Consider the following 52,170-nt stretch of genomic DNA (forward strand, 5'->3'; position numbering starts at 1 on the left):
TTAAGTGACATCTTAAAAGCCATATCTTTTGGCTACTCTGCGATTTGAATCCAGCGCTGTCTGAAGCCTGAGCTGTATTTCCTTCCTCTCCCGTCCTCCTCCCCAGTCTGGGCTGGCCTTGACGACTTTGCTCATGTCTCCCAGCCACCCTTGCACTGTCCTGCTTTTCAGCGCTCGCCCCTCACTCTTCTGAGATAGACTCTCTGCAGCTGGTCCCACCTCCTCCCATCACCCCACAGACACACCTGGGGCTCCCTCAGCCACCCAGAAAAGTTTTCTGTTTTTGGCCCACGGCCCTGGAGCCAGAGGAAACCCATAAATACAAACACATTTGCATGAAAGCCCAGGGGTCTGCATCTGCAGCTAACAGCTCGGTTTAACTTCCAACACAGAGCTGCCAGAAGTGGGAGCAGCAGCCACCAGCTTCCTGGGAGAAACGTGTCCCGACAGCCAGGTCGGTATCAGTTGGTGTTTATTTAGACACACAAATAAAAGAACCTGATGGTTCAAACAGCTTGTGCTCCTTTTTTTTTTTTTTTTGGGGGGGGGTGGTGGGAGGTGGGGAGGGTGTGCATCATATATATAATATATATATATTTTAAAAGATCAACATATCACCAGTCCCCCACATTTTTCTCTACTGAGCAATATATACAGCCCATATATATATATATATATATATATATATATATATGCGTGTATATATATATATATTACATATTTTTTTCAATAGATAACTACATTCAAGTAATGAAACACAGGATTTACAATTTCCCTCTGAGGGCAGAGGAAAAGCAAATTCACATACAATTCACAGAGGAAGTACCATGAAAGCCCAGCCAGACAGGAGCTGAGGCCTCTCTGGGGTACGAAGGAGACAGGCAGCAGCAGAAATTATGACAATCACACTGCTGCTTATCGTGGGGGACAGGCAGGTGCCGATGAAGTGGGGGGCCCCGCCTGCTCTGCCTGGGCCAGGTCAGCAGGCCGTGCTGGCTGACCCAGGCTCCCTGGCTGGGGTGGGTTGGGGGCACATGTCTGGCAACCTCAATTTTCCAGGAGCCCCTCGAATTTGGGGTTCACAAAGGAGAAGCCGGCAAATGCTGTTTGGTCCATGGAGTCGATGAGGTCCTTGTCGCTGTAGGAGAGGCGTGGCTTCTCGTTCAGGAACTCCTGGTCGAAGTTGCTGTAGTCTCCAGGGGACCTCTGCAAGCAGAAGGCAGGGGTGCGTAAGCGGGACCCAAAGGGCAACCTTCCAATGGGTTCCCGAGGTTCTGGGGACCCATTCCCGGAGCCATAATCCCTGTTGGGCTGGGCCAAGCCAGAGCTGTCCTTATTTAGAACAGAAAAGGGAGTCTTTCCTCTGGAAGGTGGATGCTGTTACCAAGGGAATGAGGGAAGCCAGCAGGGGGCCTGGAGGAGGAAAGGTGGACATCCATCCAAGCAGGGTTCTAGAAGACCACAGCCCTGGGTCAAAGCCCACCCACCACCCGTTTTTGTAGGTCCCACAAGCTAAGGCTGGCTTTTGCATTTTTAAATGTTTAGGAAAAATCAAAAGGAGAATAACACTTCATGACATGTGAAAATTAAATGAAATTCAAAGTTCGGCACCCATAAATAAAGTTTTATTTGTGCACAACCACACCCCCTCACTGACATACCGTCTATGGCTGCCTTGAGACTATTTGGCCTGCAAAGCCTAAGATATTTACTATCAGGCTGTTCACAGGAAAAGTTTGCCAACTCTCTGCTTCTGAAGGTACAATGAAAGGGTGATTGAAAGAGGTCTTAAGCTGGTGGCCCTCAGGCCAAACTGAGCTGCAGGTACAACCATTTTGACTAGCCATGGGTTTTAATGGCATTTGAGCCAATATGTTAAAATTGGGCAATTTGACATAAAAATCCTGGTTTCTGGCTTCTTTTGAAAATTGACAGAGCAGAGCAGCCCTGGGCCCCTGTCCTGGCACGTCTGCCCACTCTTGGTGCTGAAACCCGCTTGGCCAGCTCATCACAGGCCCCACTTCCCACTGACAGGGGCTGCCGATCAGCTGCCTGGTGTTATTTAAAATCAATCTATCCCTCTTTCTATCAAAAGCGAGACACTGAAAGCAGGCTGTGTGATTTTCCTACAGCTGGCCTGGCCTGGTAGTGACGTGGCCAGGGCAGGAGGCACTGAGTTTGAGATCCCTGGAATGGGGGAGTGCTCTGCAGCTTCAAGACACAAACACATTACGCAGGCTGCTCAGTGGGAAAAGCGTGTCCTGACAGAAGACGGGAAGCAAAGGAGAGAAAGGGGAAGGGAGGGAAGAGCTGCGATCAGACAAGGGCCACGGAGTTCAACTTCTGAGAAGCCAGCCTGCCTCTGCTCTCCTCCTGGCTCCTTGGCGGCTTCTCTAGATTCTAGGCCTTTATGCAAACCATCCCTCCTCTACCTGGAATACCTCCCATCTGCCCTTGGCCTGGCCGAGCTTCCCCAGCCCTGCCGACATCCCATTTCCTCTCAGACCCACCCCGATCTCTGCATCTTGGGCACCGGCCCACAGACCCTCCCAATGGCAACTGATTGTGTGTGGCCTTGTGACATGTCTTGTACTGCTGTCATTTATAATAAATGACCATCAGTGTGCAAGTTTCCTATCTCTCTGAGGAGCTGGGGCCCCTCTAGCTCTGGGACTGGGCCTCCCACTTCACTATGCAGCCCAGCACAGTGCTCTGCACCCAGAGGGCACTCAGCATTTCCGATATTTTTTGGAAAATGGATTGGATAGATGGGTAGATGGAGGGAGGGGGGCCTTAACTCTGATCCCCAAAGCATACTCCCCTGCACACAGTGGGTTTTAAAGAACGTATGCTAAAGGGTGGCTGGATCCACTGTCACCAATGTTTGTTGAATGACTGACTGAGGAGAGATGGTGAGGATACGAGCGTAGAGGCTGTGGCTCAGTGTACCAAAGAGGTTGGGAAAGCAGATTTGCTAGAGGAAGGGAGAGGAGGAGAGCATGTGAATGATGCAGGAGAGAGGCAGGGCAAAGCAGGAGGAGTCCACCCCGGAAGGCAGTGAGGGACAACGTCGAGTGGGCAGCCCCCACTGGAGTGGGATCACGTACCACTCTGGGCTTGAAGGGCGGCTCCACTGCACGTTTCTCCAGCAGAGCCCAGTTGATGGTCTTGAAGAAGGGGTGGATTTTGATGTTCCCTGTCACTCCCAGCCTCCTGGTTGTATCCCGTTCAAGCAGCTGCAACGCAGCAGGTAACCTGGTTAGCACCCGAGGGCTGTAGGAAATGGGAGCCTCAGAAAACCCCCAAGCAGGCCAAGGGGTGCCCAGGCTGGTCCAGCCCAGGCTGGTGTCACAGCCCAGGGCCTCTGGGGCTGAGAAGTCCTCTCTGGCCTCTGGTCCCAGGTCCGGTGGAGAAACAGGGCGTGGACTGGTGCTGCCAGGACTCTCAGCTGGTGGGACTTGTGAGTAAAAGCAGGAGCCCTTACTGGGTGTTTACCATCTGCCTGGCATCATACATTTATGTTTTTTTCCCCAAAACTCTGTGAGAAAGGTTCTCTTCTGGCCTCATTTTGTAGATAAGGAGATAGACTCAGAGTTTAGCCTAAGGTCTATCTGTCTTCTGACCCCAAGCCCATCATTGCCAGGCCAGGCTGATTCAGTGCAGGGAACATAGACAGGAGGTCCCAGGAACGTGGCAGGAGAGTGACCCCCCAATGTGTTAGGACCGGAGCACTGGTGAGGCTGCCATCCCCAAGACAGGAGGCTTCTGGCATTCCCATGACCTGGCGTCTGCCAGCTCCTGCCCCTGCCAGCCCAGCCCAGGGGCTCCTACCTTCTCCAGGATGTCCTTGGACTCCCTGGTGATCCAGCGGGGATAATACGGTGAGTCCACACGGATGGACTCGAAGAGTTCGTCCTCATCGTCACCGTGGAAGGGGGACTGACCAATGAGCATCTCATAGAGGAGGACTCCAAAGGACCACCAGTCCACGGAGAATGAGTACTTCAGGCCCTGCAGGATCTGGGGCAGAGGGGGTGCCGGAGCTGAGGGGGCCCTGGAGCACAAGCCCCGGCCAGCCCTCCTCAGCCTCTCGGCTGTGGCTTGGACATCGTCATCCACCCCCTGTGGAGACAAGGTGTCGGCCAGAGGCGGGGCCGGGAGGGTGCCACTCACCTCGGGGGCGATGTAGTCAGGGGTGCCGCAGAAGGTGCTGGCCTGTTTGTCCCCGAACATGTTCTCCTTGCACATGCCGAAGTCAGCAATCTTGATGTGGCCATCCCGGTCCAGCATCACGTTGTCCAGCTTGAGGTCCCTGCGGGGAGGGGACAGGAAAATGAGTCGTTAGGGTCCAACTCCTCTCCTCCCCATAGTCCCCTCCCATGTCCCCACTGTCAGCCTGGAAAGCCTAGGACTCTCTCCAGGGGACGAAGGAATGAGGAAGAGGAGGGGAAAGAGGTGCTAAAAACAGGTGCTTCCTGCAAGCTGCCTACTGTGTGCTGTGTGCTGGACACACACCATCCTACTTCCTGAAGCCCAAAATGAGGCTCAGCGAGGTGGTATCACTAGCCTAGGGTCACCCAGCTAGTCAGCTGTGGAAGCGCCCTGGACTCAGGTTTGTCAGACTCCACAAGGGCAGGGAGCCCGTCTATTTTATGTAGGTAGTTGAGTAGATAACTTAGGCACACGGTAACAAGCACCAGAAAAGCAGAACAGCACAAGGCCCATCTTCCACTAACCTCGCTTGCCAGGCCCTCCCTAGACTGAGTCCAGGCACGGACAGCACATTACAATGTGCATCTCACGCCAACTTTTAAAGCCTGGCCCCTAACATTCAATATGCACTGTCCCATGGATTGGTTTTCCACTTGGCAACATACCTTGGGATCATCCCACAATAGTACACACAGCATGGCCTCAGCCTTTCGGATGAGTACATATTAATCCATGGCAGGACGGGACTGTCATTTATTGGGTGAGAATTTATGAAACCAGACCCCGTTGGTGGAAGCTCAGAGTGCTCGGATGCAGCTGCAGAGGGAGACCGATGGCTCCAAGGGAGGGAGACCCCATACCAGTCAGTGCTACGCTCCCGCCAAAGGTGTCGAGTATGGGCAGGGAGTTCCCAGTCCCTGGAGCTGTGCCCGCCTCAGCTAAGGGGCAACAAGGAATTGTAGCAATGGAGTAGGTGGTTTAAGCAAATATCCAACTAAAGACCGACTCCAAGAGGAGATGGGACCACAGCTGGACCGGGATCCACTCAGAGCATTTCAGAGGATATGATGGGGTTGGGGCCTCCCCTCCTATACACCCCCCACCTTCCGATCCCCGCACCTGTAAATGATCCCTTTCTGGTGTAGAAACTGTAGTCCACAGACTATCTCAGCCGCATAAAACCTGGATGAGACACACACACACACCAAGTGTCCTGAGATTTCTGTGAGCAGCCCCTGCTTCTCCCTGGGTCTTCATCCCCACCCCCAGGGACAGGAAATGCTGAAAATAACTCCATGGACAACCTGGTCCTGATCAAGCACATCTTGTATCAGGCAAGTAGGGGCTGGTAGTCAAGGCAAGAGAGAAAATTGTGAAGAAAAAAGCTCCAAATGAGACAATTCTCTGTCCTAAGAGTGTATGCATTTATATAGATATGCCTGTGTGCACACACACACAGTCTGGGGGTGCATGCTAGTTTGGAGTCCACCCACCTGGGTTCTGCATTGTGCAGGATCACCCACCCGCTGAGGCCCAGGGAGGGGACAGGACCTGGCATGTCTAGGTTGTGTTCCCAGCCACAGCTGACCCCTCACCCCTAGCTTCCCACACGGGGCGGGGGATGGCCCTGGCCACCCCAAGTCTCTCCAACCCCAGCTCCAGCCCAGGCTGGCTTCACCAGGGGGAGGGAAGAAGGAATGGAAGGCAGATGGGCAGAGGGCTCTCCCTCCAACAGGGCCTCACGTACGTGGCACGGTAGAGCTCGAAGCGGCCTTTGTCCTGGATGTGATACATCAGATCGCCCCCATTGAGGAACTCCATCACAAAGAACAGGTGGTCCTGCGGGGGGAGGGTGGTGAGCAGAGGCACAGAAAGCGGCAGGAAGCTCCCTCACTGAGGACCACTAGGGGCAAGCCCCAACAGGAAGCAGGGGGCAACTCTGCCCTGGCGGATGTGAGGGGGGAAGAACGGCCCTGCCCTGGGGAGTCTGAGGAAGGGGGACTCAGCCTTGCCTTAAGTGGTCTGAGGAAGAAGACTGGGCCCTGCCCTGGAGAATCTCAATGGGAGACATGGCCCTGACCTGAGCGACTGAGGGGGGCTGTGGGCCAGGGGCACTGATAGTGGGCAGGCCGGCACCTTGGTCTGGAAGGTGCAGAAGAGATGGGTGAGAAAGGGATTCTCCCCGGAGAGCGCCAGCACCCGCTTCTCCACCATCGTGCACTCCACGTCATCATCGATCAGAACCACGTCCTTCTTGAGGGCCTTGATGGCGAAGAATTCTTTTTTGCCCTTCAGCTCTGCGAGCAGCACCTGACAGATGGGCAGGGGTGCTGAGCAGGGGAGGTTCGGACCAAAGGTCAGGGCGCATGGCCCAACCAAACCCGGAAGCACCCAGGTAGGGTGGGAAGCAGGTGCCCCTTGGCTACCGAGCCCAGGTCCCTTGGGCTGCCTGCCCCAGGGCCATGGGGCCCTCACCTTCCCGAAGCTGCCTTTGCCCAGGACTTTGAGGAAGGTGAAGTTCTCAATGCTGCACTTGGTGCTGCTCTCCCAGATCTTGCCGTAGGTCCCAGTTCCTGCCCGAGAGACAGCTGCTTCAGACTCATGTCTCATGTCCAGAGGGTGGTCCTCCCCTGCTGGGTCCCTCCCCACAGAGGTGCCTCCTCTCCGGTTGCACTCAACTGTGTGGAGAGGCTGGGTCCCATGCTGGTGTTGGGGGGTAGGGGCTTTCCTGGAAGGAATGGGCAGAGCTTCACCTGGGACATCATCTCCAGAGACTCCTGGCTTCTTCTCAAAATTCTGGTAGATCCCAACAGTCTCTGCAGTCTCGGAGTCCGACCTCCGGGCAGGTCTCTGGAGGGGGTAGGGGTTGGGGGGCCAGAGGTCATACCATGGTCAGAACTCCCAACCCAGAGGGGGGGACCCCAACCATCCATAACTCCACCCTCAATATGGGTGACAGCAGGGGCAGAGCCCGGGACCCCAGGCGGTGCATGTGCATGTACACATGTGTGAACAAGCGTGCGCGCGCGCACACACACTTCCGGCACAGAGACGCCTCGGTGGTCTGGAAGGCACTGATTACAAACAAAAGTTCTGGAAATTGAACCCTAACTTCCCAACCACTTACTCAATAGATTTTTATTTGTGTTGCCTTCACTTGTTTTTTTTTCTCACTTGTGATAGATTCTAGAATCTTAAAGTTCTGTGGCCTCCTTCAAGCTCCACCCATACCCAAACACACACACACACAAAACATATACACACTGGACTTCCCTGGTGGCGCAGTGGTTAAGAATCCACCTGCCAATCCAGGGCACACGGGTTCGAACCCTGGTCCAGGAAGATGTCACATTCCGTGGAGCATCTAAGCCCATGTGCCACAACTACGGAGCCTGTGCTCTAGAGCCCGCGAGCCACAATTACTGAAGCCCTTGCACCTAGAGCCCGTGCTCCACAACGAAGAGTAGCCCCTGCTCGCCACAACTAGAGAAAGCCCGCATGCAGCAACAGAGACCCAACACAGCCAAAAATAAATTAATTAATTTAAACAAAAAAAAAGTAAAGGAGGCAAAAGAGATTTTAGGTAAACTCTTTAAAAAAAAAACAAAACATATACACATAAAGGCTTTAGTTCCAAGTGTTCCAACCTTGCAGTCATCCAGGTTCACCCTCAGGAAAAGCACCGCTTGAATAACTAAGGTGGGAGAACAAGCCCACCACCCTCTAATGTCCAATCCTTGAACTGGATCTTCCAGAAGTAGGGTCTTATGTATAAACGCCCCTCACTGCAGTTCCCCAGGAGTGGGCATGAGCCCTGACTCGTCCCCAACCCTGCCACCCTCTGTCCAGGGTTCCCACAGTGCCTGCCCACCTGGGTGACTTGGTTCAAGGCCTCGGCCAAGAGCTTCTGGTTGATGCCACAGAGGTTGGCCACCTTCATCTGGCACTTATGGTGCACGTTCATGCCACAGTCTGGGGTGGGAGAGAAGCAGAGCCATCAGGGTCCCCGCCAGGCAGGCAGCCAGCAGGCTCCAAGAAAACTGTCCCCTTGTCCCAGGCCCAGCCAAGGGCAGGGAGGGATGGAGGAGAGAGCAGGAGAGAGGAGGGCTTTTGGCCGCGTCTGCTGGGTTTCCTGCCTTTAGAAAAAGATGTATCTGAAGCCATCACGAGCACCTCAAATCTTTCATTATTTAAAGAAGAAAAAGAAAAAACAAATGTCTGGGACAAGCTAGGCAAGTCACTTTTCCTCCAGACGTCTCTCGTTTCAGTGAAGCCTGAGGTGGGGGAGGGCCTGCTAGGAGCACGTGCTGAGCTGATGTGAGACGGGCCCTGGCCGAGCACCTTCCGCCCGCTTTCCCCTCAGTGACTCTTTGGGGCCGACTCTACTCTAACGCCTGTTTTATACTTGCGTGGAGCTCTCAGCGGTGGGGCCACCTTCTGACGGTCACACAGTAGTAAATGGCAGAGTCAGTCGGGCCAGTGGGGAGGGGCCAGGAGGCCTCACCCACGTGAGAGTTCCCGAGCGAGGGGGCAAAGGCAGCCTCAGCTGGTCTCAGCTTCCGAGGTCCGGGTGGGCCCCCCTCCCACTTCCGCCACAGCCCCCGCCCTAGCCGGCACGCACCTTCACACTTTAATCCCTGCTTCACCAGCCCCCAGAGCAGGCTGCCGCAGTGGTCGCAGAAGGTGGGGCTCATGTAGTTATAAACCTTGAACCGGTGTGGCATGTCAATGTTGAAACGTTCTTTCTGGAACTAGGGGTGCGGGGTGTCACAGGTCAAGGGTCACATACCAGCTCTAGCCCCTTCCTCACCCCCTAACTCTCCCTGACCCAACCCCATGCGTGGCAAGATCCCCAAGAGGGCTCCATGGGGACTGGGAAATCCAGGGATCCCAGGGGCCAAGCCAGGGGAAGGAAGGAAGAAGGAAAACGGGGAGGAAGGGTGACCCCACAGGGAAGGGGTGGGGAGAGCTCGAATCCCTCCCGCCCTGCCCTGGGCCCGGCCTCACTATGGTGTCCCGGCTGTTCGCTGCAGTGCCCGTACACCGGCCAATGATCTTGTCGATGCATTTCTTGTGGATGGCAGCGTTGCATTCTTGAGGAGGCCCAGGCCCAGGAGGGGGACGGGAAGGCCCCGGAGGGGCAGAGTCTGTGAGCTGGCGCCCCCGGCCCAGTCCTGCCCTCCACACAAAGCCCCCATGCTCCCCGACCGCCCAAACCCTCACCACACGGAGCCCACAGCCTAGAGCTTGATTTTTCTCTCCTCCAGTCAATCCCTGTGGGAGGAGTCTGGGAAGGATGGGGCAGGGAGGACAGGTCGATCTGGGGGTGTCTCGGAGGTTAGGAAAGGCTCAAGGAGTCCCGGTGGGCAGGGAGGGGGGCATGGCAGTGAGAGAACTAGAGGCTGGGGAGCCCTCTTTGTGGCTCAGGACAGCAAACAGCTCTTAAGCTCTCTCACCCACCCACCCACCCACCCACACACACACACACACACACACACACTGACAGATGCACCCCAACACAAAGGCACTCAGATACACGTACACAGCATGTATAATGACAAACCTTCTTACATAGAATGCTTACCGGGCACCAGCCACACTTAAAATACAGCTTTACATATTTTATCCCATTTGATCTTCACAATGACTCTATTGCCCCTATTTTACAGATGAGGAAATTGAGGCACAGAGAGGTTAAGTAAATTTGTCTAAGGTCCTACAGCTAGGAAGTGGTAGAGCTGGGATTCAGACCCAGGCAGGCTGGCTCCAGAGCCTGTGCTCACCACCACTGGTCCACACTGCCTCATGCATGCACCGACGGCCGTAGAGAAGGGTGTGCTCATACGTGAGTACCAGATGCACAGAGCTCTCAACAGAAGCACACATGCAGCCAGGGATGTGCTGGCAGAGGTCTAATAGCCTCTCTGGGGGGAAAGAGCCCCGATGTGCAGCACTGGCAGATTCTGTGTACATACTCCACCGGGGCCTATTTCAGGCCGCCAATGTGATGTCACTGAACAGGAAGCGCTGGGAAGAGACACGCCGGCTCCAGCACTCACTGACGCAGCCGCCGTCCACACACACACTACCACATGGAAAGCCTCACGTGCACACACTCAAGCACAGGCTTCATCCAGACGCACCGTCCCAACACAGGGACACAGGCTTCGCTGTGAAGGCACGCAGGCACATGCGTGCACACACATGTGCATACAAACCGGGCTGTGGAGACACTTACGCCTGCACTTGTAGCCTTGCTTGTTGAGACCCCTGAAAGACAAGTGCCCAGGCAGGGTGAGTGAGGGGAAGCACCGGGTATGGGGGCCCTCCCTCACCCACCCCACCCCAGAGGATACAGCCAGTCTCACCAAACAAAGTCTCTGCATACAGAGCAGAAAGTGGGCTGTCCAAAGAAGGTGGCGATAAACTCGTGGTTCTTGATGTAGTGAATTTTGGCCTGTTTGATGGCTCCACGGCGGTTCATCGTTGGGAACTTGGCCTCGCCTTCACCCCGCATTGACTGCTTGCAATCTGGGGGCCAGGTAGCAGTGAAGTCAGCCCCAGCCCACGGGAGGGGCCACACCCCTTCAGTCCCTCCCAGGGCAGTCCTGGACAGAGCGTCAATGGAGGCTGCTTCCCTAAACCTCCGTTCTGGCTCTGGCCTCTGAACCTCCGTCCCCAGCCCAGGTAGGGAGGGGCTTACCTATGTCTTCCAGGAAATACTGCACAGACATCAACACCTTGGCCTGGGGTTGCAGGTCCAGCTGCAGGGGTGAGGGTGGGGGAGTCAATGAGGGCAGGCCTGGGCCAAGCCAGACTCAGAACCCGCCCCCATGGTTGGTCCCTGAAGGACCAGGGAGTCCCGGCGGCCTAGCCAGACACCTGTCTGCCCAGAGTGGGCAGGGCCCCACCCCTGAGCCCCGCCCCCAGCCCTCACCCAGGGGTATTATTACATTTGGGGAAGTGAAAGGATCCAGCCCACACCCAGCTTGGCCACATGGCCCCGGGAACAGAGTGGGAAGGGAAACTCCCCACCCCCAACCCCAGCTGCCCACTTCACAAGGATCTTAGAAGGGAGGCACGGCATCCCCCCACACACGCAGACACACAGACACACGCATACTGACACAGCGTGCTGGTTCTTTCTCTCTCCCTCTCTCTGTCGGGGGCTCTGTCTGTCCAGTCTCCTCACACAGACTGGCTCGTCCTAAGGGCAAGACCCTCAGCTCCCCCAGGGCCTGGTGACTGACAGTGTCCCTTGGGGTGGTGGACAGAGAGCACAACAGCAGTCTCTGCCTGATTCTTCAAGGGTGGGTGCAGCCCTGGGTCAACCTCTCTCGGCCCAAGTTCCTTCACCCCTCACTGGAGGCTGAGTAGAGTCTCCATGGTCACAGGTCTTTCCCGGCGGGGACATCTTGGCTGCAGGAGCCCACATGTAACCCCAGGGGGCAGGGATGCCCTGCCAGCGCTGACATCCTGTGTCCACGAGGGACATATGGCCACGTGTGCGTGCAGAGTCCAGTTTCGGCAGGTGAGTGGCGGGCCATGAGCCTTCTCCTCCCCGACCCCCCCTGCTGTGGAAGATCATAACTGGTGTTCCCCGATGCCTGCCTGGGTTTGGAATATCTGTGAAGATTCCAAACAGAACTGGGAACAATGGGGTTCTCTGAGAAGGGGGACCTGGTGTTGGGGCTAGGACCCACCCTTTCATACAGCTTGATATGTTTTACTATGTGCACATCCTGCCTTTGCAAAATTAAAAGGGAAAAAAGCAGCTGTAATACCAAGGAGGGCTCTCTTTAGCACCGCCTACGTGCCAGGTTCTGCAGTAAGCCCTTTGCATCCAGCTGCTCATTTCATCAGAACTGACCCCACCGTAGGTCTTTTAGTAGTTTCTCCTTTTACAGATTCAGAAACAGACTCAGAGAGGAGAAGGGTCTGATGAATCGCAGGACCAGGATTCGAACACAAGCTGTCAGCTACAGAGCTGCCCCAGTGGCCGGAGCAGCCGGGTGCCCTCGGCCGTACCCGCTCACTTTGCCCACACACATGCGTGACTGTGGCTGTGCCCCTCACCCAGAACTCGGCCTTGCCATTGTTCTTCTTGCAGCGCTCGGCCAGCACCGACACACCCACTGTCACCTCGGACACTGGCTCCTCCGCGGCTCGCATCAGCACGATCTGGATGACGCGACCCTCATAGATGTGGGCATCGAACGAGGACTTCCACTCGGGGTACATGGTGGGCTTCTTCTGCACCAGCGTCTTCCCACGCTCTGCAATGGGCCAGGAAGGCAAGGTCGGGCTAGGGCCCCTCTGTGCCTCAAATCCCAGGCCTTCCCACAGCCTTCCATCCTATGGAATCTGCCTGCTCTCTCCCCCAGGGCCCAAGTCTCCACTCCTCAGCCCTCATGACCATGCTCTGCTCGCCTCACCAGCCCCGTCTCACTCACAATCCGCATGAGAGCACAGAAACGCTGGCAGTTTCCCCAGGGCGCCCTGCTAGTTTCCACCCCGGGCCTTTGCTCCTGCTGTTCCTTCTTCCTGTGACCCTCTTCCTCCAGCCCCTCTTAGATGTCACCTTCCCTTAGACATTTACTCAGTGACACCGCCACAGGCTCCCACATGCCAGCCATGGTGTTGGAGGCAAGGAACACGGTACCTGTCCTCCTAGAGTCCCAGTCCTGGGCAGTGACATGAATCAGTTCACCCCTCAAGTGAACATTAAATCACAGCTGTCATGAGACTGAAGAGGGCAAGGTCACTGGTTCTAGACCTGCCCATGGTCAGGTGGCCTGCCCCAACCTAAGGGTCAGGGAAGGCTTCCTAGAGGAAGGGACAGCTCAGCTGAGACCTAAGGGATGAGCCAGGGGTTCACCAGGTGAGGGCAGAAGCAAGAAGGAATGGCATGAGATGTTTGCTTCTTCCAGGATGACCTCCCTGACTGCAGCCTGGGATGGTTCCTCGTCTGGACTTCCCTATCACAGGATTCACTGTCTGGCTCCTCCACCAGACTGTCAGCCCCATGAGGGCAGGGCCTGGTCAGCCCTGGAGCATGGCAGTGTTCTCAGTGCCCAGCACAGGGCCTGGCACAGATGGACATGTGGAGCTCCTGCAGGGAGCCTGTTCTTGGGCGAAACAACCAGTGGGGGAGGAGCCAGAAGCCCTGGGCTCCACAGAAGGTTCCATGTAGCCAGTGCAGGAGGGCCTACAGGCAGTGAGTAGCCTCTGTTGTCCTGCATCGCAAGCTGAGCTGGGCAGGGAGACGAGGACAAGGAAGAGAAGGATCCCTCAGAGGCTCTAGGAGAACAAGGCACAGTCCCTTCCATTGCCTCCCCCTGGCCCTGGCTTCCCCGCCCCCCCCGGCTGCTGCCAGTGCCTGCAGCCCTACCTGTGCTGAGCGCCTCCTTCATCCTCACAGCACAGAAGGGCTGGCTTGCCTCGTCTGCGGCCTGCAGGGAGCCCAGCTCGTAGGAGTTGAAGGAGATGCGCAGGAACGGTGCCATGTTGGGGCTTGCAGCAGGGCTGCGGAGACAGAAGGTGTGAGGCGGGCAGCAGGGACAGCCCTGGGAGGTGGTCAGGTATCCGCTCCCCCCAGGGCTCCCACAGCATTGAATGTGGCCCACATGGTGCTTAAAATGCACTAGTCCTAGTTGCCACCATTAAAATTGAGAAGTTTTAGGTAAGACTAGATTGGTGGCCTCCCTGGTGAAATTGGAAGGTGCAACATCAGGCCTGCTGGGCCATATCTGGCTGGCACTGCCCCCTTTGTTGGGCACCCCTGCTGGTTGACTCCAGTTCAGAGGCCCCCTTCCACTTCTCTCCAAATCCTATCTAGGCCCTGGAGGCATGTGAGCCTGTGACTCCCATGTCATTCATTTGGGGAGTCAGTCATTCAATGCCTCCTTTAAGACCCAATGGCTGTTACCTAGTATGTGCTGGCCATAGCACCTCGGTGCCAGCCAAGATGGGCAGGACAGCACCCCTTCCTCCCTGTACCCTGCCCCATGCAGCTCTCCTTGGTTTTCAAAGTTTGTTTTTTGCTCATAACTACCCAGGCAGACAAGTAGGGCCAAGACAAGTAGCAGGGCCAAGATGATCACCCCCACTTTTCAGATGGGAAACTGAAATCCTGAGGTTGAACCAGAACCCAAAGCTGGGATTCTACTAATTAAGCACCCACTTTGGGACCAGGGTAGTGAAAGGCTCCACCCACATCAGTGTGCCTGACACTTCTGAACCTGAGCCCCTTGGGGTCAGGCGCTCTCGCCTACCTGGAAGTTTGTCCGCACTTTCAGACTAAGTTTTTCCAAATATAAAACTACTTTAATGTCGAATGTAACGCTGACTTTGCTTCTTAAACCACACAGGTTGGCCCCACACGCCCTCATTCCTCACAGTTCCTCAAATCCAGGATCACTACGGGTGGCCCCGAAGGTCTTTCGCCTTGTCCTCGTGGAGGACGCTCAGCTGTGCAAGCCCACAGGTGTGCGCTCGTACACCTGCACAGACACTGGCCCCGGGCCTAGGCCCCACAGGAGGGAGCTCCACAGCCGTGGCTGCAGGAACGCTCGCTAACGTTCATCCCCGTTGATACGTATTTGCTCCATCCTGAACATAAGCCGGCACGGAGGCTGACTCAGACACGCACCCTTACCCACACACGCGCCTGTGTGCACGGGCAACAGCCACCCTGGCCCTGGGACGGCTCCCCCAGCTCCTCCACATGGCCGCAGAGTACCAGCCAGGCCTGCTGGCAGCTCCAAGCCCAGATGAGCTCACAGGAAACACTTGACCTCAGCCTACAGCCCAGCCCAATGGCCCGGCCAGTCCTCTGAAGCCTGCAGCCAGAGTAGAGGGGAGGGACCATGCGGGGCAGACCCCACCACGTCCCCTGCCCGGGCCAGGCTCCTACTCAGAGGGAGTGAGAGTGGGTGTGGGAGCTCACGTCTGAGACCAGATAGGCCAGCCACAGTGACCCCTCAGCAGGCAGGGAGGGAAAGCCAGCTGTGGGCGGCTGCTGCTTCCTCCCGGGGCCCAAGCAGGCATGAGTGTGCAAGCTGGTGTTGGGGGGAGGGGGGCGGTATGTGTGGGTGTGACTGCACAGCCATGGAGATGTGTGTGCCTGCGAGGACGTGTGAGTGGGTGGCAGGTAGTGGGCACTCAGCCAATGTTGAAGTGGAGAGCGAGCTGCGTGGGCCTGGCTGGGAGTGTGCATAGGAGCCTGGGTGAGTGTCTCAAACTTCTAGGCAAAAGGACATCGTGCCCCTCCTGCCACCCTGTGTGGACTGGGGGTCCAGAATGATCAGCAGGGCCCCTGCACAGCACACACTTGCCATGTGTCTGCATCCGCGTTCCAGGGCCTGACCCCCGGCAGACGTGGCTCAGCCTCATGCTTCCCAATAGGATAACCTCGAGAGCCAGGTGGGGCCGTGATGAACTTCCTGAGTGTCTCAGAGGATGAGGGGGCAGGTGGGCAGGGACAAAGGAGGAGCAGCTGTGCTGCAGGGGGCTGGGCTCGTATGGGAGAGGGGGTTAGGGCAGCCCTGGGTGGCAAAATGACGGGCAAGCTGCCTGGGTATAAGATCCTATCACCCACACTGCCTTGGCTGTGGGACTCTGTGGGTCACTTGGCCTGAGTCTCAGTCATCCCCATCCTCCAGATGAGGAACAGTCCCTCGCTGCAGGGTTGTCACGATGATGAGAACTTGGATAGGACAAGAGCCAACACCAACCCCACAGCCTCAGGGCGGGGGCCTCTTACCACTACAACCCCTTCTTGCTTACAGCACCCCTCTTTCATCTGTGCACCTTCCTTCACCACTTACAAAGTACACGCACACCCCCGCCACATCCACTCCACACCCCCCACCCCCACCCCCGTAGCCTGGGAAGATGGTCCTGATAACTGACTCTACCTCTCGGGGAAACCAAGTCTCCAGGAACAGAGCTGCTCATCCTGGAGTAGCAGGTGGGGCCAACACCTACCGGCCAGCTCCTCCTCCACCCTTCCCCCACCTCCCCTCGGGGCCCCTGGGCTCCGGGTCACCCAGCAGGAGCCGTCCATGGACCACCCAGGGCTGTGAGGCGGAGACGGGATCATCAGCCTGCCCTCCAGCTCTGCAGCACACTCGGAGCAGTTGCTGTTCGCCGTCAGTTAGAAGCCACCAGAGGGAAAACCACAACCACAGCAGGCCCCAGTCCCGGCCCCAAACCTGCACAGCCAGGCCGCAGCGCCGTGAGAGGACCCACGGGCTGCCCTGGGGCTACTTGGCAGTAACTCTAGGGTTAGGTCACCTAGCCCCAACTACCAAGGACTAAAACTAGAGCATGGGCCCCGGCCAGGTTCTATCACCTCCTCCACCTCAACTGCACCGCCTGGACCCCCAGAGGAAGACAGGCACCACGAGCTGGCATCTTCTTCCATTGATGGCCATGTGACCCTGAAAGAGGTCTTGGGCCCCTGCACACCAGGACCCCCCTGCACAGCAGAGCCAGAGTTGCCCACCTACCTTGCAGAGCATCTGAACACTGGTGGGAAGGCCAGGGGGTAAAGTGACAGCACAAAAGCAAGGTGGGCCAACTATTTATAGCCCCCATGCAAATTGGCTCAGGCCCACAGGCCCCAAAGGAAGGCCACTGGCTCAACCTCATCCCCACTCTGCAGGGCCACGGAGGTGGCAGGGGTTGGACTCCACACAGGCCTCCATGGGGACCAGCTCCTTGGAGCCAGCTGAGGCCAGCCAGGCCTTTCCCAACCGCCTGTGGGCTCCAAGTCTCTACTCTCCTGCTTCTCTAGCCCACAGCAGAGGCAGCCCCGTGAAGCAGAGAGCTCCGGACTTGGGAGTCAAAGGGCCTGGGTGTGAATCAGTACCCTCACTTATAAGAAAGATCATCCTTCTCTGAGGCCAACATACACCAGACCAACCTTGTAATGGCATTAGCTCACTTTATCCCTGTGTAGGTCCCGGAGGTGGATATTTTACTGATGAAGAAACAGGATCAGAGAGGCTAAGTGACTTGCCCAAGATCACAGAGCCAGTAAGTGGTAGAAGGAGGATCTGAATCCAGGCCTGCCTGACGTTGCAGCCCACATTCTTCTGGTATGCCACGTCAGGAAGAGGAGATGAAGGGCAAGAGGGGGCAGAGGTAGAGATAGATAAATGTGCAGGGAGCAATACACACAAACACACCCATGAGGACAAAGTAAACAAGAAGAGGGGTGAGGGCACCAGGAGACAGGTCCCCTGTGCTTGACCACCCAACCCCCTCCAGGCTGGTCCTAGGTCTGACCTTGGGGACCCCCCGCTACTGTACAAAGAGGGTGGTACAGACCCCTGAACTGCTACTTTTTCTCCTGACCCAGCTGTTTGGGACAGACTCCAGTTCTTAAAACCTGGGGAAGGTCTGGCTGCATCCCAGCCCCAGGAGATGAGGGCTTGCTGGCCCTGCTCCCCACCCTGCCCTAGACCAACAGCCCAGAGGTACGGAAAGGCAGGGCCAGGCCGGACCAGAACAGGCGGCCCGCTCCTCCAGGGCAGCGGAAACCTTCTCCCAGCCAGTCGGGGGCAGTGGGCAAGGCCGACCTCGAGGTGACCAGTGACTGTGCCAGTTGAAGCTCCTGGGGCGTGGAGGACAAGTATGCACATTACACATCCACGTGTGTGTGCGTGAGTGTGTTCCAGTAAAGGGGGCAGGTGGGGGGCATGGCCTGAGGGGCACTATCAGGAACAAAAACGCATTTTCTCATTTTCCTACAACAATCACATATAACTTGTTGGATAACAATTTTGTTAGAGGTAAAAAATAAAACCCATCAAGCCAAAAATATCTCCCAAGAGATGGGCCTTCAGAAACTGACATGTCCATCTCCTCTTTGTACAGAGCGGGGGAACTGAGGACTGGGTCCTGCAATGAGGGTCCCCTGACCCCCAGACAGGGTCGGGTCCCCTCCACCCTAGTCCTTCCCTGACATTTGATTCTGCCTCACAGGCCACAGGGTGATGCCTGCTGGACAGAGGAGCAAAGCAGGGCCCGAGAAGAGAGGCCTTGGGCAGGCTCTTGGGGAGAGTGTGAGGATGTAGAGGGGGGCTCCCTCACAAAGTCTGCCCGGGGAACAAGAGGAGGCAGGCTGAGGTCAAGCAAAGCAAGGGTGAGTAGGACCAGCTGAGGCCCCTAGTGGGTCTAGGGTCTGGTTCCCTTGAACAGACCCCTGAGGAGAGGGGGACACACCCCTCCCATGCAACCCTCCCCACACACACCCGCCCAGCCTGGGGCAGCCCCTTCCACCTGCCCACGGAAGGCCACCACCCGCTGCCGGTCAAGGCTGGCGGTGGCAGCAAAGCAAAGTGGGGCAGTGTCGGCCTAGGCCCTCTAGGGACACAGACCCTGCCTGGGGGGAGCTCAAGGTCCGGCCCACATCAGTCTTGAGGGATGAACGGAAGAAGGAGGACACAGGAGGCCCAGGCAGTGGGAGGGAAGGAGAGTGAGAGGCAGTGTGACTGCAGGAGGGAGCAGGGCTGGCCCTGGCAGGGTTGCAACAGGGCAAGGGGACTGGGCGTGGCAGAAGCTGCCGGGCAGGGCAGGCAGGCGGGTAGCAGCTCAGCTGGGAGGCTGGCTTCCCCAGATGGCCTTCCCAGACAGAAGCAAGTTAAGGAGGCCACAGGGGTTTCACAACCCAGGAAATGGGCTCAGCAAGAACAGGGGGTGGGGGAGGGGAAGGGCTAGCAAGACCCCTCCAAGGCCCTTCCCCCAGGGCCTGTGCCCCAGCCCCCATGTCCTGGGAGAGGGACCAGCCATGGTCTCAGGTCATGGCCAAGTCCCACAGCAGGGGATGCTCCCCAACCCTGCTCTCCCCCGGGACTAGCACCTTATCCCCCAGCCAGACTCCTTCTCACCCCCTCCCTCGCCCCACACAGACCACCCACTGCCGTGGACTCTCCTCCCCTTCCCCAGTGACCCCTACTACCTGTCACCACTCCCGGTCCCTCCCCAGTCCATTCTTCTCACAGCTCCGAACCTCCTGGACTCCCACTGCCCTTGGAGAAGGCCCATCCCTCAGCCTGGCCCTGGCCTCCCCGCCACCTCACATCTCACCCCTGGCTACTCTGTGAACACATGCCTCACTTTCCAGCTTTTGCACAGGCTGCTCCCTCAGCCAGAATGTCTCCCTGAATTCCTCCATATCCTTACACATTGCTCTGAAGTCCAGCCCTTCCTTCCCCACTTGCCAGGAAACCAGCTGCCCCTCCATCTCACGTGCCCCAGCAGCTACCCTGTGCATGTGTCTGGGATCACACTCAGCAGAGGACCTGGGTGTCTGCCTGTAGCTCAGCCTTGTCAGCTCTGGCGACACATCTGACTGTCCTGGGGACATTCAAAAACCCCACTGCCGGCCGACCCGGCCCACTGATGGGAATCAGAGGTGAGGCCTGGGCAGCACAACTGAACCTTCTGCAACTGTCCTTCCCTCAGAACCAGTGAAACACCTGGCTTTTCCCTCAGGAAAACCCATGCCTGTGGCGACAAGATTCTGCACATGACAGGGTGGGGACTGCAGGTCTCGAAGGCCGAGCCTGGTCCCAGGTCACCCCCAGCCAGCGGGCATCACAGTGACAAGACACACCAGGCCCATGGAACTCACAGCCCCATAGGGGACAGCCACATAAGTGTGTAATTACAGAGAAGATGACCACTGCTCAGGCAGCAAGAAGGCCTGGGGTAGAATGGGGGCCGGAGGGGCCTGTCAGCAGGGGCGGGGGGGGTGCGGTTTGCCTTAGGAAGGGCTTCAATCTGAGAGATGCCCAGGGTGCCACGGGCCCATCTGGCCAGAGGGTCTGGAAGGGTAAGGGGGACAGGTCTTGGGACCCTGGCTGTCACTGGCTCACACTCACCCCTGCCGGCCCGTGTTGGGTGTAGGACCTGTGTGGGGCACAGTCCACAGCAGGCACAGGCCTGAGCCACTCAGCTGGCCCTAGGACTGGGGAAGCCCTGGGCTCAGCCAGAGGGAGGGCTCCAGGTACCCCTGAGAGGGGAACAAAAGCCCCTTCATGGCAAGACTGAGGACAAGAGGCCTCTGTGAGGAGCCAGGGTGGGGGGTATGTCAGGGCCTTTCCCAGAATAACCACACGTGTGTGCCCACACGGGCACACCCACCAAACCAAACACAGTTACACGTGGGGAACCCTGATTGCAGTTGGACATACACACACAGCTGTAACCATAGGCACATACACAATCCTATGACAACTCAGTAACGTACACACCGAGAAAGACACCCCTGCTCCCCGGCTCTCACATGTTGACAGACATCCAAGCCCACGCAGATCACACAGGACATTCATACCCTCACGCATTCACCAGCACAGAGAGATCTGTGTGCACACAGGGAGCCGCGAGCACACAGGCACATAGACACTCCAGGCTGGCAGAGATCAACTCACAAGCCTGGAAGGACCCACACGTGCCTGACTACGGTCTGCCACCGGAAAGTCCAAACGTAGCTTTTTCTCCTGCAGCCCGTGGGGCACGACAACTGGGGACAGGGGAGGGAAGGGCAGCAGGACATCGGGCAGGCTGGGCCTGCCCACTGAGGGAGGTGGAGAAAGTCCCTCCTGGCCTGGGGCGAAGTCCAAAGTGTACAAGGGAAGGAGTGGGCCGGTCAGGCTCATCGCTGTGTGGCCTCCCACTGCCTGAGGGGAAGTCAGTGGAGGTTGGGGACGAGGCTGGGGGCCACAGGTGCAGTCACAGGCCTGGCGCACAGGAGGAGGGGCGGGTGCACCTGTACAGGTAGAGCAGCCAGGCGGGCACCCCACACAGGACCTCCACGGAGCTCCAGACTCACTGGGCAGAACCTGACAAAGAGAGGGCGGGTAATTCACCCAAAGCCACAAAGCCAACGGGGCAGACCCCAGGGTGGCAGAGAGGGACTCTCCGGTTCTAGCCCCAGAACTGCCCGTCTGGCCTCCCGCGGGACAGGGCACGTGCTTGACAGAGGGCACGGCTCCTCCACCAGCCCCCACAGAGGTGGGCCCGCAGTCCACTCCTCAGCCCCTCTCTGTGCACCTCCTTCTAGAGTCCCTGTGATTTTCCTGATTGTCGACAACAGCCTTTGTGTTTGAGAGACGGTGAGATGGCCATCTAAGGCTTTTGCCATCCATCCCCACAAGGTGAGTAGGGCCTAGATGATGCCTCCCCACTTTAGGGATCAGGAGAAAGCTGGAGAGAGACAGGACCATGGAGTGCCATCCCACGGCGGGCAGTGAACACAGGAACTGGAGAGCAGGGGCTGGTTGTGGGCTGGACAGGTCTGTTCAGATGGGGTCTACCCTGGGTGCCCTGCGAGCTTGGCCAAGGCCCTCTGGCATCATCTGTGAAAGGGATGATCTTGCCCTGCTCAGGAGGTGGTGCTGAGTGTAGGAGCTGTACCGTCATCCTTATCAGCGCTGTCATCCTCACGCTGGGCCCTCTCCCCACCTGCCCCACCGCCCACTTCCAGCTGTCTGATAGCCATAGGGGCCTCCAAACTTCCTTGGATCAGTGGGTAAAGGGGCTCTCTCAAGCCACCCAGCCCTGTGGTACCCTGCTCTGGTCTGCTGCTCTGGAAAGAGACCAGGCTAGGCAAAGACAGCTGAGTCCACTGGCAGACCCCCGGCCAGCTACCGTCTCTCTCAGGACCTCAGTCTCCCTACGTTGACAATGGAGACCTCTCAGCTTCCTCCAGCTCTGATACTGAACGACCCTGCAGTTCTCCTCCTACCTCCTCCCAGCCCCAGCCCACAGCAAGCGGACACCTGCTCCAGCCTCAGGCCTAGGCGACTGGCTACTCCACTGTGCCTGTTTACCCAACACAGCCATAGACATAATCCAAAGCTTCCGGGGCTGTTGTGAAAACAGCGGCTCAGCCACCACAAGCCTGCCCTCCTGGGCACCCTGGCAGGGACCTTCAAGGGACAGCCACCCCAGCCCTGTACCCAGGGCCTCTCGAATTTCCCCACCAAAGGCCTGCTGAACCCTCTCCTCCCTAGTCCGGGCTTTAGGTGCTACCTCTCGACTCTCAGGTTTCACTTTCAGCCCAGACCCTCCTGAACTCCAGGATCCCCAACCTCGCCAAGCTCTGGAGGTGCTCAAACACATCCAAATGAGGCCTACTGATGTTCTCCACGAAGTGCCCCTGGTCTCCAAGCAGCGCCAGCACTCAGGCCAGACACCTGGCAGTCGTTTCCACCTTCCCCTTCTTCCCAGTACAGCAAGGCTATCACTTCTGCCTCCTGTCCATCCCAAAGTCCTCTCTTCTCTCCATCACCACCCCATCCAGACACCATCGCCTTCTGCAGGCCTGCTCCAGCCTGCTCACTACCCTCCATCCTCTCCTCTGGCCCCCACGGTCCCTCTGCCCCAGGGACTAGGCAGGTCTTTTAAGACAGTAAAGCAAATCTTGTCACCCCCTGCTCAAGTCCCCAGTGTTTCCCATTTCCCTTCTTATGAGCCCAGACCCCTCTCCCCGGCCTCCTGGCCATACCCCGCCCTGCTTCTGGGCCCCAACCCCAGCGACCACTTCTGGTTCCCTAAACCGCCACGTTCCTTTCTGCTCAGGAGTCTCTGAGCTCGCTGTTCCGTCTTCCTGCTCCTCCCAAAACACACACTGGCTCTTTCTCATCATTCAGGTCTCAGATGGACACTCCCTGATCTGCCCATTTCACAGGTGAGGGACTGAGGCTCAAAGCAGTCCAGTCCCTGGCTTGAGTACACAGCCAGTAAATATCAAGCAAGGATTTGAAGCCAGATCTGTCCGACGCCTGCAGAGGTCTTGCTCCTAAACCTTCGATGCCCTCCCTCACACTCCCAGCCGAGGCCCCTGCCCATCTCCAGCCCTCCAGGCTCCTGGCCCCTGCCTACTACACCGCCAGCATTACCATTCAACACCTGAGAACCCCAGCCCCTTGGCCCTGGATAGCGAAAGCCAAAGCTCAGCCCAACCCTCACTGGGCTGACCTTCTGTGTGTCCCTGGGACAGGCAGGTCCCTGCCACCAGCTGCCACATGGCAAGGATGTACGTATGGATGTGTGTAAGGGGATTTCCAGCTCTCCCCACTCCTCCAGCCTCCATCAGCCCCACACGTCCGCCCCCTTGCCCAGCCCAAAGGCCAACTCCAAGGGTCCGAAGGGCAGGCAGGCTGGCGGGAGGGTTCACCAGCTACCCCCTCACCGCCAGCCTCAGCTTTTCCAAGCCCCATGTCCCGCAAGGGGCCAGGGCAGGGGAGGGGCTTTGAGGAGGCCAGAGGGGGCAGCAGGCAGCTGCGGCCTGCCTTTCCCTTCCCTGCATCCGTTTGTCAGGAGATCTATTTTTCTCCCTTTGAAAGAGAGTGAGGGGGAGAAGAGCTGAGTGGGCACAGCTGTTCCACCCTGGAGTTCTCCTCGGAGAACGCAGAACCTATTGAAACAACAGAACCGTCCCCACCCTGCAGCATTGCCGCTGGAGGCAGAATCAAGACCCGGCTTCTCAGCCGCAGCCACTTGGCCCTGTGACACTGGGCCCGTGCCCAGGCCATCAGACAATAATAATCCCATCATCAGTACCACCTGCTGTTCTTCGAACAGTTACCATGAACCGGGTGCTGAGTGCTTTTTACAGCTAGTTTCTACTTCTTACACACGAACAGCGTGCCAGGCACGGTCCTGGCTACTCTGCATACATCATCTGTTGTTTCCAGCACAACCTGGTAAAGGTGGATGCTGTCATGGTCTCAGGTGTCAGAGGGAGACACTGAGGCACTGGGTGTCAAAGCCACTTGCCCAGGCCCATTCATACAGCCGCTTAGAGCTGCCTAATCCCAGAGATGCAGCCCAGCTGATGTCACTCACACACAAGGGGCCATCCCTGCCTGAGCTAATGCTCTGAGCCTCAGCTTACAGCTTGGAGGAAAAGAGGAGCTGGGGTCATGGAGGCTGCAGGGGACTCCGTGGCCTCTGCACCCCCAGCCCACTCCTTGAGTTTCTGTCCAGGCCTGGCCAGCCCTGGCCATGGAAAGCCTGGCCGGTCGACCTAATCCACTGGCCAGACACCTCTCTTGGAGGCAAGGCTGGGGTGGAGCAAGCCACAGATGGAGAGCTGGTCAGTCCCACTCTAAAACCACTTCCTGGGCAGCCCAGAGGAAGTGAGCCTCCGGAAACACCTCCGACAGTCTCTCCTTGGGCCCAGGCCTTGGAAAGTGCACAGACCGCCCCAGGAGAAGTCCCCTGCCTGCCTCCCAGTCCCCAGGGCCCAGCAACTCCACGTGCACCAGGCATGGACACTGCAGGGAACAGAGGAGCTGACAGGATCCATCACCCGCCTGTGAGCACCTTGGCCCCGTGACCACAGGCAGCCCACTTCCTCCTCTGTGGCAGCAGCCACAAACGGTGCCAGCACAGCTGACATGGCCCCTCCCTTACATTTATCCCCCCTCCCCCCAGTGCCAAGCCCTGGTCAGCCTGGGGGCCTAGCCCAGGCGGGCAGGATAGCTGGTGAATGCCTGGAAAGAGCTCACCTCCCACTGTGGCCCTGTCCCCTGGAGTGCCTGTGGTCACACGGCCACACCTCAAACCTCACCCTCAGTGCCAGATGCAGGCTGAGCTGTGACCCTGACCAAGGACCGCCCCCCTTCCTGACCCAGAATGGGCACAGTGTGGTATGTGTGGGCAGGCGTCTGAGTGCACGGATGACTGGGTGAGCGTCTGTGTGCGTGTTTGAGCGTGCCTGCGGGTGAGTGCATGTGAACACCTGTGTACGTGTGTGTGCATGTGTGCTGCGTGTGCAGGCACTCGTGGGTCTGCGGGTATGGGTGCCGAATGCGGCTCAGCTTGTCTCCCTGTGTGTTTATATGTCTATGCCAGCGAGGTAGGTGAAGTTTGAGAGTAGAAAGTGGGCTGGCTTTAAGGCTAATTAGCTGAACTTAGGGAATGAGGCTCAGTGGTGGGCGGGAATGGCGCCCTGATCTCACACAGCGGAGTCCCCCAGCCAGCCAAGGACACATCACCTCCTCCCCACCAGGTTTGCAGGGAGGCTGAATAAACAGAAGACTCAGCGTAGACCCTGCCCTTGTTCAGCCCCTCCAGGAAGTGAAAGCCCTGACCTCTTGCCTTCCCCTCAAGGGGGAGCCTGGCCCCCACCATCTATTCACCCCTGAGACCTGTAGGTGCCTGGCAGCCAGTAGGGGTGGGAGTGAGGGGTTCATCTGGGAGGACTCCTGGGGGAAGAACACCTTGGCCACCCTGAGCACCCTCCAGTGCCCCACAGAATCCTGTTCACTGGACTTCGGACACTCAATGGGTAACTCACACTTACCCCTGTAATGCGGGCTGAAGGAGGCAAGTCTGGCCCCAAAGGAGGGAAGTTTTAGCTTTATAAGGGGCCTGAGAGAGTGCAGCCTTTCCCTTAGAGACTCCCAGCTCACCCTGAATCTGGGGGCTGGGGCTGGGGATTTAGAGCCTCTCCTCTGGCCCCAGAGAGGCTGCGGAAATGGGGGAACTGGGGCGTGGAAGAGAGCTTGTGCCAGGAGCTGGGAGACCTCGCTCCATTCCAGCTCAGTGTCCAACCCCTACAGGGCCCAGGGCAACCTCAGTTTCCCTTCCTGATGACGAGGACAGCCTGAGGCAGAGAAAGGGGCCAAGGAAAAGCTGATACATCCACTCTCACCCTGGCTCAGACACCACCTCCTCTTGGCACCAAACCACTGGAGGGCCCCAGGCCTCTGAGCTCCAAGGCCAAAGCCTTCCCTGGGCCAGAAGCCAGTTCTAGGCAGGGAGCTCTCAGGGGCAGGGCCAACTGCTACCTGCTCTGGGTGCCTAGCCCCATACCCAGACCAAGGACTCTGTGTGTCCCCCCACTCCAGTCCCAGGGCAGAAGGGGAGGAGCCCAAAGAGGATGGTCATCCCTGTACACTGTCCATCTGCCTAAGAGAACCCCATCTTACCTGGGGATCCCGGCTCCCCTTTGTCTGTAGTCCTGGCTCCTGCTGCCACCACCGCCACACAACCACCACCAGAAGTAGGCCCACTGCCCTCACCTGGGCCAGTTCCTGGCAGACCTGCAGGAACAAGAGAAAACAGATGAGCTGGGAGGCGCCACCAAACAGGCTCTTCCCATCAGTCAGCCCCAGCATGGCTGACACAGGCCCGGCTCAGCCTCGTCTGGTTCTCAGACCTTGGCCTCTGTGGACCTGGCTTTCTCTTCTATGAAATGAGGTATCGGGCTTGACTTTTCCAGGGCACTGGCTATGTGTCCACTCTATGATTGGGGTCGGAACACTATGTCTCAGCCCTTGGAGCATTCCCAGACTACAGATACAACAAGAAAGCTGTCCCTCATCCTCCTGTCTTCAAGAGCCTGCCCTGTGGGCTTGGAGACCTAGGGTGCAATCAGGTACCACTGCTTTGTGGCCTGGGGCAATTCCTCTAAGCCTCAGCTTGTCTCATCTTTAAAGTGGGGAGACTACATCTCTCCAGATGGTTCTGAGGCTCCAATGATGTGGTGTGCCAGCTGCTGTGCTGAACTCACACTGGGAGTGCCAAATGAATAGTGACACTTTTTTATTCTTTGTTTTGCACCTTCTAGTTCAGGTGATTCTCACATTACTGTGGTGCCCATTATACAGCTGAAAAAATGGAGGCCCAGAGAGATCCTAGAAGGAAGGAACAGCAAAGGCAACAAGGTGACCTGAGTCTCCTGGCTGAAAGGCCTGAGCACTTTCTCTGCAGGCCAGGCTTCCACAAAAGTTTCTCCTCCCCAGATGTGAGCCCCATCACCACTCCCTCGGGGCTGAGGCATCCTCGAGCTTTATCTTTTTGTCTGTGCTTTAAGTTATTTCTAATTTTAAACTCCAATTAGCTGTGCCTGCTAAATGGTGTCAGTGGCCTGCAGTCACAGCTTCAAATCACCCCCACCACTCTCTCCCCATCACTGCTGCTGAGACTGGTAGGGGGTATCATGTGGGTTCAACAGGGCTGGATGTAGGTGGGGTCTCTGTCAGCCATCTTCCCTCCACAAGCAGTCTGGTCAAGGGGATGGGAGGGGGCAAAAGATACATCACAGGCAGGAAATTGGGTTGGGACTATCTGGGCTTTTATTAGTTCCAGCTCCCAGGAGAACGGGGACCATACAGTTTGGGGGAGGTGAGTGGTCACCAAACAAGACTTAGCATGTGCTGAGCTTTCACTATGGACCAAGGCTGTGCTAAAGGACCTCTGACACAGGACTTCTGGTCCTCACAACTTTCTCCACCCTGCAAATAAGGAAACTGCCTTAGAGAGGCCTAGTTCCCAGCTCTTGCTCTTAAAAGGCACAGCGCGTATTTGAGCCCAAATCTTTCCTGGGTCCAGAGCCCTCGGTCTTAGTCACAACACTGTGACCTCAGGTGTCTGTGAACTTGGGAGAATGGAGGAAGGTGAGAGATGGAGGCCTTCCCCGTCTCCCCAGGAGCCAGGGCTGGGCCTGAGTGTGTCATGTGCACATCCACACTCTCACGGCCTGCCACATGCATATACATACACACACACACACACCAGGGCTCTCACCTTCCCTCCTGGCACTGCCACCCCAGGGCACAGGCAACACACACCTTGTGGCATCCCCTCCTGCTACTGACACCCACGCCCAAGCACTCTCAGTTCCCCACAATCACAATGACTCCCCAAGCACACATCCTCACAGTTTCATACAGTCAGACTGTGAGTCTCCCACCAGTCATACGCTCAGCCTCGTCCCCAGCCAAACTCCTGTCACACGCCAGATCCCTCATACCACCCTATAGCCAGCCAGGTACAGCTGTCCAAACACCTCCACATCACACACACACACACCCGCACAACTGCCTTCTATCAGCCTGCCCACCACACCCCAGCTCAGTCCACGGCAGGAACGAGGAAACCCAAGGGACCAGTCCCCTCCCTCAGCGACTAGGTCAGCCTGGTCACAGCGGCTCAGTGGCAGAGAACAAGAACATGTAAGTGCACACACATACACACACTTATACAGACACACTCACACATGAGCCTGGTGGGCTGACACTAACACTGCGGGCTGTATGTACTCATGACCACCAAGACATACCCAGTGTACAACACAGGACCCTCCAGGCACATGGGGACACACGTCCCAACACACAGAGGGGAGTCCGGTGACAAAGAACATAGTACACACATAGCTGCAGAGGGCACACAGAGCCTCAGGACACTCAAAGAGATATATACACATACACACAGGCAAGTCACACATGTTTAAAAGGACAAACAGGGTCAAGTCCCAGACCCGGTGACAAAGAACACACAAGGAGACACAGATACACAACATACCTACACGACAGATACGGACAACTCAGCAGAAGACAGGGTCCACGCACATAGGGTAGGGGCCAGAGGAGAAAGGAACGTCGCCTCACTCACACCAAATCCTTCTGACCCGGTTCTGGTGGGGGTCTCAGTGGGGCTCTCCCCTCCCTGACAAGGACGAATGGAGGAGTTGGGGAAGTGCGGCAGTTCTGCCGGTGCCCACCTCCTGCGTCTTCACCCCTTCCCTCCTCCGCCTCCTCCCCTCTCCCGGCTGGGCCCCCAAAGGGGTGGCATCTGGACTGGGAAGGGGCCACTGGAAAAGGGGGCTGGGGGCGTAGGGGTGGGAGGGGAAGGGCAGGGGATAGTGTAGACTGGAGCCACGCCCAGTCCGGAGACAGACAGGGAGAAACACAGAGAGACTGAAAGAAGAGAACAAGCGAGGAGGAGGCGCCGCGCCGGCTGGGCAGGGCAGAGTCCCAGCGGCGGGAGGCGAGGCCCAGCGGGCGGCCTGGCCTCAGCCCCGCGGTAGAAAAGAAGAGGCGGCGGACAGGCAGGGGTCGGCGAGCGTGGCCGGGGGCGCCGCTCGCGGAGGACAGGATCTAGGGGGTGGCGGGAGGTAGACTGGGGGTGGGGTGATGGGGCGCAAGCGGGGCGAAGGGCAGCCGGATGGGTACTAGGAAGAGGCGGACGGGGGAACATTGAGGGGGTGGGGACGGATGGACGGACAGAGGGCCCCAGGAATTCGGAAGGGACGGGTGGACCTCGGAGGCGCTGGGGGCACACGCGGGTAGAGAGGGGCCGGGAGCAGACGGATAAGAGCCCCTCGGCCCCTACCGCTGGACAGAGGGCCAGACAGACGGACGGCGGCACGGAGGCACCGGCGGGTCTCGGAGCGCGGCGGGACTTTCGCCGGCCGCGGCTCAGTTTCGGAAACGGGAACCGGAGCGGGGAGGGAAAGGGAGGGGTGGCGTGCCCTCGGGGCAGCCCTATCCCACGTCCGGGCTCGGCCCTCACTCACCTCCGGGCGCGGGCCAGGCGCCAGGGGTCGCGGTGGCTAGAGTCTGGCTCTCGGCGCGGCTCCCGGGCGCGCGCGCGGATGGGGGTTCGGTGCGCACCCGACCCGGACGGGCCCGGCGGCCGGTGAGGTACCACCCGGGCCTCGGCGCGGCGGGCGAACGCCGGGGGTCGCTCAAGTGATCCCGGGTCCGCAGCCTCTAGCTCCCGCGCAGCGGCACACGGAAGTGCGAAGGGGCGGGGCGGCGCGGCGCGACCTCACCCAGGTGCCGGCCCGGGCCGTGGCCCCGCCCTGGGCCCGCCCCCACGAGGGCCCGCCTCCACCCGCGGCCCCCGGGGGTCTAGCGGCTCGGCTTTCCCTGGCCGGCCACTCAGTGTCTGGGCCTCTCCGCCCGCCCCGGCACCCCTCGCCCCCGCCCGCCATTAGGGCACGTACCAGCCCTCAGAAGGGGCCTCATTTTACGGAGGACGCTGAGGCCGGGGGGTGGGGGGCGATCTCCCCGCCCCACGCCCCGCACAGCGAGCCGGAGAGGCGCCGGAGGGGTTCCCCAGCGCCGGCGCCCGGGACTCCCGGCCCGCCAGCTGGCCCGCGTCGCCGGGCCCTCGCTCTTTCTCTTCCTGTTGGCTGGAGTGCGGACGCGGCCGGGCTCGGTGCCCGCCGCCAGGCCGGCTAGTCCCGGCCCTGCCCCCGGAGACGAGTGGGAAGACTCCAGGGCGGGAGGCTCTAGATGGTCCACCGCTGCTGGTCAAGCGATTCTGGGAGCAGCCCCTACCCCGATCCACCAGTATTCCTCCCTCCTGCCCCTGCTTTTCAGAGTTCCCCATCGCCTCTGGGAGGCTCCTGATCTTCCTTTCCAGACTTAGAACTTGTTGTCTGGCATAACTCATTCATTCATTTCATTCACTGGGTATCTTCTGGGCCTCAAGTCTGGGGAAAGGGTAAGGCCCAGGGAATCCATTCCCTTGCCCCCAAAGATCAGAAAACCAAACCAATGACTCCAATGAAAAGAAACGTCACTTTTCAGAGGAAAAGAAGAGGGTTCCAGTTCCAGGCCTACCTCCTGGGGGACCACCTAGAGGACAGTCTGGACAGCTCTTCCCAGCTGAGACCTAAGGGATGAAAATGGGAGGCAATCCCTGAGGAAGCCTGAGCTGATCAAGGGGCCCACAGCCAACACAGGCCATGGCCAGGACATTAGTCTTCTCAAGGAGCAGGTGGTTGCAGCTGTTAGAGTGGAGTGGGCTTGTGGAGGAAATGGATGGGACAGAGTGGCTGCAGGCAGAGACGGGCTCACAGGGGCAGAGGTGCTGCCATGTTGTTCAGGTGGGAGGACCCTAGGTTGGGGAAGATGGGTGGAAAGAAGGGGTCACACCAAGTGGGTTACAGGGCTGTGGGAGTGGGAGGAAAGGGTGTCCAATGAGACCTCCAGGGATGGAGAGCCTGGCAGAGATGTGAATCCTGAAACTGTTTTAAGTGTGTGTCTCGGGGGGTGGGGTGGGGGGGTGGTCTGGACTGGAAAGAGAAAAACTACAATGATTCTTCCCACAAATGGGAGGCTGGCGGGGGTGGGGCGCGGGCCGGGCGGCTGCTACTCTACATTCCAGAAGGAGGACCTAGTTTGAAAACTGGTTAATGTCTAGGTTCCCAGCACTGGTGCCTGTCCCCTACCCCACTGGGGGAGGCTCTATCCACCAAACTGAACCTTCAGGTCACACTGGACTATCATTTGGGAAATAGGGCTTATGCCCTACTCCTCACAACCAGTCTTTTGTACACACTGTTCCCTGGGACTGAATGCCATTTCCCACACAGCCCCAAATCTCTACCTCTCTTGGTTGTGTCCATTCAAATGCCACTCCTCCGTGATGCCCAGCTGTGAATCCATGGCACGTCCCTGAGCTAAGGGACTCCATTCATTAGTGTGATTTGTGTCCTCATCCCCACCCCCACCCCATGGCTTCCCTGGGGTTGGGCTGGAGGAAAGGGGAGCAAGGTGAGCTTCAGGTGACTTTTGCTCACCTGGGATCAAGTTTCCCTCCTGGCTCCTCCCTCCAGGTCCACAGTGGCCAGCCTAGCCTCTCCCTCAACATCAACAATAGGCCCAGCCTGTGCCAGGGATCACTGGAGGGAGGGCAATGGAGGGCTGCCTCTTGGGGAGCTCCAGGACCAGCCACCAGACCTTTGCTCCCACACGCTGAGGTTCACCTTGGAAAATGGAAAAGAAGAATAACCGCTATCACTGATGGAGCTTCCCCAGTGCCAGGTCCTGTGCTGGGTACTGGATGTGTGCAATCTGATCAGTCCTCAAGGCACTTTAAGGTGAAGGCCACTTTTGGTGATGAGCAAACTGAGTCTCAAGGAGAGATGAAGCCACTTGCCCAAGGATTCACAGCTAGTAAATGGCAGAGGTGAGATTCAAACCAAGGTCCACCTGGCTCCAAAGTCCAGGGGTTCTCAGTCTCAGCACTACTGACCCTTGGGTCAGATGATTCTTTGTTGTGGGGGCTGTTCTGTGCATTGGAGGATGTTTAGCAGCGTCCCTGGCCTCCACCCACTGGATGCCAGTAGCACTCCCCTCCCTTAAGTCGTGACACATAAAAATGTCTCCAAAAAGGGAACCCTCCTACACTGTTGGTGGAAATGTAAATTGGTGCAGCCACTATGGAAAACCGTATGGAGGTTCCTCAAAAAAACTAAAAATAGAGTTGCTATATGAGGCAGCAATCCCATTCCTGGGCATATACCCAGACAAAACTATAATTCGAAAAGATACATGCACCCCTATGTTCATAGCAGCACTATTCACAATAGCCAAGACATGGAAACAACCTAAATGTCCATCGACAGATGAATGCATAAAGAAGATGTGGTACATATATATAATGGAATATTACTCAGCCATAAAAAAGAATGAAATAATGCCATTTGCAGCAACATGGATGGACGTAGAGATGATCATACTAAGTAAGTCAGAAAGAGAAAGACAAATACCATAAGATATCACTTATATGTGGAATCTAAAATATGGCACAGATGAACCTATCTATAAAAGAGAAACAGACTCACAGACATAGAGAACAGATTTGTGGTTGGCGAGGGGGAGGGAGGTGGGGGAGGAATGGATTGGGAGTTTGGGATTAGCAGATGCAAACTATTATATATAGGATGGATAAACAACAAGGTCCTACTGTATAGCACAGGAAACCATATTCAATATCCTGTGATAAACCATAATGGAAAAGAATATGAAAAAGAATGTATATATATAAATATTAAAAAATATATATAACTGAATCACTTTGCTGTACAGTCAAAATTAACACAACATTGTAAATCAACTATCCTTCAGTAAAATAAATTTTAAAAAAATGCCTCCAGACACAGTCAAATGTCCCCTAGGGGGCAAAACCACCCCTTGTTGAGAACCACTACTTTAGAGCAGGACTGGTGTTGCAGGAACAAGAAGGATTTAAATTAGACACCAGGAAGCACTTTCCTGGCCCTCAGGATTATACAGACTCATGAACTCAGGGGCTGTGAGCACACACTAGCTTCAGCCAATCTTTCTTCTATGGAGATTCCAAGGGGAGGCGAGATGTCCCCAGAGAAGGGCAAGGGGCTGAGGCTGTGCAGGCCACACTGTGGCCAATGCAGAGAAAGGATGCAGGTGGGCTTCCCTCTAGAGACAGGCCCTGGGATCAGGGGACCCAGGGAGAACAGGCTTGTGTGGGGCCCAGGGAATCCAGGCCAAGCTCGGCTGGAGCCACTCTGCATGTCGGAGTTGCCCTTTGGTGCCACACTGGGTGGGCCAGGGCACAGTCCAGGTGAGCTTGCTTCTGTGCCTCCACAACCTGACTGGTACTGACCTTAGAAGGGCCTGCTGAGGCTTGGGAGTGAGGCTTGGCTGTGTCACATGCTAACCGTATGACCCTGGGCGGGTGACCACACCTCTCTGATCCTGAGTTCTCACCTGTGAAATGGGCTGATGACAAACCATGTTGGTGGTTAAGTGTTGGGTGAGATGATGTGTGTGCAGTTTCAGCCAGGGTGGACACCTGGTGAGGCTCAGCTCACACTGGCCAGGGGCACAGGTAAGGTCACTTTGCCAAGTCACAGGCTGTCAGCCTCAGAAGAGCCCTTGTTAGCCTCTCATGATATGGGGCATAAATCCCCAAGCAGGGCTGGGTCCATAGCAGCCACCCAGAAGTGGTACTTTCCCTTTTCCCCTATCCAGGTTTGCAGCCAAGGAAACAGGCCCATCAGAGTTAGCACTGAGCAGTCTCCAGACTCCTACCCAGGGCTGTCCCCCTGCAGGCTCCCTGGAGGGTTAGTCCAGAGGATGGCCAGCCTGACCCCTACAGCTTCTACCCCACCCAGAGGCCATTAACCCTGGGGGCCCTCAAACCCCTCCACAGGAAGGCCAGGACTCAGCCAAGCAACCTGGAAAAGACCTGGACCTCCCTCCATCTCTGGGGCTCGCCCACCTGAGGGGGCAGGATGGGGTCCCCCACTTGATCCCTGCCAAGAATTGGTCCTTGTTCTGGCCTCTCTGCCTATGCTGCCTCTCTGTTTCTGCTTCTCTGTATCACCATCCCTGTCCCTGAAGCTTTGCCTGCCATCACCATCCCCATCACATCCAGAGCACTGGCCTGACCAAGGGAGAGTGGGCTCGTGTTTCTAGAGCAGGAGGCCTAGGCCAGCAGGGATGGTGCTCCTGGGCAACTGCTGGGGATGGCAGAGCCTGGATGGGTCCTGTTGGGGGTAGTGCATGCAGGTGAGAAGGGCACTTGGAACATGGTCCAACCTGCGCCCATGCCTCAGGTCACCAAGATGACCATGGGCAGGGATTTCAGCCTCAGGCACTGGGTAGGCAACAAATAAGGGAAGTGGCCTTGGGGGTAGTACCAAATGGTAGGGAAGTGCCAGGTCAGGGGCCTGAACAGGCCAAGTTTACATCCTGGCTCCACCCTGGACCTGTGCCTTAACTGTGCCTCACCTTCCTCATCTGTGGAATGGAGAAGAGAACAGTAATATTGGCCTGGTGGGTGGTTGAGAGGATGGAAGAGATCAAGATTCTGGGGCACTAGGGGCAGAGCTCAATCCATGCTGGTGTTCACTACCAAAGAGTTGGTGAGGCCGGCTAATGGTCCACAAGTTCTGTCCTCAACACATCTATGTTTGGGTGAAACTTGAGAAATACCTGGGGTAGACAAGGGGAAGGTGCTTTCTGGGAGTTCAGGGCACAGGGTTTTCCCCAGGCTCTCACAGAGCAGGCAGCCCCTGGACTACCCCAGTCCTGCACTGACCACCGCACAGCCCCTGCTCTTCTGGGTCCCCTTTTCGGGCTCCTCTACTCCTCTGCCCACCAAAGGGGCGTGGATAGGCATTGGTGCTGTCAGGGGCAGTCACGGACTAGCAGCTATCCCCTGGCACAGAGACCCAGGGGACCCCCCAGCTCTCCAGCATCACCCCTACGCCCCCATCACCTGCACGCAGCATCCCCTCTGCTAAGATCTGCCAGGTCTCACACTAGGCTCTGACACCTGCGGAGTCGGAGGGGCTCTGTCACCCACAGGGCGGGGAGGGCCGCCGGCCTCACCAGCTCCCTCGCTTGCTCACCTGCCTCAGTCTCCCTCCGCAGCGGGCAGCTCACCGTGCCCAGCTTGGTCGGTGGGAAACGGGGAACGGCGGGTAGGGGTGGCCCTGAGTTGGAAAGGGTGGGGAAGGACCGCCAGGCACACCCGGATCCCCACCCGGACAGCCTCGCCCCCCAGCAGCGGCCGCGGCGCACACGCCCCCGCAGGCACGTCTCCCGCGCCCCGGGCCCAGCCCAGCCTAGCCCCGGGGAGGCCTTTCCCAACGGCGGGCGGAGGCATCCGCCTCGCCACGTGACTCAGGCCCGGCTATAAATGACCCGGCTCTATTCCCGGGTCGGGCCGCCACCTGGAGGCTGGAGTGGCGCCGCCTCCTGGGCCTGGGCGCTGGGCGGTGTCTTCTTGCCCTTCGCTGCTGGCTCCGTCCAGGAGAGTCAGGGAGACTTGAGCACGCCCGTTTCATGGATGGCGCAACCTGGAGCCTGGGCGAGAGTGTCGTCCAAGGCACCAAAGCCTGCCCCCTGGGTGGGAGGACGGGGGCTGGATGGGGGGCGGGGGTGGTGAGAGATGGGGAGGGAGAGTCACAGAAACCTAGAAAAGTAATGAATTAATGACACACATTGGCTGTTCTGATGAAAAACAGAGCAAATAAGGAAAATAGTGACAAGTTTACATAGAAAAGTAGAAATTTCTCATAATTGCACGGATAATTTCATCTCCTCAGACAAACCTACCCTCCCCACTGTTATTGTATCTTAGAAATTGTCCTATTGGAAGGCACAATCTGGGCAGGGTTTCTGGAGGAGGTGACTGTGAGGAGGTGACAGAGCAGTCTGGGGCTCAGGACTCCTTAATCATTTTACCCTAGGACCAGGATGAGGGATCCTAGGTTCCTGACCCAGCCTTCACCCAGGGTTTGCCAACAACTCTTGGCAGGGCTGTGAGCAGGGGTAGTGAGCAGTGCCTGGAGAGAGAAGTGGTTGGGCCAGTTGGACCAGCAGAGCCTGAGCAAGGTACCTGCACAGCCAGCACCCTCCATCCTGGGTGTGCTCAGGTTGTGCTTTGCTCTTGAAGATGCCATTCCATCAAGCTCTTAGCCGTCTAACAAGGCCCCATGCAAAAGATCCTCCTCTAGGGAGACTTCCAGATTCCTGTCTCTAACTAAAGAGGTCCTCTGCTTCCTATGAGCCCTCCCCTCAGTTCTAACCCGCTTCCATCCCCTCTGTCCAGGGCCTCTCCTGAGGCACCAACCACATGGTGCAGACGCTCCAGAGTAGGAAGAACTAGCATGCATCTTCCACACTAACTCACTGTGTGACCTTGAGCAAATGCCAGCCGTCTCTGAGCCTCAGTTTCCTCATCTGTAATATCCCCAGCCCTTGAGGCTGCTCTGAGGATGGATTGAAATGCTGGCTGCAGAGGGCCCAGCCCTATGCCCAGCACTAGAAACAGGCAGCTGGGCTCTTCATGTCCATCTCCCCCAGGCTGCGAGCTCCCTTGGCAGACATACGCGTCCTCCTCAGTGCCCAGCAGCCTGTGGTGGGCAGAGACAGAGGTTGCCAGGTGAGGAGCCTCCCCAGGGAGCTGAGTCTCACCCTTAGGCTACTTGCGCACCCCACCACCTTCACATGCCTGGGCCTTGCCTCTGCCCACAGGATTCTGCAGGAGCGGACTGTGGCCATCTTGGCCACAGCGGCTAAGCAGGTGGCCAGGCTGCTGGGCAGGCCTGGGCAGCAGGAGTGGTGAGCCCTTGGAGCCAGAAACACAGCCAGTTCCCAGGCCAGCCCCTCAGGGCCTGTGGGCACCAGGCAGTCATCCCAGGGCAATAGAGGGAAGAGTGAAGAAGGCTGGAATTTCTGGATGGGGGTGGCATTTGGGTCAAAGGCTGGGCTATATAATCTAAGCCCTCAGGTGGGGCCCATGTGGGACCCTTTACACCCTCACTCTAGGCCAGTGGGGTGAGGACTCTGGCTAGCTGTATCCAGCTGTACCAAGTTTCCCCAGGTGGGCACTGGAACTGGGGCCTCAGCTTCAGGCTGCAGGCCTAGGATCACAGGGAGATTTGGGAACCTTGCAAAGAAGATGAACTAGACTTTCAACTTGGCCTCAGGTTTCACAACCTGGAAGCCTGGGAAGTTCATGCTGATGTCTGCTCTAGCTCTACTGTGCTGCTGAGCAACCATGCTGGTCTGTCCTTTGGGGTGGGAAGGTAGCTTTCTTGTGTGGGGGCCACTCTTTGCCTCGGGAGCAGCTCTCTGGAGGGAAAGCAGAAAGGATGAGGAGGGAACTTGGGGAAGTGTGAGTGCGTTTTAGTGCTGGGCAATAGGGGTTGCGGTGGGAGTGTTCTGTGAAATCTGGCTTTGGGTTCTTGCGTGTGCACCTAGGTGCCGGCTGGTGTGCACATGTGGGGGGCTGGGGGGTGGGGATGGAGGGAAGCTGGTGGCAGTGATGCCCAGTCTTCCCTCCTGCTCCTCAAGCCCCCTCCTTCCACACCACCCACATGAAGCCGCCGGAATCTAGAGGAGAAGACTCCAAGGAAGCCTCCGCTGCCCACCAGGCTCTTGAGAAGCCGGGCTGTGGCCAAACCGCAGCCTCTGTGGGGTGGGTGTGGTGCATGGCATAGCTGTGCCACAGGGGACGAGAAATGAACTTTTCTTCCCTCAGGCAGAAGCTTTGCTCCATGAGAGGCGGGGAGGGGACAAAGGATTCCCAGCCCCTGGGGTGGATCCACGTGGGCCTGCGCTGGGCAGCCTCCTGCCCTTTCCCCACCGCTCAACCTCCACCCCCCGCAATGTTGCCACCCCAGCCAGGCCCCAGGTCACTATGGAAGCGTGTACAGGTCTTTGTCCCCTTGGTGCCTCAGTCTCCCCATTCCTTTTTTTTTTTTTTTGGCCGCGCTGCACAGCATGCAGGATCTTAGTTCCCTGACCAGGGATCGAACCCACCCCCCCTGTACTGGAAGCACAGAGTCTTAACCACTGGACGGCCAGGGAAGTCCCTCAGTCTCCCCATTCTGACTTCTCCATTCTTTTGTCGCCCCTGCCGCCGCCCTGGGCCACCAGTGCCTCTTGTCTGGCCACCTGCAGTCTTCTGTACTCAGGACCCCAGCTCCACACCCCCAACAATTCTTCCTTCTCACAGGAGCCACACACCCCTCCTGAAGAGTCCAGGACTGCTCAGTCCCAGCCCTGAAGTGACCATGGATCTCTCGGGATAAAGGACAAAGTCTCGACATGACTGTCAGGCCCAGCCTGGTTCAGCCCTGCCTCCCCGGCCCCTGCCAAGTGCCCCAGCTCCTGTGAGAGACATTTCTTTCAGTTCCTACCAGACAACCTCCTGCAGTTTCTCACCTCCAGACCTTTGCCCATGCTCTTCCCTTTGCAAGGTGCACTATGCCTAGCTAACTCCTTCTCAGCCTTCATATAGGTTCTAGCTTAGTTACCACCTCTTCCAGGAAGCCTCCCCTAGCCCTTGTACCAGGTTAGGCAGAGCTCAGACATCAGGGCAGAGTGTGTCCTCTCTCCCTGAGGAACACCACCTCTGGGGGGTTGGGGGATCGTCCTTTCACCTCCCCACCCAGGCCTGCCCAGCTTCCAAGCCCCAGCCCAATGCTTTACCTCAGCCCCCAGGTGTCTGAAGAAGAGAGAACAGCGTGACCAGCAGGAAGTAAGGGGACAACCGGTGGTGGTGGGGGGGGGGTGTTCCTAAGGATGACTCCTGCAGCTCTGGCCCACCTGCCCTACAGGGCCTCCCCTGGGAGCTGGTACCACCAACTGATCCTCCAGATTTGCCCGGGGCTTCCAGGGCTTGGGGGGCTTGGCCTCTCAGCTGAGCCCCAGCTCAAAGGGAACCCTAGCAGCTGAGGATGGGTCCGGCATCCTGGGTCTTGTCTGATGGGAGGTAGGCATGAAGTGAAGCTTCTGGAGAAGGACAAACCTCTGGGCTGGGGTGGGCCTGAGCACACACAAGTAAGCGAGTTTGTGTCAGGGGTGGGAATTGTGGCAGAATGGAGCTAGACACAGGCCCCCCATGGGCATGCCTGAGGAGGTGCTTGGCAAGTACTGTGAAGCTGGAGGCTCACCCTGCGGTGCCTCTGACTTGCTGCAGAATCCCAGGAGGCCCCTCTGCCCCTCCAGGCCTTGATAGCTCCAGCTATACAAGAGAGGCGACAGGATGGGACGTATTAAGTTATCACTAGGATGATACTGGCCCCCGCCAAGGACAGGCTGAGCAGTTCAAAACAGCCTCTCGTTTAGTGCTTGGGGCAGCTTCAGTTTACAGGTGAGGAAACTGAGGCTCAGAGGGGTGAGGTCACCACCCAAGGCCACTCGGCAGGTCAGGAAGAGGCGGCCCCCCAGGTCTGTGTGAGGTCACAGCCTCCAGCCTTTCCGGAGGAGGACCTGGTGGCTTCAGAGGCAGGGGCTCCTAGTAGTTAAACCTGGTCTCTGGGTTCCCCTCCCAGCTCATCCCTCACTGGTTGTGTGACCTCGGGCAGGTAGCTCAGCTTCTCTGAAACACGATGAAGGATGATAAGATCCCTAGCTCTCCGTGGCCACGAGGATTAATTGACCCAGTGAGGGTAAGGAGGAGGCCACTGCCTTCCCTATCCCATCTCTCCCTCCTCCCCAAGTCCGCATGAGGACGTGCTGGGAGCATGGACAGGAGTGGGCCACTCTGAGGGTTGCAGGCATCAGGTCCCGCAGTTCCACCCAGATACATTCTTCTATTTACCCCTTGGCTATGAGCCCCCCAATTGCCATCTAATTGCCTCCACCTGGGTAGAGCAGGCATTCTGATCCCATCCCACAGAGGAGGAAACTGAGGCTCGGGTAAACCCCCGCCCAAGGCCACACAGGTTGTTGGAGGAGAATGAGGCAGGAGCCCAAGGCCTGGCTTGTCCACGTGTCCTGCAGAGAGTCGCTGCCCCTTCCTTAGACAAAGGCAGGATGCTGTGGTGGGGACCGGCTCTGCTGCCCTCCACTTGGTTCTGACAGGGGCATTGTCAGGACAATTCCTCAGGAAGCTGGAACGGAGCAGATGTTCTGCCTGGCTTAGGCCGGGCCCAGATGGCAGCCTGGACTTTGGCCAGTGTCCCCACCAGAGGAGGGGATGGAGTCCAGCATGATTTGGGAGGCCGGGCATCTGTTTTCCTCTGCCTGGCAGGGATGCTGGGCTGGAGCAGCCGCATGCCTGGGTGACTGCCCTCCAGGGTCCCCTCTTCCCTTCCAGGTGCCTGCGGGGTTCCCAGTCCACAGTGCAGCCCAGGCCCCTGAGCCTGAGCCCCCTGAAAAGGGCCTGTCCTTACAGGTTGTGTTGAAGGGCAGTGGCCGAGCTCAGGAGGCCCAAGCCTGAGACCAGGAGTCCCCCTGGCCATTGGGGGCGGGCTTCTTGCAGCGAGTTCAGCCACTCAGCTGTGTGACCTTGGGCAAGTCACCTCCCCTCTCTGGCTTCAACCCCCTTATCTCTGAATGGGGTTGTTTATAGCCCCTCAGAGGCTCAGGGAATGTAGACAGAGGAGGGTCTAGCACTGTGTCTAGATCAGAGTGACCTCCCAATAGATTACTGCTATTTTTGTTATATGATTTAATTTTGATATTATCAGGGTGCATTTAAGGATGGGGTGGGAAGCTTACATGGCCTGAAGCCCTCTGCATAAAACCTAAGGCTCTTAGAAGCTTAATGCAAACCATATCATCTAACTCCCCATCAAATAGATGGGAGACTAAGGTCCCAAGGGGCAAAGTGACTTGCCCAGGTAACCAGCACAGACACCAACAGAGCCAAGAATAGAACATAATTCATTGTTCTTTCCCTCCTGCAATCAGTTAGCAAACACCAACTGTGTGCTAGACCCTGTACTAGAGCTGAGGAAGCAAGGACAGCTCCACCACAGGGTGCCCCTGGCCTGGGCCAGAAAGACAAGGAGGAATTCCTTCTCGGGCAGTGGTGAGGAGGCAGAGAAAGCACTCACAGCCGGAGCAAAGACTACATCCAAGACCAATCCTAGGAAGAGCGAGGTGAGCCTGTGGGGCTGGAGCATGGGGTACACAGGGTACCCCAAGGGTCAGTGGGGGATTCACATTCTCAGGGGCCTTGGATTCCACGCAAAGACCTGGGTCTGCATTTGGGCCTGTGCTGAAGATAATGGGAAATGAAGCCTTGGGAAAGGGGTTTTCCAGGCAGAAACTGGAAGCGATAAGGTTGGGAAGACAGGCATTCTAGGCAGAGGAAAGGGCAAGGGCCTGGAGGCAGGCTCGGCTGCAACAAGCCCCTTTAAATGAGTGGATAAGTGCAGCATGGCCTTTATCACTCATGCTGCCTGGGTCTGTGGGTCCATTAGGGCAGGGATCAGAGTGCCCTGCCACAAGCTGCTGGTGGCACCTGCAGTGCAGGGGTGGAGACACAGCTGATGCAGAGACCTCCACCCACCCACCCCCATGCCCAGCTCCCCGCACCCCCCGCCAGCAGCGCCTGAGGCTGATTACAGCCTGCTCCCTGAGCACAAGGTTTACCGACATGAAAGGGCACACATGGGTGTAGGTCCAGGGAGATTTCTCTAATCTCTGCCCTTCTGACCTTTGCTCTGTGAGCTCAGCGCGCAGCCCCAAAGGATGGGCTGCTGGGTCTCCGACCAACAGACTCATGGGTGAGGGTGTGGCTGTGTGTAGGGGGTTCCTGAGTCACCTCGAACCCTCTTCCTTTCGTTTACTGTTGGTTCTGGAACCTTTACCTATGGGTCTCTGGGCTCCCTGGGCTCATCATTCTAGCACGTGACCTTCCTGGTGCCTGTAGGATTGAGCCTTAAACTGTGTATGTCTTTGTTCCTTCCCTAGCTGCAGGGTCACACCCCCTTGAGGGCCGTGTCCTCTCCTCCAGATCACTCCCTGTGCCACCACACACATGGCCGCCACCCTGTGAGGGTCAGGCGTACTGTAGGCTCTTAGTGAAGACTGGTTTTCCCGGGGCGGCACCCCATGCCCAAGCAGTGCTCAGCAGCATCTGTTCACCTCACGTTTGTTGGCTCCCTCTGGGCCCTGGGCCTCCACGGGCAAAGGGCCAGGGAGCTGCTTCCCCATGGAAGTCAGGCTGGCTGGGACTGGCCTGAGCCTCTGGGGCTCCCTGTCCTGCACCCTCCTGCAGCTCTAGCAGGCCCTGCCCTGGAAGCTCCTCTGCGGATCCAGAGACATCCCAGCCCTGCCCTGGGGAGAAAGATGCAGTAGGCGGGGATGTGCCCAGAAGAATCAGGAGCAGCAATGCACGATGAAACAGCTCGGGGCAGAGCTGCCTGTGCTGCTGCCCAAAGCACTCAGACACAGGATCCTCTCCCTGACGTGGAGGCTGACCCCTCGAGTCCCCACTTCTTGCCGCTTTAAGATGGGGAAGTTTGGGGTGGGAAGTCACCATTACTTCCTCCATCATCACCCTGCAATTGCTGACATGGTTGAGTGTACAAGGACGTGTCTGTGCATAAATTCTTGTGTGTGAGAGGCCTGCAGTGGGGGCAGCAGTGTGGGAGAGCAGGAAGGTGCAAGTGAACACGGCGGTGAGAGGAAGGCCAGGCTCCAGCCAGCAAGGGTGCATGACCTCCAGAGACGGCTCAGGCTCAGGGTTTGCCCTTGAGGCACCCTCATTCCCAGCCATCCCAATGCCAGCATCTGCCCTCCTAAGACCAAGGCCTGGGCACCTGAGGGGAGGAGGGGAAGGGGACAGTGGGGAGGAGGACGAGGATGGAGAGTCCACTGTGGGTCCTCTGGAGCCTCCCCATTCTGGCCTCACACTGTGTCCAAGAGGCCCTGGAGTACTCTCCAATCAACTCTCCTGGCTGCCAAGGGTCCCCAGAGCAGCCTTTGCCCCCAGGGCCTGGGCAGAGGCGGGTCCGTGGAGACTGTGGGGTCCTGAACTCTTGGATCCTGCACTCAGAGGTCAGCTTCCTTGGAAGGGCTTCCTCCCCAAAGGACTCAATCTTTATCTGTGTCTGGCAGTGGTCAGCCGGTGTGGGGAAGCCCAAAGGCACTGACTGGGCATCAGAATAAAACTTCACAATTGCTGCCCCCGCCCAGTGCCACAGAGCTCTGCCAGAAGGTAATTATAGGTGGCCTGGGATGGCTGGCTCTGCTCATAGCCCAGAGCTCAGCAGGCCCAGGGGCCTCAGGGCTGCAGGGAACCCTTGCCCACCCCATTTTGCTCTGCCCCAGGCCTTCAGGTTCAAGACATTCCAAGTCCCCAGCTCCAGGGCCCTCCACCAGCCTTGATGCCTACCAATCTTGGAAGAGGTCCCCTGGGGGTCCAGGTGGAATCAGGACTCTACAGAGGATGTGGTGAACATGAACTTGGTCTCAGAATCTTAGAATCATAATAAGAACAATAATTCCAGCCCCTGCATATCAAGTACTCACTACCTACCAGGGCCTGAACTAATACAATGTTTATTAACTCACAATCTTTCCACAAAGCCCTTACGATGTGGGGACCATCATTAGCCCCATTTTACAGGAGAGGAAACTGAGACCCAGGGATGCTAAATGACACGCCGATCCTCACACAGACAGGACGTGGCCAAACTGAGCCTTACATCCCAGACTGCTCTGAATTCCAGGCCAGAATTCATAGCCACTAGGCCAGTCTACCCCTAATGCCACAGAAACAGGGATGGGGGTAGGGGGGACAGCTGGAAACTGGCCTGTGTGGAGTCAGACGAGCGATGGGTGCGAAGGTATTGGCAGCTAGCAGGGGAGGGACACAGCTCCCCTTCCAGAGGCTTGTTCCCCAGCTGTGAAGGCTTGTGCAGACCTTTCTGTGTGGCCTCACGGGGTGGGTGTCCAAGGGGCAGTGAGAGGCTGGGGGAACAAGGGTAGGCGCACACAGTCTGGCTGCCCCACTGTCAGCCTTCTCGGTCCTGCCCAGGTTCTCCCAGACCAGAGGGAGCATCCTGCCCGGCCCCACCTGTTCCGGACCCCACAGTTTTCTTCCCCCACAACCTGGGTAGCTATGTGAGGGCAGGAGCTCACACAGGAGCTGCACCTGGGACCCCTATGCGCCCCTTGCACTGCCCTGGGCCCAGTGGGGATGCCTGAGTCTGCCGGGCATAGAAGGCTTGGGTCCGGCCTCCTGCAGCACAAGCCTCCACCTCCTGGGTCCTTGCCAAGATTTATGTCTGGAATTTGCCTTGGAAAACTCCTGGTTCCTGCTGACTAGTGAGGGCAGAGCTGTGCCTGGGTTCAGGATCTCAGTCCACACTATCCAGAAGTTCTCATGGGCATCTAACTTCTCATTTTCTGTCTGTCGTTCTTTCCCATTCTCTTCTCCCTTTTCCCTTTCTGGTTCTTGCAGATACAATAGTAAAGAGGCCCTGGGTTCATAGCTCCATCTCCATGAATGACTAACTCCAAATGACTTCTGCGCTGACCTTGTTAGTAATCAACAATGAACCCACAGACATTTATTGGGTCCCTACTCTGTGCTGGAAGTTGAGGATAGGTGAAAGGAGGGGCTGACAAATTCTGAAGTAGGCTACTGTGCCCCACTCTGTGCTGGTGGCCAATATTGCTAATCGATCACAGCACTTCTAACCGAGCCCGGAGGGATACAACTCAGAATCCTTCTCTACAGAGCTGCAGGGAGCCATTGGCAACCAGCCGCAAGTGACACATCAGTTGAAACCCATTTACCCTCCATCTCTTCTGCAGCCCACCTCCTGCCAAGGATCGAGGCCAGGGTCAGGCCAGGGCTTCTTGTGCAAAGCTGTCCTTGTCCTGTCCCACCTCACACTGCCTGTGCCCTGATTTCTTTGTCCTCGTTCTCAGCACCTGACACAGGATGGGGAGAAGGCAGACAGGATCATCTGTCTTTGTGTCTCAGGTTCCTCCGAGGCTCTGATGGCCTGGTTAGGGACTTGGCCCCAAAGTAATGCAGTGCCTTTGGATGGAAGGCATCTGGGCCACTGCATCCAAGCATCTTTCAAAGCTGCCTCCGTCTGGGACCCAAGACCCTCCCCAGACACATATCTTCTCAGAGATGCTCTGGGGCCTGGGAGTCATAAGTCCCCTCACCTTGTCTCCTGCTCCCGAGGTGCTCACTGTGCATTCCTTCCCAGGTCGGCAATAAGATCCTGACTGCTGCCTTGCCTTTGGTAGCCATTCACACACGTGGATTAGCATCCACTGGGTGCCAGAGCCTATGGCAAGGGTCAAGGACACCCCAGCAGAAACAGCGGGTCCCTGGTTCAAGGAGCTTGAGGTCTGTAGGAGAAAGAGACATGTTCCTGGATGGGTGATTGAGAAAGCATTAGACTCAGGATCAGACAGGTGGGAAGTCAATCCCAGCACTGCCACTGAGCCTCAGTTTTCTTGCCCGTAAAATAAGGATAATTGTAATAAGAAACACAATAACACCTGCTTCACAGACTTATTTAAAGGTTAAACAAGATAACTTATGCCATCCTTTAACATTATTTGTTGAGCACCTACTATATGCCAAGATTTGCCCTCAGTTCCAGGGATATGATCGCTCTCTTGGAGCTGACAGAGAGAGAGCAGACAAGTCACTAGGAAATGACCACATCCTGTGAGCAGAGCCCACATGGGGGAAGCCTAGGCACTATGAGAGCCAGAAGAACTCCTGACTCCACCCAGGAAATCAAAGAAGGCTTCCTGGAGGAGGTGACTCCTGAAGGAGGAGGATGAATTAGCCAGGCTTAGGGAGAAAGGTGTTCCAGGCAGAGGGAGCAACATGAGCAAAGGCTAGGCAGTGAAGATGGTGCATATGAAAGGGCCCAGCACTGGGCCTCAGCACTGTTTAAAAAATACAAGGCAGGAGAGTGGCCCAGACAGACTGGCCTGGGTGCTGGATGTGGGGCAGATGAACTGGGTCAGGTACGTCCAGGGAGCTGCATTATTTACTGTCCCATCTATAAAATATTTACACAGGCTTCCTGATGATTTATGGTGTTTGTTTTCCTACCTTGGGGCTCCTGGCAGGTAAACCATGTGCCCTGCAGCTCACCCTTGGGAGGAGTCCCAGGGCACCGATGCCAAGCACCTAACTGGGCCAGGAGGAGGGCTCTGGTCCATCAGGCCAGGCCATTCAGCAGCTCTAAGCTCTTCTAATGAGGTGTGAGCCCCGCAGACCTGAAGTCCCCACCCCAGAGTCCCCAGGGAAGAGTCAGGAATCCAGGGTGACAAAGGTCCAGGCTATGGGGAGAGGCAGACCCAGACGGTGACCCAGTGCTCCCTGGCTGCGTGGTCTTAGACGAGGTGCCAGACCTCTCTCATCTTGCCTTCTCCCCTGTAAAATGGGGTTCATGGTGGTACAGTGTTCTGAGGAGTGGATTGAGATCACATAGCACAGGGTGTCAGCTCAGTGACAGGAAGCTTGAAACTCTATACATGTTACATTAAATGTCTGCGAAGTGTAATATTAGGACAACCTGTCAACTGGAGCACACCTCATAGAAGAGCACAACTATTATAAGTGTTTTATGTGGGAAGTGGGTGCCTTTTAATTTGCTTGGGTTGAGAGCCAAGAGCCTGCGGAAACCTTAGAAGGGCTTGACCTCAGCCTCCCACAGAAGGAGACCTGCTGTCCCCTCTGCTCAGCACCTCTCTCAGAGTCTTTTTAGAAATCTTTCTTATAATCTCTCTAAAACGGGCCCAGTTTCCTGTCCATTTCTGGAAAGGAAAGAAGGAAAAACCCCAGGTAGAGGGAGGGAGGTGGGGTGGAGGGCTTGAGTGGAACTCTGCCCGGGCCAGGTGGTGCCTCTTACTGCTCTGAGGGGGAAGAGCCCTCAGCCAGCGAAGGTGGAGCTGGGGTGGGAGGTCCAGACCCATGGCTGATGGGCTGGCAGTCTCATGAAGACTGGACTACAGGGAAAAGCGGACACAGGGCTGGGTGCCCCCAGCCTGAGACAGGAGGATGGGGAGGTATGGTGAGGTCAGCAGATTCCTGAAAGGAGCTTCTGGAGAATCATGGCCTGGATGTGGATGAGAAATCAGCCCACATACCCAGGGTCTTCTTCCAGGGCCCACCTGGACCGGCTCGACCAACCTCTCCATTGAGCAGATGGCCACACTAAGGGCAGAGGGAGTAGGAATCAGCAGGCCACGCGGGATCGGAATTGCGACCAGAACCCAGGGAAATCCACGCCCTCCTCTACGAGTCACAGATCCATAGACTCTCAGAGAGCAAGTACCCTCAGGAACCATCAAATCTGACCCCTTGCCACAGTAGACAGAGGAGAATGTGCCTATCCTGGGCCTACTTACTGCAAATCATGCCTCACCCTTCCCCTGCTCTGATCCTCGTCTATAGCAGAGGGGTCAACCTCTTCAGGCTGCATTCCTCATACTTCTGTGGCTTGGTTTAGCCTGTTGGGGGCACTGGGGGAAAGGTGGAAGGAGACAGGAAGAGAAATGCCTTAGGCAATGTTTCCAGCAGTGCCTGCCTCTCTTCTGTGGCCTCAGATCCCCTGGACAGGCCCAATGAGGTTCTAGCTTCTTCTGGATACCCAAGTATCAGTCAGCAATACTTTAGTGAGAATCAACTGATGAAGTTCCTTAAGTTCACTACATTCCCAGACAGCTCTCCACAAAGCAGAAGGAAGCTGGCACAGAGTGAGGGTGAGGAAGGCAGATCTCCAAAGGGAGAGGGGGCTGAGGAAGCAGAGGATGGGTGCCACAGGCAAGCCCTTTGATCCTGGACAAGTGGCCTTACCTCTGTGGATTTCAGGGTCCAACAGGAAAAGAGAAGCCACTTGAGGTGTTTCAAATAGAGGGAACTGAATGTAGGGAATCCATTACACAGGTGATGGAAAAGTAGAGAAGCTATGGGGAAAGGAAAGGCAGCCCAGAGAGTAGCACCAGCAGGAAGCCACCACTGCCTCCAGGCTAAAGGGACAAAGGAGAGAGTGGTGCGCATGTGCCACCCCTGGAGATCCCCTCCCCAGAGCCCAGCAGCCTGGTGGATTTTCCCCACCTTGTTTCTCAACCGGGTGTTTCGGGCAGCAACTTCCCCATTGAGCACATACTTCCTTCCCTCGGCTGCAGCTATGGGACACAGCTGTCTGGAAAACCTGTGGCCTCCTCTGCCCAGCTCATCTGGGAACTGGAGCAGCTGGGCCTGTGCTTCACCCCCACAGTTCCCAGAGGGAGAGCCAGGGGCTGCTGCCCAAACCAGGCACTGGGGGAGAGAGCTGAGGACTGAGGCCCTCTGAGCAAGGCTCCAGAAACCCAGGAAATTGAAATCTCTACCCCACCATCTAGACTCCAAACAGCACCACCCCCTAAGGGTCTCAAGGCCAGTGTTAACCAAGGGACCCACAAATCTTTACTGAGCACCTACTGTGTGCCAGGCACCATTACATCACCTTGGTTTTACCTGACTCCAAACCTGTGAGGTGGGTATTATCATATAACCCCACTTTATAGATGGGGAAATCAAGGTTCTAAGGGGCTAAGTCATTTGTTCAGGCTCCCTACATTAAGATGCTCTATATCTCAGAGCCCTGAGGTATAGACGTGGAGAACCCTTGACATTCACCCTTTCAACATAGGGGTTTCAAGTGCTTGAGAGTGATCCCAAAGGCTGGGGATTTTCTGTCATTGGTAGCATTGCCGAGGCATGAATTTGAACCCTGCCTAGGTAAGGCTGGTGGTGGGAGGGAGTCACTGACTTTGAGGCTTAAACGGAGTAAAGCAGGCTAAGCATTTCACCAGCACCCCGTGTGAAGGCATAGGGGCTATTAGGCTCTGGGGTCAGGTTACCCACCCCACCTCCATCCCTTTACCTCCTCAGCTGTTAGATGAGATACATAATCCTGACCTTAAAGGGTTCTTGTGAAGAGTGCAATCATGTATGTAAAGGTTCCAATGCTTCTGGCATATATAGGGGCTGTTAGGACAATGACGTTGATCTTGGCCTTTGCAAACAGTGATGTAATTCAGGGCTCAGTGGTAGGTTGTGAGGCCTGAATTGGTAGGAGCTCCAAGGGCAGACAGTGTGATCCTGGGGGGAAGGGTGGCCAGGAAGGTCCACGTCAGTGAGATGTGAAGGGCAAGCAGGCAGGAGGCACCAGGTTGTGTGCTCAGGGCCTCTGGTCTTTGGGGTCACAGAGGCCTGAGTGCAAATGGCAGCTCTGCCCCTTCCTGGTGGTGTGACCTTGTGCATGTTACTTCAGTGGGGCCTCACTTTCCTCATTTGTAAACTGGGGTGACATCACTGCCCATTTCCTAAGGTGTGTTGAGGAGGTTAAATGCAATAATACACCTGAAACCCCTGGTATACGCCTGGCACATGCAAAGAGCTTAATAAATGTCAGTAGTTACTGTCAGTTAACATCAGTGGTTACTATTATTTTCATGAGGGTTGGACCAGCACTTCAGGACATGAGTGGAGGTGATGGTTCCTCCATGGCCCCAGCAGTGATTCCCGGGCCCCAGCAGCCTTGGGAACTACTTGCTTCTCATCTCTGGCCTTCTCTGAGGGAGGATTCCTCTAGTCCCCAGGGAGGAGGTTTTTCTCCATCACTTCCCACCAGAATTGGACTAGGGGGAGTTAGACTCTGTGCCTCTCGGGATTTGGGGTCTGACTCATACCCTGACTTGCTTGTTTATCAACTGGAGATTGAGCCTACGTGCCCAAGCAAGGGCTAGACTGGGGAGGGGAATGGACAGTGATTAAAAACTGAGCGAGGTCCTGCCAAGAGGAGTTCACGGTCTAGGGTGCAAGGCAGACCAGACTGGCTGAGGTACAGGCTATGATACATGTGGCGGTCAGTCTTAGATTCACGGTATTTTCTGAGCAGCTGGCGCAGAATTCTCATCCTCCTCAACCAGGTTACCTTCTCTGGCATTCGAGCGTTGGCAGTACCCTTTCTCTTACCTATGCTCATGTGCCTGCCCTTCCGGCGGGCCAAGGTGTTTTTCCAGCATCAAGCCTGGGAATGGACTGTCACAGGCTTCCAGATGATCAGCCCATCTTTGATCAGCTTCCGGATCTGCTGACGGGAGTTGGCATTGGTAATTTCATTAGTCTCATTGGGGTCCAACCAGACCTTCTTTTTGCCACAGCGGAGGACACTGAAGCCAAGCCTTTTCTGAAGCCTGAGCATACTCATGCCTGCGGCCGCAGCAACAAAAGAGTGGACAAGGGGCTTCCCCGGTGGTGCAGTGGTTGAGAATCCGCCTGCCAATGCAGGGGACACAGGTTCGATCCCTGGTCCGGGAAGATCCCACATGCTGCAGAGCAGCTAAGCTCGTGTGCCACAACTACTGAGCCTGTGCTCTAGAGCCCGTGAGCGACAACTACTGAGCCTGCATGCCACAACTACTGAAGCCCGCGCGCCTAGAGTCCGTGCTCCACAATGAGAGAAGCCACTGCAATGAGAAGCCTGCGCACCGCAACGAAGAGTAGCCCCCGCTCGCCACTAGAGAACTAGAGAAAGCCCGCGTGCAGCAACGAAGACCCAACACAGCCAAAAATAAATAAATAAATAAAATAAATTTTAAAAAAAGAGTGGACTGCCATTTTTGATTCCACTTTGCTTTCCCCGAACCATGTCCCAGACACCGAGCCTGCCCAAGGGGTGTGTGTGTGTGTGTGTGTGTGTGTGTGTGTGTGTGTGTGTGTGTGTGTAAATGACCTAAAGTTCCCCACCACACTAAAAAAAAATTAAAATGCTATTTCTCCCTTACTGCCCCCTGCCCCAGAATAGAGAGCTCACTTGTCATGGTACTCAACTTCCTCAGACCTCATCAGAAACATGCTCAACTTCACATTTCCAAGGAGATTCTTGACCATTTATCCTCTGATAGACACCCAAAGGCTGAGTCCTCCCTTTCCCATTCCAGGTCCCAGGTCTGTGGGCAGATCGCTCATGGGCTCCATCCACTTCAGTCTTGAAGTGGCAAAGGGGAAACAATTTCAAGGGCATAAGCCATATTGCCCCCTGCTTCATGACACTGCTCTTCTAACCTATGAACTGAAGTTAGCTGTGAGGACCTGAATTGACCCAGGCTGCTCCAGTGCTTTTCCTGCCTCCGACGTCTCTCTTCTGGTTCTGCCTACACCCTCTTCCCAGCAACCTTAGTCAAGGTCTGAGAAAGCCTGGTGTAGTAGAAAGAGCCCTATTGTCTTGAGTTCCAAGCTCTTCTTTGCCATTTAACAGCATGTGATTGTGGGAAAATCATTTACGATAAGCCTCAATTTTCCCTGTCTTTGAAATGGAAATAATAATAGGTGCCATGCCTGAAGGGTTAAGAAACTTAGTAATTGTGATTATAAAACAACACTCAGGACACCAAGTAAAATAGGCTATTTCATTAATTGCTAGTGAGTACAAAGTGGGAGCACAAAGTGTTCCTTTTAAAAAAAAATATTTTAATTTTATTGGAGTATAGTTGATTTACAATGTTGTGTACAAAGTGTTCTTTAACAGGTGAATGGTTAAACTGTGGTACATCCATATCATGAAATAAAAGAAACAAACTACTGATACATTCAAAAACTTGGATGGATTTCCAGAGAATTATGCTGAGTGAAAAAATCCAATCCTAAAAAGTTACATAGTGTATGACTCCATTTTTCGAATGAAAAAATTTTAGAAGTGGAGGATAGGTTAGTGGTTGCCAAGGGTTAAGAAGGGGGTGACATAGGCGTAATTATAAAAGAGCAACATGAAGAATCCTTGTGGTGTTGGACCTGTTCAGTATCTTGACTGTAGAGGCAGATGTAAGAATTTACACAAGTAACAAAATTGCATAGAACTTAATATACACACATACACAGGTAAAACTGGGGAAATATGACCAAGACTGGTGGATTGAACTAATGTCACTGTTCTGGTTGTGATGTCATACTATTGTTTCACAAAATGTTACTACTGGGTAAAAGTGGGCAAAATGTACAAGGGATCTCTCTCTATTGTTTCTTACAACTGCATGTGAATCTACAATTACCTCAATTTTTTACAAAGGATATGATAGATTATTAATGTTTCTGCTGGGTTTAGGAGAAAGAAGGGGCTGCCCTTGTGTTTCCACTGCAGAATTC

At 56.5% G+C, this 52,170-nt stretch overlaps 1 protein-coding gene across 5 annotated transcripts; it reads right to left on the bottom strand.

Annotated features, from left to right (window-relative positions):
- Window positions 1-691: 691 nt before the first annotated feature.
- Window positions 692-29,983, bottom strand: PRKCD (protein kinase C delta). 5 transcript variants are annotated; one of them, XM_057555712.1, is made up of 19 exons: window positions 29,969-29,983; window positions 26,166-26,279; window positions 13,604-13,737; window positions 12,289-12,488; window positions 10,916-10,976; window positions 10,581-10,743; window positions 10,451-10,482; window positions 9,220-9,305; window positions 8,834-8,963; window positions 8,084-8,184; window positions 6,966-7,062; window positions 6,688-6,785; window positions 6,349-6,522; window positions 5,960-6,051; window positions 5,332-5,394; window positions 4,174-4,312; window positions 3,832-4,020; window positions 3,108-3,236; window positions 692-1,206 (listed from the first exon to the last, which is right to left on the bottom strand). In XM_057555712.1, exons 3-19 carry the CDS (start codon window positions 13,716-13,718, stop codon window positions 1,048-1,050), a joined length of 2,028 nt encoding a protein of 675 aa, XP_057411695.1. In that variant the 5' UTR covers window positions 13,719-13,737; window positions 26,166-26,279; window positions 29,969-29,983; the 3' UTR covers window positions 692-1,047. The 5 variants fall into 5 exon arrangements, with proteins under 5 accessions (XP_057411695.1, XP_057411697.1, XP_007174841.2 ...); XM_057555714.1 differs by lacking the exon at window positions 29,969-29,983 and adding an exon at window positions 29,537-29,780 and having other exon boundaries at window positions 12,355-12,488; XM_007174779.2 differs by lacking the exon at window positions 29,969-29,983 and adding an exon at window positions 29,537-29,779.
- Between the last annotated feature and the right edge of the window lie 22,187 nt (window positions 29,984-52,170).

Source organism: Balaenoptera acutorostrata, chromosome 10, assembly GCF_949987535.1.
Source record: "Balaenoptera acutorostrata chromosome 10, mBalAcu1.1, whole genome shotgun sequence".
Classification (NCBI taxonomy): domain Eukaryota; kingdom Metazoa; phylum Chordata; class Mammalia; order Artiodactyla; family Balaenopteridae; genus Balaenoptera; species Balaenoptera acutorostrata.

What these genes read in the sequence shown, in the direction of transcription:
- PRKCD (XM_057555712.1), bottom strand. Translation starts at nt 13,718, where the DNA reads ATGGCACCGTTCCTGCGCATCTCCTTCAACTCCTACGAGCTGGGCTCC. An exon ending in GCAGGGATTAAAGTGTGAAG is followed by an intron (nt 8,185 to 8,833) that starts GTGCGTGCCGGC and finishes CTCCCACCCCAG; the next exon opens with ACTGTGGCATGAACGTGCAC. An exon ending in CAGAAAGGGATCATTTACAG is followed by an intron (nt 4,313 to 5,331) that starts GTGCGGGGATCG and finishes CCCTCCCCGCAG; the next exon opens with GGACCTCAAGCTGGACAACG.